General features: G+C 45.9%; 3 protein-coding genes, 1 non-coding gene and 1 pseudogene across 6 annotated transcripts in view; 2 read left to right on the top strand and 3 right to left on the bottom strand.

The window, feature by feature from the left end:
• Positions 1 to 15,186, bottom strand: part of Macf1 (microtubule actin crosslinking factor 1) — a 323,248-nt gene extending 308,062 nt beyond the window's left edge. Inside the window, 2 exon segments of the mRNA XM_032898600.1 lie at positions 11,614 to 11,885; positions 15,081 to 15,186. Coding sequence (XP_032754491.1) covers positions 11,614 to 11,833 — 220 coding nt within the window. The 5' untranslated portion in view covers positions 11,834 to 11,885; positions 15,081 to 15,186.
• Positions 7,288 to 7,391, top strand: LOC116890346. The gene has a single exon (XR_004386568.1). It is a non-coding gene; the product is annotated as a U6 spliceosomal RNA (small nuclear RNA).
• Positions 15,187 to 17,098: 1,912 nt separating the features above from the next.
• LOC116903245 lies at positions 17,099 to 17,588 on the top strand (annotated as a pseudogene).
• A 22,389-nt stretch (positions 17,589 to 39,977) lies between these two features.
• Ndufs5 (NADH:ubiquinone oxidoreductase subunit S5) lies at positions 39,978 to 45,547 on the bottom strand. 3 transcript variants are annotated; one of them, XM_032898558.1, is made up of 3 exons: positions 45,428 to 45,547; positions 43,147 to 43,364; positions 39,978 to 40,191 (listed from the first exon to the last, which is right to left on the bottom strand). In XM_032898558.1, the coding sequence occupies exons 2-3, from the start codon at positions 43,360 to 43,362 to the stop codon at positions 40,087 to 40,089; spliced, it is 321 nt and encodes a 106-aa protein (XP_032754449.1). In that variant the 5' UTR covers positions 43,363 to 43,364; positions 45,428 to 45,547; the 3' UTR covers positions 39,978 to 40,086. The 3 variants fall into 3 exon arrangements, with proteins under 3 accessions (XP_032754449.1, XP_032754458.1, XP_032754467.1); XM_032898567.1 differs by having other exon boundaries at positions 45,390 to 45,508; XM_032898576.1 differs by having other exon boundaries at positions 45,341 to 45,428.
• An 8,882-nt stretch (positions 45,548 to 54,429) lies between these two features.
• On the bottom strand, positions 54,430 to 69,239 carry Akirin1 (akirin 1). Its single transcript, XM_032898546.1, has 5 exons — positions 68,891 to 69,239; positions 62,521 to 62,661; positions 58,008 to 58,142; positions 56,853 to 56,924; positions 54,430 to 56,093 (listed from the first exon to the last, which is right to left on the bottom strand). Exons 1-5 carry the CDS (start codon positions 69,105 to 69,107, stop codon positions 56,083 to 56,085), a joined length of 576 nt encoding a protein of 191 aa, XP_032754437.1. The 5' UTR covers positions 69,108 to 69,239; the 3' UTR covers positions 54,430 to 56,082.
• Between the last annotated feature and the right edge of the window lie 1,546 nt (positions 69,240 to 70,785).

Below are 70,785 nucleotides of genomic sequence, written 5' to 3'. Positions count from 1 at the left end.
TTTTCCAGGTGCCTGGATTACAGGTTCACATCACCATCCTGTGTTTCATTTCTCCCTCTTCTCTCTCTCTCTCTCTCTCTCTCTCTCTCTCTCTCTCTCTCTCTCTCTCTTTCTTTTGTAGTAAGAGCAGGGGACAGTCTCACTACATAGCTCTGCCTAGCCTAGAACTCTCTCTGTAGCCCAGGCTGGCCCTGAATTCACAGAGAACAACCTGCCTCTGCCTCTGCCTCCTGAGTTCTGGGATTAAAGTCATGTGCCAACACACCCAGCTCAGCTTCCAACTTTCTGAGTTCTCAAAATCCATTTTGGGGATGCGCCCCTCCATTACCCTGGCAGAGTTCTGATTAAAGCCAGGGTCCATGGTCTGAAGTGTTTAAGGTACAACAGAGGCCACTGCCAAAACACAGCTCCTGGTTACAGAAGAACCCTCACTCTGTACATCCTTGGAGAAGAATGTGAATCTTGTCTGGAGGATCAAGATCCCCAAGCAGGGGACACAGTGTCCCGGAGACTCAGTACCTCCGGAGGCCTCTGGGCAGGGGCACTAGCTCTCTTCTTCAGATGTGGACCCTGGAGTAGATAAACATTCACTACTAGAGAAGGACGGCGGTGCAGTGTGACAGTTGAAAAGTGGGGCAGGTTGGGGTTGGGGATTTGGCTCAGTGGTAGAGCGCATGCCTAGGAAGTGCAAGGCCCTGGGTTGGGTCCCCAGCTCTGAAAAAAAAGAACCAAAAAAAAAAAAAAAAAGAAAAAAAAAAAAAAAGAAAAAAAGTGGGGCAGGAGATTGCCAAGCAGCTCAGTTCATAGACTACTACCCTCGAACGCCTAAGTCCTGCGTTCAATTTCCAGCACTACGACATAAACTCGGGAGGCAGAGGAAGAGGGATCTCTCAGTTCAAGGCCAGCCTGTCTACATAGTAAGTCTGGGACAGCCAGAGCTCCATAATGAGACCCTGTCTCCAAAAAAAAGCCCCAAAATTATAATACACACACACACACACACACACACACACACACACACACACAATCTCAGAACTCAAGATGAAGACAGGAGTTAGAAATCAAGGTCAGCTAGATAGCCATCAAGACTGGCCTGTGCCACATGAGACTGGCTCAAAACAAACCAGAGAGACAGGCGCAGGGCTGGTGGGAGTCTGTGATCCTAGCACTGAACGGGGGCTGTGGCAGACGAATCTCGTGTACCAGGCAAACCTGAGCTACACCGCAAGACCTGGTCTCCAAAACGGTGACAGAGGGGCCAAGAGGTGGCTCGAAGTCACGAAGTCACGAGTGCTTGCTATTGAGAAGGACCTGGCTTCTGTCCCCAGCTCTCACGTGGTGGCTCACAGCCCCGTGTAACTCCACTTGCAGTGAATCAATGCCCTCTTCTGGCCACTCCAGGCACCAGACATCCAGGCAAAGCACTCATACACATAAAAATGAATTTTAAAGACTTTTTAAATTTATTTATTTTTTTATGTATGTGAGTACACTGTCACTGTCTTCAGACACACCAGAAGAGGGCATCAGATCCCATTACAGATGGTTGTGAGCCACCATGTGGTTGCTGGGACTCAGGTCCTCTGGAAGAGCAGTCAGTGCTCTTAACTGCTGAGCCATCTCTCCAGCCCTTAAAGATTTTTTTTTTCTTTTTTTCTTTTTTCTTTTTTTCGGAGCTGGGGACCGAACCCAGGGCCTTACGCTTGCTACGCAAGCACTCTACCACTGAGCTAAATCCTCAACCCAAGATTTTTTTTTTTAAAGGCACAAATTTCTAACACATAAGAAAGAGGCCCTGTGTTTGATCTCCAGCACTACAAAAATATAAGAATTTAAAAATCTATAAAGCCGGGCATGGTTGCACATGCTTTGAATCCTAACATTCAGCAAAAGTAGGCAGATATCTTGGGAGTTCACAGTCAGATTGGTCTACATTGAGAGTTCCAGGGCAGCCAGGGCTACACAGAGAGACCACGTCTCTAATAGTTGTGATAAAAATGATAGAGGCGGACTGGAGAGATGGCTCAGCGGTTAAGAGCACTGACTGCTCTTCCAGAGGTCCTGAGTTTGATTCCCAGCAACCACATGGTGGCTTACAACCATCTGTCATGGAATCCAATACCATCTTCTGGTGTGTCTGAAGACAGCTACGGTGTACTCACATACATAAAGTAAATAAATAAATCTTAAAAAAAAATGATAGAGGCCAGGCAGTGGTGGTATATGCCTTTAATCCCAGCACTTGGAAGGCAGAGGCAGGCAGATCTCTGAGATCAAGGCCAGTCTAGTCTACAGAATAAGTTCCAGGACAGCCAGGCCTACACAGAGAAACCCTGTTTCAATTTTTATATCTATATTATAAATATAATATGTCTCCAGAGAGAGAGATCTTGAATTGCCAGACATAGTAGCACATGCCTATAATTTAGCAGTCAGGAGACATAGGAAGGAGGATTGTTCAGGCCAAAAAAAAAATTTTTTTTTAAATCCATTATGGAGTGGTGGGGGTTTCCCCCTTTATTTCCAATGCTTGGGAAGCAGAGAAGCAAATCAGTTCAAGGTCAGCCTGGTACAGAACAGCCAAGGCTACACAGAGAAACCCTGTCTTAACAAACCAAAAAAAAAAAAAAAAAAAGTCATTATTTTATGCAACAGATATAAGCTAATAGAAGTGAGCAACATTGGGGGTGGGCAGGGGAAATACACCAGCCACTGCACAAAGTTTCCTTTAGGTATTGGGAGCTGAGCCTAGGGCCCTATGCAGGCTAGGCAAGTGGTCTACCCCGAGCTGTCCCCAGCTACCTTTTATATATTTACTCTAAGACAAAGTCTTAGTAAAGTTCCTCAAGTTGAACCATCAATCCTCCTGCCTCAGCCTGCTGAGTAGCCTATAGTACCAAGCCCACCTCTTTTACATAACTATGGAGCAGGAATGGAATGAATAAGGTGATTGATTGATTGATTGATTGATGGACAGATGATAGATGGATGGATGGATAGATGGATGGATAGTGGATGGATGATGGATTGACTGAGTTAGTTGGTAGTTAGTTAGTTAGTTAGTTAGTTAGTTAGTTAGTTGTTAGTTATGAGACAGCATCTCACTATGTAGCACTGGCTGGCCTAGAACTCATTCAGATAAGATTGTTTGTTTGTTCGTTTATGAGGCAGTGTCTCACCATGTAGCTCTGGTTGCCCTAGAACTCACTCTGTAGACCAGGCTGCCTGGAATTCACAGAGCTCTCTCTGCATCTGCCTCAGGAGCTCTGCAAATTAAAAGCGTTTGCCACGATCCCAGTTATGACAGGAAGTTCTTGTTTCTGGGTGATGGGTATTCAGAGCACCATCCCTTCTACACTAGCATTGCTTCCAACTTTCTGGAAAGAGGGAGGGGCTTTGGCCTCAGTTGGCCCTGAAGCGCAGTACTGAATAACTCCAAGGGGATATCATGCCTGTGGGGCTTCAGGAGGCACCACGCACACTGATAACGATGACCTCTGGCTTCCACTAGCTTCCTGGACACCTCTAGAGAAGTTGCTTAGTTTTATTGCTGCAAATAGCCGTGATTTCCCAGGGTTCTGCGAGGATGACAGGACGTGTATAAAGTCCTGGTACACATCTCGGCGCTCAGCAGCAGAACTACCAGCCGTGGAGGAGCTTTCAAGCCGGGTCCAGAATTCAGCCCCGACCCACACCCTGTGTTCTTTAATTCCTAACTCCCACCCAGCTGCTCTCAATTCATTTTCTTCCCTTCCTACTGAGGGCAAAGAAAGGAGAGAAAGAATAAAAGCACATAATGGGTGTGCCCTCTCTCTTCTCGGTGTTCTAGCAAGCGTCTAATTCTTTTCCAAGTCCCAGATCAAAGGCTTCCGTGGCTCCAGGTCCCAGATAGGCAGATGCAAGAGGAGCCTCTCCCCTAAGAACCTCCACACGATTTTCCTCAGCTTCAGGTCAGCACTGCTTTCCTGGGCAGGAGCTGGACGCTGACGCTTTGAACAACATAGCTAAAGGAATGTTTATGGAGTCAGCAAATGCATGACCAATGTAAGCACATTCATAGACCAATGAGAAACTGTGTTGGAATCCAAGATACTCAGGGGAACAGCCACTGTAGATGAAGGGTTACCTATAGAGCAGACACAGGGCCAGGCAGCTTACTCCCCTGACCTTAGTTAGCCCACGTTGTAAGGCTAAGAAGCAGCTCTCTTGTTCCCTAATTTTAACAATGAAAATGTGGGGCCCAATCAGGTAAGTAACTTTTCAGGGTCCACACCTGAGATATGTAAAGCCATTCCCTTGCATGAATGAATGGAAGAGAAAATAAACATGGAAATGAGCAAGTGGAGGTCTGAGGACAGCATTCTCAAGACCAGTCATAGAGGCTCCGAGCAGAATCCTCCCCTGAGTTTCCACTGAGTGAAAACTTCTGGGGTAAGAGCAGGGCACAGCCCATTAATCATTCTGCAGATTACAGGGCTTTCACATCTCTTTAGCAGCAACCTTAGTCCAAAGAGAGATCCCGGCTCGGAAGGCCCTTTCTTTTCCTACAGAAGAGTCCAGGCAGAGCCAGCAATCTGCTACAGGCAGTCTATAAAGCCAGACCACAGTAGGTCTCAGCTATAGCAACCATGAAAAAGATGCCAGACAGCCTCAGTATAACACTTGGAGGTGGGGGATAATTCATTCTCACGCCCAGGTAAGGTCACAGGCCTTTCTGCGGTGGAGTACTGATAGAGTAGAGACTAAGTGCAGTCCAAGATTCCAATACACTCAGTTCTACACTTCTTCTAGTGGCGTTTCAGCTCTAAGAAATGACAGCCTTCCATAGTCCCCAAAGCATCCGGTCCTTCCTCTGCATGCCTAACCTTCAGAACAGACAGCCACGCGTCAGACTGCCATTGCTCTGAAACTCACTCAGAAAGCATGATGGATAACCAAGGGTACAGACAGGATTGTCATTGGGATGCAGCAACCACCTCCCTGACCAGCTGGGGGTCCCAAAGGGACGCTGAGCCTCAGAGAAAGGACAGCTTGGCTATCCTTTTTGCGGCTTGCACAGAATTCTGCCCACGTGGTCATTCTCTATCCCTCCAGTGAATGTGACCCAGATTTACTTTCAAAGCGCTGCAGCTGAGCTGGTGGTGCGTAGCTACCGTTCACTCTGCCCCACTTTCCCAGGCCTCCCCTGCTATTGAAACCAGGCTCCAGGACAGAGCCAGGCACCCATAACGCAGAGTCAGAAGGAGGGAGAGAAGCTGGGAAGAGAATGAGCCTTCTTGGGTACAAAGCTACAAAATGCTCAGGATGAGAAAGATTGCTTGCCCAGGAATGTGGGTTCCCAGGAGAATTACTCCTTAGGGTCCCACTTCCTACCCCTCCGGGCCTCGATTCCATCTGTGGCTTGGACAGAACAAATCACTTCCATCTGCTTTCTGACAAGGCCTTGGAACGAACAAGGAAAGCAATAGAAGTGGCAAGCCCAGGCCCATTCCTTGCCGGCCTAGGAAACCACTGGCCTCCTGCAGCCTTCCCTGCCTCTTTTGGTGGTTTTCCAGGTAGTAGGAAGCGGCACTAAGTGCAGTAACAGGTATGAAAAGCTCGTCTGCTGGTCCCTGGCCACCCTTTTACAGATGAAACTGAAGCACTACAGGGGCTAGAAGTCCTGACTGTGCATAAAACTGTCACTGTAGCTCCTGGGACATAGCTGGGGCTCTGTCTTTTTATCAAATGGATGGATGGATGGATGGATGGATGGATGGATGGATGGATGGATGGATGGACGGACAGATGGATCTGCTGTCCTGGAGGAAAGTTGCATGAAGGAAAAGGGGGAACAGGTGCCCTTCTGTGAAGTGCATGAGAGAATCCTCAGAACTGTCCACCCAGGGTCAGAAAAGCAAGAAGGGACTCCTGATTATTACAAGGTCCACATCTGCTGTGGCCGAGGAACCTGGGAACAAAGAGCTTAGACCTAAGATGCAGAAGGGTTAGAAGAGATACATTGTCTGATAGGAGGGGTCAGAGGGCAGCTTCCTGGAGGAGGCTCTAATGGAGTAGATGTCGGGAATGGGGTAAATGAATGAATCTATGCCAGACTGGTTAACCAGGCTGTGTGCATTCTCAGCCTGAGCTCCTGTGTGCCCAGCTCTCACCATGTAATCCACTTCCTTCCTGCCATCCTCTCAGCTAGACGGAACTCCGTGAAGAAAGGACCGTATCTTTGGCTATCTTTTAATATCAATGACAAAAACAAAAAAGGAGGGCAGTCTGGGAAGTGACTGCAGAAAGATCGAGAATCAGACGCCAAGGGGAGAAGGCATCTTCAAAACAGGACCCTGGGAAGTCTCCTGCAGGGCCATAGGCTTACTTCCTAAGTCAGCTCACTTTGCTGATTAATCAGAGAAGGTAGCTTGCTCTCTTTCTCTTGCCCTGCTGTGGAAGGAGTCTTTCCCTGACAACTCGGGCTTCCTTACTCTTTCTCTAAACCTCCTCCCCATGTGGCTCCCTGCCTCCATGACCCCTAATTCAAACAGCATGAGGCTTTCCCTCTCTTCCTTGTCCTCCTCCTCCAGGAAGCTGCTGAGATTTACAGTTTGCTTGCCCTGGGAATTTTCTTGTAGATTTTAATAGAAATGGCATCAACCTTCCAGAAACCAAACAAACAGAAAAAAAGTGGACTTGGTGACACACACCTGAAATCCATCTCTTGGTAGGAAGGCAGAAAGATCAGAATTCAAGTCATTATCTGCTACACAGATTATTCAAGGCCAGCCTGGTCTGTACAAGACCCTGAACAAAACAAAACAAAACCCAAGAAGGGCCTACACACCCGATGTTAGAGGGAAGGATGAATACCTCATAGATGGGTTGAATATCTTTGTACTAGCCCTGCCCTAGTCAAAAACAAGACACCTCACACATATCTACAAAAAAACCTAGTCACAACCTCTATACAAATCTATATGCAACATATGAGAATGGTGCCCCCTAGAGTTGTGTGGTTGTAATTTTGACCATTTTCATCACCTGTTCTCCATAGATCTCAAAGAATGCAGCATTTTGGGGCTGGAGAGATGGCTCAGAGATTAAGAACACTGACTGCTCTTCAGAGGTCCTGAGTTCAATTCCCAGGATCTACATGTGGCTCACAACCATCTATAATGGGATCTGATGCCCTCTTCTGATGTGTGTAAAGACAAGGTACACACACACACACACACACACACACACACAAAATATAAATAAATAAATATTTTAAAAAAGACCTACTCAAGGCACCAGAAGGATGTTTGCTCCAACTACACATATACTACAATTGGAACGATACAGAGAAGACTAGCATGGCCCCGTGCAAGGATGACACACAAATTCCTGAAGCGTTCCATATTTTTGCATGGTATGTACTCAGTGATAAGTGGATATTAGCCAAAAAGTACAGAATGTCCATGACACACCCCATAGACCCAAAGAAGTTAAACAAGGCCAGCTCAAGTGAGGATGCTTAAATTCCACTTAGACAGGGGTGGGGGGTTGGGGGACAAATAAAATAGTAATGGGAAGCAGAGAAAGGGAGGGACCTGGGTGAGAGAGGAGGGGTAGGGAGGAGGGGGACAGGATCAGGTATAGGCAGAGACAGGAGAGAGGCCCAGGGGGCCAGGAGAAGGATGGAAACACGCAGCTGCCGGGGTGGAGGGGGGGGGGGAGGGGAATCTCTAAGAAGTTCCAGAGACCTAGGATGGCAGAGGCTCCCAGGACTCAATGTGGGTGACCTTGGCTGAAGTGCCCTACATTGGAGATGTGGAACCTGAAGAGACCACCTCCAGTAGCCAGACAGGACCCCCAGTGGAGAGATGGGACACCGACCCACCTACAAAATTTTCAAGCCAAAATTTCTCCTGTCTAAAAGAAATGCAGTGACAAAGACGGAGCAGAGACTGAGGGAATGGCTGAGCAGCCATGGGCCCAACTTGGGATCCATCTCACGGGTGGGCACCAATCCTCGACACTGTTACTGATGCTATGTTGTGCTTGCAGACAGGAGCCTAGCATGGCTGTCCTCTGAGTGGCTCTACCCAGCTGGTGACTGAGACAGATGCAGATACTCACTGCCAAGCATGGGACGGAGGTCAGGGACCCCTAATGGAAGAGCAAGGGGAAGGATTGAAGGAACAAACTAAGGGAATGAAGGAACCCCACAGGAGACCAACAGTGTCAACCAACCTGAATCCCTGGGAGCTCCCAGAGACTCAGTCACCAACCAAAGAACAAACACGTGCTTGTCCGAGGTCCCCAGCACACATGTAGCAGAGGACTGCCTTGTTTGGCCCAGTCTTGCACAGACTTTATGTCCTAGGGTTGGGGGATACCCACCCTCTCAGAAGTGAAGGGGAGGTGGGACTGGATGGGGGCAGCATTAGGGATGTAAACAAATTAAATAAATTAATAACAATAATAACAACATAATAGTATCAATAATAATAATAATAATAATAATAATAATAATAATAATAATAATAATAATGAAATGACACCAGAAAGGGCTAGGGACTGGGAAGTCTCTACATTTGATGAGACTGATTCCAACACCTCCCACTTTGCTTCATAACCCAAAACCTGAGGGAGAAGAAAATTACACAGGACACAGCAGCTGCTTCCAGTGTGAGCCTGACTTCCTTCCTCCCAGAAGGCAAGTTCTGCCTTAGGGAGCATCAGAGCATTCAGGATCTCTCAGCACCCCTGCACCTACATGTGGGAGTCTCCCTGGAGGCAAGGCTGCCTGTTTCTTTACTCTGGTGGAGCCCCCACGACATTCTAAAATCATATAGAGACTTCAGCCAGACGCTAAAGTAGCAGTCTCGCCTGTCTCTGCTGCCTCTCTCCTCCCCTGCTAAAGAAACACACCCAACTGCAGCAGGGCTATTTTTAAACCCAGCAGTTTCCCCATCTCCAGCCTCATTGGTCCAGCCCCCTCCTCAAGACAGTCATTGGTGGTGTTAGCATGCAAAGACCAGCATAGTGCCAGAAACAAAGCAGCAACAGCCCAGCCCAGCACCTGCCCAGCCCTTTGCTCTGCTGACCAGGCAGGGTCCTGAGGGCCTTTGCCTGATGATTAAGCTCCCTTGAATCCCCTTGACTTAGAGCCTAGACGAGAATCGCAAACACCAGGGCCTTCTCTGAGAAGACTTAGGAGAAACTGTCGCAAAGCCATCTAGAACGGCATGTGAGTGGTGGAGGATGAATTAGAATATAAGGAAGGGGAAATGAGGCATCCCATCTGCCTTCAGAAGAACCAGGGGTCTGTGACTCAGAGCCCCCTGAGTTGTGCTCCTTTGAGGCCAGTGAGGCTAGCGAGGCTAACAGCGAGTAAACCCCTTCCTGCATTCCAGGGCCTGCTCCAAACTTTGTTACTAGATAATGTTTCAGGGGCAAAACAGTTGAGAAGGACTTCCTCCGAGGGATCTCTTTTGCCCACCAGCAGTTCAAACTGCAGCCTACCTGCCGAGGCTCTCGGCTATCTGCTCTTCTAGAACTCCCTCCGGCATCTTTCTTGACCCTAACTCTCCATAACCATCTCAATTCTAATTTCCCGTTACAGCCCACTGCCTGTTCCTCTTCACAATCGCCCACATAGTAGCCTCTAAATACTTCTTGCACTCATTTGGCCGCCACTCCCTACTTGATGACCTCTAGCATGCCCAAGGCCCTGTGTAAGTCACTGAAGGTCAGCACATAAAATAAGCCACAGCACTGAATTGCTGGCAGTGGAGAGGGAGTGATAGGCTCCCTGTGGGTTAACTGCTCTGCTGTGCAAGGGAACAGGAGGAGAGAGAGGCATGAATGTAACAGTGGAGGAGGAGGAGGCTTTGGGTACCACTGGAGGCCTTAGGGCTAGAAGGGCTGATCCTTGAGGAGGAGGAGGAGGAACTGCCAACATCTCGCAGAGAAGAAAATTAAAACCTAGAGGTTAGATCCCACAAGCGGCATACCTTGAAGGACAAGCAAGCTACTGCACAGTTCTGCAGGGGGAGAGGTGCCGGCCGGCCAGCGACGTGGAAAAGATAGAATAGGGCCTGGTTGGGGGTGGGTCTTTATGTTGAAGCTTTTATTTCCCAGGCAGTGAGGAGCCAAAGATGGCTTCTAAGCGGTTGGGTAACAGGAGGCAGGTTTGCCCTTTAGAATAAAATGCTCTCACAGTCACATGGAAGGAGGAAAAAGTGAGGGAACTGGAACCATTAGGTTGATCAGACAGTGTGGTAACATACAACAAACTGAAGGTGTGTTATCTGCCTGGCAGAGCAGACAGCTCGGACAGGCCTTGGTAATGGACTTCACCGCACACACTGGGGCACTTCTCTATCTCTCTACCTACATGGTGACACCAGCATCTGCTGGGACACTGAGCGTACTCGGGCAGACAGCTGCAGATGCCCTCAGTAAAGGCAGCTCCTTCATTAAGTCAAGATGCTGAGGGCTGGAGAGACGCTCGGCAGTTAAGAGCCTCGGCCACTCTTACAGAGGACCCGGATCCAGTTGCAAGCACCCGCACTGAGAGCTCATCACCACCTGTGACTCCTTGGCCCTTCTGAGACCAAAGCCTACACTCCTAAGCACAGCTGCTTGGGAAGGACAGACAGGCACCTCCTGACAAGGGGAGGCAGCACCTACCCTCACGCCGAGTTCCTGGAGAAACTACATAAGACCTTCGAAAGGCAATATGGCTAAAATCGGCTTCTTCAAAGACTTCCTTATGAGGAAATAACAGACATCAAAAGTTTTTATTCCTAATCAGTGATATTAGAGCACTGTCAACTACAGCAGAACGTTTGGGAAAGAACAAGAGTTAGAAAAACCTCAAAACACAGCCTTTAAAAAGAAGGACAAGGGGTTGGGGATTTAGCTCAGTGGTAGAGCGCTTGCCTAGCAAGTGCAAGGCCCTGGGTTCAGTCCTCAGCTGGGGGGGGGGGGACGGACGGGACCCACAAAGTCTCAGCCAGGTGTGGTGACACAGGCTTCCTATCCCAGCACTCAGGAGGCAGAGGCAGGTGGAGCTCTGTGATTTTGAGGCTAGCCTGGTCTACAGAGCAAGTTCCAGCCAGGGCTACATAGTAAGACCCTGTCTGGAAAAATACAAAAGTAAAATTTAAAATAACCCATGACGTCTGAGACGTCAATATGAAGCTCTTTTACAGGGTAAATGAAGAGACAGAGCTACACTGGAACACAGGCCACCAGCGAAATTATTATGTTCGTAAACTACAGCTAAGCAGGAAAACACCGGAGAGAGGTGCGGCTGTGAGACTAGACCTCGCTCAGCACAGGATAGCATGTTTTCTTTTTCTTTATCTTTTCCTTTACTTTCTCTTCCTTCCTTCCTTCCTTCCTTCCTTCCTTCCTTCCTTCCTTCCTTCCTTCCTCCCCCCCCTCTTTCTCTCTTTTTTGGGTTTCTCTTGAATGTTCTTTCACTGTCTTTGCAACAATAATAATCATCAAAACAACAAATTAGATTCCAGCTGACTTGGCTGAGAGGACCTCTCAGCCCCTCACCGTACCGGCCCAAACTCTTCCCCTCAAGCCCATAGCAGCCAGCTAGCAAACGCTGGAGACTGTTCTTACCAGCAACTCTGACCACGGCGCGTTCTGCAGGGTCCAGCACAGAATCCTGGCTTTTCCGCTTCTTCTGCTCATGCAGTGGCAGGTTCCAGGGCAAGGTGTCCCCAGGGGGACAGGGAGACAGGCTCCCTGACCGCTCACTCCTGTACGATCTCTCGCTACGACATGACCTCTCACTCCGACAGGATCGCTCACTGAGCGTTTCTTCATCAGAGGAAGACATGGTCCAAGCAGGAGTAGCTACAGGAAGGACTAGATGTCCTGGGAGAAGGGATCTGAAAGAGAAAGGGAAGAATGTGAACAGAATGAAGGGTCACACAAGGATCCCTGACACTTGGGTCCTGACTCCTAGGCCTGCTATTGACTTGACGTGTTTACCTACCTGAACCTCCAAAATGAAACAGCACACGCCAAGACTAATGTATGGGGCTTAGGGGAAAATTATATTAGGTAATGCACACACACATGCACACATGTACATACACACATGCACACATGTACATACACACACACACACACACACACACATCAGAGAGAGAGGGAGAGGAGAGAAGAGAGAGGGGAGAGAGAGAGAGAGAGTGTGTGTGTGTGTGTTAAGGTTAAGAGTATACTGTTGGGGCTGGAGAGATGGCTCAGTGATTAAGAGCATGGACTGTTCTTCCAGAGGTCCTGAGTTCAATTCCAGGCAACCACATGGTGGCTCACAACCATTTATAATGGGGATCTTATGCCCTCTTCTGGCGTGTCTGAAGACAGAAACAGTATACTCACATGTATGAAATAAATAAATCTTTAAAGAAAGGGAAATAAATAGATCTTTAGATAGAGAGAATACTGTTCTTGTCGGAGACCTGACTTCGGTTCCCAGCACCCACTTCAGGACGATCACAACTGCCTGAGCTGTGACTGTAGCTCCAGGGAGTCAAGGCTCCCCTCTAGCCTCTGCAGGCTCCAGTGTTCATGTGCACACATCCATACACAAACAACACATACATACAGAATTAACAATAAAATAAGTTTTTAGCTAAGCATGGTAGTGCACACCTGTAATCCCAGCACTCAGGAAGCAGAGGCACGCAGATCTCTGTGAGTTCAAGCCCAGCCTGGTCTACCTGGCATGTTCCAGGTTAGCCATGGCTACATAGCGAAAGTCTGACTAAAAAAACAAAAATGCACCACAAACCTTAGCTTCTATTACTGATAGCCAGGCAGAAAAATAGGAGCTTAATTTCTACTCCATTATCCACTAGCTATACGTCCTCGGAGAAGCCATTTAATCTTGCTGTCCTCAACATTCTCGCCTATAAAATGGAGATGACGCTAGCTAGCATCCAATCACACAAGGTTGTTTGCAAGAACTAAATAAGATCCTGCCGTTTGATGCCAGGTACCCAGTAAGCACTCAATAAAGAATCTATTACCTCCCCCTTCTTCTTACCTCCCAGGAATGCTATAAGGATAAAATGGGACAACAGATGGGAAGTATTTTCAAAAGCTAACACAGGATCTCATTGGCAGGAATGAAAAGAAGCATGAGGTAGAAAAGGTGGAAATCCCCGATTTCTCCTTCAGTGCACAGATTAGACACAGCACTGAACCTGAAGCAAGATAGACCTGGTGCAGTCACTTACAGTTAGTGAGATCAGGGTCAAGTTACTCCCACCTCTCGGGGACTCAGTTTCACCATCTGCACGGTGGGGGAGGGACAAGACTTCTCCTTAGAGGATATTTTAAGGACACCGTGAAATGTGCATGTAAACTTAGCTGGTGCCATGTATGTCACACAGCAGGCGTTAGATAAAATATTCATTGGCTCATTCCAAGGGCTGTGCGGGAATAGATCACACAGCATGGGGGCAGGGGTGATGGTAAGGACCGGCAGTTTTTCTGGTCAGTTTAGCTAGTGGAGGGAGAAGAGTGGAAATGCAATCCAAGCCAGCTGGGCTCCACCAGCCAGACTGGGCAGCCTTCCCTCAGTCAGGCCCAGCTCACTGCTCAGAACCATCTGCTACACATGGCCCACCACCCCAAGGGCTCTCGGAGCCAAGCTGGTGCATGCCTTCATCTGTCAGCCTTCCTATAAGGCCCCAGATTTAGTTCAGGTATACAGCAATGTTGGGGCTTTAGAGTCCAGGGAAGGCAAAAGCTGTCTGTCAACTTTTCCTAACGGGGGATATCTGCACACTGAGCTGTGCAGAGCAGGAACGTAGCCTAAATGGCTGGGTCTTTGGCACGTCTCCTCCTGGATTCTGGGAATCTCAGCTTAGAAGCAGCTAGAGGCAGAGACTGCCTCCTGGGTCACTGACATCTTCCCCAGAAGCACAGAACTCAGACAAAAGAAGCATCCTACGGTGTAGGGGGGTGGGGGGGAGGCTCTGTGAAACCCGGGGCAGACAGAACAGCTCTGCCAGGACACTCCTGTGCCAGGAGTGTGTGGGTCTTTTCATGGAACAGTAAGACCCTATCTTACCACCGAAAGAGTCGAAAAGATCCAAGGACTGGCACAGCTTTGCCCTTTATCGCAGCACTTGCCTCTAGTCTCACCATGACCATCTAGCACCTACCTCCCACCTTTTTTTGTCCGTCCAGGTGCTGATGTGACAGCCCCAACCTCCGGGAAACTCAGGCTATGCACCCATCCTACCCTCAACGCTGGGCAGGAGACTGCCCCTCCTCTCAGACCACCTGCTTCATTCTAGAGCCGCCCATTCCCCTCCTAGACGCCCATTTTTACTACAAAGGCCCCCCGCAAAAGCAAGGCCTCTTTCCTGAGAAGCCCGGCCCGCCTCGGCTCTACACCGCTCGCTGACAGTCCCCGACCCCTCAGGCACACTCACACCTGTGTGACCTCCGGGCTTCCGCCCTATTCCTCAATCACTCTGGTCACTCCATCCAGCCCGGGTTGGAAGGAACGCGCGCCCACACCCCCCAGGCATCGCGGCGGTTCCCGGGCTACCTGGGTCCGCTACAAGCATCTGACCCGGCATTGGCAGGCTGCAGCCCTCCCCACCTCGCCTGCACCCCCACCGTGGGGGAGGGGCGCTCCCGGGAGCCGGTGGCGGCGCGGGTGGGTCCGCGTGCCCGCCGCGCGTGACTGACAAAGAGCGGGGACGCGTGACCGAGGATCGGCAGGGCGTCGGTGCCACCGGCGATCTCCGGAAGCCGGAGGCGACTTTCCCTGTCCAGACCGGCCCGCCCCTGCAGGTCCCTCTCGCGTGCCCCATTTTTCCCCCGAGGAAGCACGCCTCCCTTTGGCCGGGGCAGCGGCTGCCCGAGGGAACCCGGGCTCCTCGCGCCCTGCGTTCCCCGCACTCCGCGCGCTGCAGGTGCGAGGCCCCCACGGCCGCGGTGCCGGTTGCCTGTCAACCCGCCCGTCAGCCGCCCCGGAGCTGGGGCGCGGCCGCCCCGCTCCAAGGCTCTCCTGGCAGCCAGCGGAGGAACCGGGACCCCGAGCCCGCCCCGCGCCTTACCCTGTGAGCGTGAGGAGGAAGCCGGCAGGCGGCTGCGGTGCGGCGGAGGGGAGCGGCTCCCACAATGGCCGAGCTCGCGGCGCCGAGCCCCCCGCCCCCCGCGCCCTAGCGGTGGCGGCTGAAGCGGAGCCCGCGCAGCCGCCCAACCCGCTCCCCACCCCTGGCGCGGCGCTGCCCCTGCCTGCTCGCCGCGATCTCCGCCCTGCACCCCGCCCGTCGCTCCCTGCGGGTCCGCGGCCCCGTGCCCCTCCTCACTGACCCGGTGTCCTCTCGCGGTCCCTCCTCTCCTAGCGGCCCCGGAGCTCCCAGGGTTAATTCTCACTCTTCATTCCCCGCCCTCTGCGCGACCGACCTCTCCGCCCCCGGCCCGGGGCGGCTCGCTGACCCTGGCCCGCCCCTGGGAGCTCTTCTCGGTCAGTCCCAGGGTGACTCTCCGGAGGCTCGGGCTCACTGCCCAGCGTGGCCTGGGTTCTGGAATAACCCCAGCCTGCCCTCTTGCCCACTTCCTCTAAAACCATCCCTCCTGGGGTACCTCTTGTAGAAGGCCCTAGGAAAACTGAGTCCAGGAGAGACCAGGAGGCTCCATTTCCCCAAGGGGTAAAGAGAAGAGGGGAACCAGGCCCTGGGAGAAGAGAATCCAGTCTCTTGATTAATTAGAGACACATAAGTAGCTCCTTGCTTGGAAGAAGCTTCTTCCACTGATAAGGCATTTATTAAAATCCTTCTGCATGTGCGAGCTACTGATGTAGGCATGTCTTCTATCCTCTGCGGTGCAGATGAATGTGCCTAGAATGTTTCTGCATAGAAACTGCCACCACACGGGTATGTCTTCGGGTTACTGCAAGTGCTTTACCTGGTTGATGTCAGGGGTAGATCTCTTCTGATTCATTCATTCAACGAATATGTTTTGAACATCTATCTACACACTAATTACCGAAGATACACAGCTAAGCGGAATGCGTCTGATCCCCGCCCACCGGCCTCACTGCCTTTACAATCCAGTAGGCAAAACAAGAATCATTAATCCATCCCAAGAGACAGCATTATGATCTTACACTTAATGAGAGCAAAACTAAAACTAGATGATTTACTCAAAGGTCCTCCAGGGAGTTAGAGGCAAAGGGTCACAAGTTCAAAGCCAGCAGAGACCTTGCCAGAAAACTCAACCACGGAGAACACAGACGTGAGAAAAGTCAAGGATCAAGGAGTTCAAGGTCTACATACATGAGATCGTGGCTCAAGGAGAAACTAACGCCCCCCTCCCCAAAGCCACGACATATTGTAAATATTAACTATATTTTTTATAAATCCCAAATAAATTTTAATTTTCATTACATCGTGTGTGTGCATATATGTGCCATGGCTCACAGTGTGGCGGTCCAACTTGTGGGAGTTGGTTCTCTTCTATGTTATTATCTAAGTGTAATCTGATGTTTATTTGGGGAATTATTGACCATAGTAGCAACTAAATTTCTCCAAATATTTTATTTTTAAAGAATTTCATAGCCACATATCATCTTGGTGTATCTTGATCAAATCCACCTTATTCCCTCTCTTCCACTTCCTCTCCTCTTCACCCCCCCACCCCCACCCCCAATTTTCCCTCTGCACTTCATGTGCTCTCCGGGAGACCCTTAGGCTTAGCTGAAAATACCTTTATCTGCTGAACCATTTCATTAACCCCACACATAAATTTTAAAAATAAAAAATTACTCAGTGTGGTGGCTTATGACTACCATACTTATAAGGCGGAGGCTGGAGAATTACCATGAGTTCAAGAATAACCTAGGCTACAAGGTGAGTTCCAGGCCAGCCTGAACTATGTTGTAAGGACTTGTCTATAAACAAATATAAGAAATAAAGCTCCTGGGGTTGGGGATTTAGCTCAGCGGTAGAGCGCTTCTCTAGCGAGTGCAAGGCCCTGGGTTCGGTCCCCAGCTCCGAAAAAAAAAAAAAAGAAAAAAGAAAAAAAAAAAGAAATAAAGCTCCTGACCACCCTCTTTCTGTCATCTGTCACCATGGTGCACATGCATGTCCTGGCAGATGACGCTCTCAAGAGCGTCGACAATGCTGAGAAGAGAGGCAAATGCCAGGTCCTCATCAGGCCGTGTTCCAAAGTCATCGTTCGGGTCCTAACAAAAGCATTCATTGGTGAATTTGAGATCATTGACGATCACAGGCAGGTTGAACAAGTGTGCAGTGATCAGTCCTAGATTTGATGTGCAACTCAAAGACATAGAAAAATGGCAGAGCATTCTGCTCCCATCACAGCAGTTTGATTTCATTGTACTGACAACCTCAGTTGGCGTCATGGACCATGAAGAAGCAAGATGAAAATATACAGAAGGGAAAATCCTGGGATTGAAAATCCGGGGAATGAAGACTGTGGCTGTGGGACTAAAAAGAGAGAAAGTTCCTAATTCAGTAAATGGCCCTGTATCCGTGCATCTACAAGCAGCACAGGGTGGACTCTGTGGGTTTGTTTCAAAGAGAACACATCAGGGGTAAAGAGTAGTTGAACCCAGTTCTTAGCATCCACTTGGTAGCTTCCAACCATCGGAAACTCCGGTTCCAGAGGATCTGATAACCTCTTCTAACCTCACTGAGCACCAGGCATGCACTGAGCACACATTCATACCAACAGGAAAGACACATAAATATAAAATAAAATGAATAAATCTAAAAAGAAAAAAGTGCATAAGTTGAGAGAGGAAAGGGGGCGGGAGAGGAGGAAGTGGAAGGGAAAGAATGGGGTGGACTTGACCAAGATACACCATGATGATATGCATGTATGAAATTCTTTAGAAAAGAAAATGTTTAGTGAAATTTAGTTCTTACTATGGTCAGTAATACCCCACATAAACACCAGATTATACTTAGATAGTACAATAATAATAAAATAGAGGTTCTATGAGGCATAGAAACATCAAGCTTAAAAGTCATTTTTCGATTTAGAAATGAGTGCTATAATGCTTGCCCAGCGAGGCAAGACTGTGAGGGTTTGTGGAGCAAACTGAAGACATAGGGAGAGCATGGGGGAATCCTAGAGGCAAGGGGCTGTGGGCAGGGTCTCCACAGACAGGGCCTACTGCAAGGCTCAGGACGAGAACTGTTAAAACCCTCAAGGCTCAGCCTGTCTGCCTAGAGGACATCTAAAGGTTTTCCTCCTTCTATCCTTCAACAGCCTTCCCAGTTCTGACCACTAGTCTAATTCTGAATTATGCTGCAAGCTGCCAGAAGGTGGAACTTCCGGAATCTTCTGGATTCAGGACATTTGACGTTAAATCCCCAGAGCTATGTCTCCAGCTCCAACTGTAGTACCCTGGGATTGAGCTCCTGGTGAGATTTACCGGCATTTTTGCAGCTGGCTGTGAGCCGATGCCCGTGGGCTACTTGGCTCCAACTCATTTCAGCAATCTTGTGTTGAGGAATACCATGTGCATGGGAACACGGAAGTGAATCCAATCAGGTCCTTGTCCTCTGTCACAGGAAAATAGAGGTGGGCAAACGCTTCCAAATGATTGCCTTCCAGAGATGCCCTCCATTGTTCCCCTCCACCAGATCCCATTTCTAAGCAGGTCATAGCCTACATGCTGGGTTTGGGGGAGCCCAGGACAGCTTCTTACCAGCATCACTATTGGGAGTCCTGACTTAGTCTGAAACTTGGGCCACACTGTTTCATTTACACTTGAGCATGGCATTCACTCAACAAAAGTAGTCCCACACTCACCAGGGCCAGCCACTGAGCTTCCTGCCTGTGGCTTGTAAGAGGATCCGAAGCGGGAGCCATATGGTGGTGGAATAGACCTTTAACCCCAGCACTGAGTTCGAGACCAGCCTGGTCTCCTCTCCTAAAGGCTAGGGTGGAAGGCATGGGCCTCTGTGCCCAGATTTCTTTTGTTACAGTTACTTGTTTTTGCTGTTGTGGAGTTTGTTTTTGGCTTTTGCAAAACAGGGTCTCTCTGTGTAGTCTTAGCTGTCCTGGAACTCCATATGTAGATGAGGTTGAATTTGAACTCACAGAGATCCTCTTGTCTCAGCCCTCTGAGTGCTGGGATTAATGACATGCCCCAGGACACAAATTTTCTTATTATTCTTATTGATGATGGGGGGTGTGGTTGTTGGTACCTGCAAACCCAGAGCCTTGCCTATACGAAGCAAGTCCTCTGTCACAGCTACCTCCCTATCCTGATTCTTGCCATACCTATAACCATGGCATAGATTTGGGTCACCTCTGTATCTCTAGATGTCACCTTTTTTTCTGGCAATAGACATCTGCTTGACATCCCTAATCCCTCTTGAATGACTGAGCTAAAAGACATAATAGAGAGAAAAGTTGGAATAATGGACCGTATTGCCGCAATGGGGTTCCTGAAGAGACTCTGGCCTGAAAGAGGAGAAAAGCAGGGTATTAAGATGGCAGACATTAGGTGTGGCTGAGGCAGGGTCTGCTACCCTGTTCCAGGCTCCTGTAGTCCCTGTCCTTTTGTCATCTGGGTTGCTGTGCTACCTGAGTGCTGCTTGAGAGCCAGTCATGGTCGTATATGTTGTCAACTTAGTACTCTGGGAACAGGAGAGTCAAGAGTTCAAGGCTAGCTTGGGCTATACAGCATGTTTGAGGGCAGCCTAGAAAACCTTTCTCAAAAAGCACTCCCACAAGGTCAAGAACAAAAAAGCCTGTGAAGGAAGGACTTGCACCTACTTTGTCTCTGTTTTACTCCCGTTTCCAAGAAACGGATTATTCAATGATTATTCCTTAATTAGCTGAATGAATGAATGATTGAATGAATGAATGAACAAGTTAATTATCACCTCTGAGACTGTGGTCATCACTAGGCCAGAGGCATGACAGTGGAAGTTGTGAAATCAGGCACAATAACAAAAGAGGGACCAAATGTGTGGCACTAGCCTATAGTTAGGCTTGATCCTATGAAGTAGACAAAACCACACAGGAACCCAGTAATGGCAAGTCTGTAAATCTGACAGAATCTAGAGTCACTCAGCCTAACACACAAATCTCTGAGCATATCTGAGGGGATAAAGGTTGAATAGAGTGTATCAGATGTTGAGGTTGGGGGAGTTCACTGAGGCAGGAGGATTCACCCTAAATGAGGGAGGCACAGTACTGTAGCCCTAGATTGAATAAAAAGGAGAGGAGCATCCAGAAACAATGTGACTAGCTCTCTGATTCTAAAACTGAGAGCTAAAATAAACCCTTTGTTCCGGAGGTTGCTTTTGTCAGCTACTTTGTTGCAGAGAGGAGAGAAGTAACTAACTATCCCAGAGCCAGAGTTCTCTTTTAAGCCTGCCACACCCCATGAGGCAATTTAGGTGTCAAACGCCAGCCCATTCAAGATCCCTCCTTCCATCCATTTGTCCCTCCCTCCTTCCTTCCTGGCATCTGAGACAGGGTCTGGTTACACTGCGCAGGCTGACCCCCAAATTCACACTTCTGCCTCAAGCTCTGGAATGCTAGGATTACCCATGTGCCTTATCGGGCCTGACTTCTATGCGTTTCTATGTAGATGTTATTGCAACTTGAGGTCTTCTATCTAAAAAATGGTGTGTGGTTGGCTGTTTCAAACAGTAAATTCAGTATGGAGCTACAGTCTCAACACTTGGACTGGGAAAGTCTCCCGTTTAAGTATTTACTAACTTGTAAATAAACTTCTCCTTCCTAATTTACATCATTATCATCATCATCATAACTATTATTATTATTATTATTATTATTATTATTATTATTATTATTATTATTATTGGTTTTTGAGACAGGGTTTCTCTGTGTAGCCCTGGCTGTCTTGGAACTCAATCTATAGACCAGGCTGGCCTCGAACTCGCAGATGTTTGCCTGCTTTTGCCCCCCAAATCCTGAGATTAAAGGTGTGCACCACCACTGCACAGCTCACTTTTTATTTACTTTTAAAAACAGTTACTAATTATATATATATATATATATATATATATATATATATACACACACACACACACGTGTGTGTGTGTGCATGTGTTTTGTCTATGTGTGTGTGTGTGTGTTTTGTCTGTGTGTGTGTGTATGTGTGTGTTTTGTCTGTGTGTGTGTATGTGTGTGTTTTGTCTGTGTGTGTATGTGTGTGTTTTTTCTGTGTGTGTGTGTGGGTGCGTGTGTGTGTTTGTTTGTGTGTGTGTGTGTGTGTGTGTGTGTGTGTGTGTGTGTACCATGTGCATGCAGCATCCTCAGAGCCAGAAGAGGGCATCCGATCCTCTGGGATGGAGTTATAGACAGTTGTGAGCTGCCATGTGGGCACTGGGAATAGAACATAGGTCCTCTGGAAGAGCAGCCAGTGCTCTTAACTGATGAGCCATCTCCCCAGCCTCCTTTGTATTTTCACCAGCCATGTGTTTCCTTGAGCAATAGGGCATTATAATTCAGCAGCAGCAAAGAATGGTTGACTGGCTTCTGGTTGTAAACTCTTGAGATAAGGAGGGTTCGAATGGCATTAAAAGAGCTGTCCCGCTGCTCACAGGCTCATCGACAAACTGGATGTTAGAGACCCACAACATGCAAACCGTTATTGCCCTGGTCCAGACTTCCAACACTGATTTCCTTGACTGAGTTCCCTCCTCAGTGAGGCTGCAGCCTAGGGCTGGCTGGTTTTATGTGCTTACTCCAGTCTACAGTTGTTGGGAGCGATGCCCTTGAAGCCCTCCATTATTGATGTTATTATTATGGTTAGAATTAAGTATGACTGGGTTCATGGAAAATCCCCAGCCAGCTGCAGAAGACTAATGCAAACCTGGTGGTCAGGATGAATAATGACTAATAGATACGACAAACCTGTGACCTTTCTGACATCCTGTCAACACCAGCCGATTCCCTGACCACACGAATATTGTGTCCTTGGCCTGCGTAAATGTTTCACACTTCCCCCCTTCCTCTGTTACCCATGTTATGATATAAATTCAGCCTTGGGGAAAAATAAAATTGTCACCTTGATCAGCCTCTTGTCTTGGCATCCTTCTTCACGTCTCTTGTCCCCCATTCTCTTCCAGGTACCCTCGTTGACTGTCCTGCAGGACGTTGACATACAGTCACACAAAGTGGCCTGAGATACGTCAGCAGGATACTATCTAGATTGTTCCAGCAGGCTGCAGGCCAATCCCCATCTCCTCTGCTGCAGGCCTCAGAACACCTTCATGTGACACCCATTTCCACCCACCCATTCGTATCTGAGGTTGGTGAGGTAACGCGAGCCTTGCATGATATTCCTAAAATTTTGAGTCTTGGGCTAGGAAAAGTCAGGGTGAAAATGCTGTTTTATTTCTCCACAAACCTTGGTTGTTGTTTTTAACTTAAAAATTCAACATTATTGAGGTAAATTAGGGTGGACAAGATGGTGGACATTTGCAATCCCAGCATGTAGGAGACCAACTGAAGAATCACAAGTTCAGGGGTTGGGGATTTAGCTCAGTGGTAGAGCGCTTGCCTAGGAAGCGCAAGGCCCTGGGTTCAGTCCCCAGCTCCGAAAAAAAGAACCAAAAAAAAAAAAAGAATCACAAGTTCAAGGCACTCTGGGTTATATAATGAGGCCCGGCCTCCAATATGCAAGGATACCCATCCATCTTGGGGCTGGAGAGATGACTCAGTAGTTAAGAGTACTTGTTGCTCTTCCAGAGGACCTGGGTTCAGTTCCCAGCAACCACACAGTGGCTCACAACTCTCTTTAACTCCAGTTCGAAGAGATCCAGTGCCCTCTTCTGGCCTCTGCAGGCTCCAGACACACAAGTTGTGTGCAGACACAGCACTTACACATGAAAATTACTAGGGTTTTTTTTTTTTTAATTAAAGACAAAAGACCTTAAACATGTACCCAAGTGAAAGATCTGGTTAGATGAATTTTGAGAACAGTAGTCACAACACTATCACTTCTCTAGTCAAAACGTTAATCACTCACCAAGATTGCCCTGTCGTGGTTAGCTTAGTTTTAGCTTTGTATTTCGAAGTCATTTTAAATTTATACGAAGTTATGGTGAGGACTGGGATCCGAAGGACCCTTCCTCCAGTGCTCACATCTGGCATACCTGTAATCCAAGACTAAAGGCGGCCACTTCATGCAGTGCAGAGTACAGACGTGTTTCTATGGGATACTTTACCACATTTGGATTTTCATCACTGTAACAATAAGCACAGTTGAGCACATGAGGGGGAGGGGCTCACCAGGTGCCCTCCTTCCCTAAGGATTTATAGACAGGTAAAGCTCGACTGGAGACTGAGCATGGTGACCTATGACTTTAATCCCAGGACTCTGGAGGATGAAACGGCCAGCCTTGACATTGACCGGGTTGGTCCTGAACTTACAGAGATCCCCTTTCTGCATCCCAAGTGTAGGGATTAAAGTATGTGCCTCCATAGGTCTATCTTGAGACAAGGTCTCACTACTTGTCCCCACCTCTGAGAGCTCTGAGATTACAAGTGTACCCTACTACCTCCCGCCTTTTGAGTTTTTTTTTCAGCCCTTCAGATCCACGTTGCAGCTATCTAATTTGCTCCTTTTCTTGGCTAAGTATCGCAAAGTCTATTTGTTTTCCAGAACTGTCCCCATAAGCCATCCCAGACTTTATGACTTAAATTAATAAATATTTATTCTCACACAGTGCTGGAGGCCAGAAGTTTGAAAATTGAGGTGTCAGGGCAGCCAATGGCTGCTCTTTCCCCTGAAAGTCTGTAGGGTAGACTGTTCCCTGGAGCCTTCCAGCTCCTGGTGAAACTAGCTGCCAGGCATCCACCCATCCATCCATCCATCCATCCATCCATCCATCCATCCATCCATCCATCCATCCATCCATCCATCCATCCATCCATCCATCCATCTATCTATCTATCTATCTATCTATCTATCTATCTATCTATCTATCTATCTATCTATGTGACAGGTTTTTATATAGCCCAGGATGAACTCACTAGATAGCTGAAGCAAGGTTATCCCAGCCTCCCTCCTGTAACTCTGGCTCGAGGGGATCTGACCCTTCCCCATCTTTTGTGCACACATTTTTCCCCCAAAAAGACATTTAACATAATTACCTCTGAAAAGACCTTTTGTCCAAATAAGACCTCATGCCCCAGTCTAGGAAGTCAGAATGTGCACATGTCTTTTGGAGACGGGCTCAAGCTTACCTCCTGAGCCTGATATGAACATACCACCGCAGTCTGTTTATCCGCTCACCTCTCTGGGGGACACTTGTTTCTGGTCTGAGTTATTATAAACAATGCCTCTGTGGGGGTTGGGGATTTAGCTCAGCGGTAGAGCACTTGCCTAGCAAGCACAAGGCCCTGGGTTCGGTCCGGAAAAAAAAAAGAGAAAAGAAAAAAGAAAAAAAAAAAAAAAACCAATGCCTCTGTGAATAGCTACACGGCTGTTTGTGTGGTTATCTTCTCTCCTTTATCTGGAACAAACACCAAGGAGGGCAACTCCCAAGTCATAGGATAGTGGTATTTCATTTTAAGGAGAATATCTTCGTTTACACCCCCAGCAGTTGTGAGGGAGATGTTTGGTGTTTTCACATCCTTATCGACCATGGTCCTCACGAAGGAGCATGGAAATCTCGAGCTCTTAAATGTGCATTTTTTAAGGCGAATAGTGATATTTTCTATTATTTCACCTGCTTATTTGCCCTCCTTTTTTTTTAATTTAGAAAAATGCCTCTTCACAGTTTTTGCTCATTTTCTTTCCATTTTTTAAAAGATATATTTATTTATTTATATGAGTACACTGTCGCTGACTTCAGCCACACCAGAAGAGGCATCAGATCCCATTACAGATGGTTGTGAGCCACCATGTAGTTGCTGGGAATTGAACTCAGGACCTCTGGAAGAGCAGTCAGTGCTCTTAACCACTGAGCCGTCTCTCCAGCCCTTTTGCCCATTTCCTAATTGAATTGCTAAATATGTAGCTTGTCTACTAGTTTGTTGCATGTGTTTTTGCATTCTTTTAAGTGGGGTCTTTTCTAGAACAAATGTCTCTCATTCTAACTCAGTCCAATTTATCTTTCTTTTCTTTCTTACATCTTTCCTTGTGTTCTAAGAAAGACTCCCCTAGGGGTTGGGGATTTAGCCCAGTGGTAGAGTGCTTGCCGAGCAAGGAAGCAAGGCCCTGGGTTCGGTCCCCAGCTCCGAAAAAAAAAAAAAAAAAAAAAAAAAAAAAAAAAAGAAAGACTCCCCTATATAGACACAACTGTCTCCAACCCTGTGATCCTCTGCCTTTTGATTTAGACTATGCATCACATCCTAAGAGTCCTGCCTCTTTCTTAGATCATGTTTTTTGGTGTCATGTGTGAGAACTCTTTGGAGATGCAGGTCCTCCTGAAGTCATCCCATCTGTAATGGGATCCTGCGCCCTCTTCTGATGTGTCTGAAGGCAGCAACAGTGAACTCACATATGTAAAATAAATAAATAATTCTTTTAAAAAAAATCTCTCTTTCCAGATACCTCTAGGTTTCTAGGTTTGAGTCAAGTGGACAAAAACCAACTAGCACACCTCCATAGGTGCTTCAGGAGGCCATCTTAGGAGAGAAATTGGGTCATTTTTGCCTTTTCTTTTCTCCTCCTCTGTGTGTGTGTGTGTGTGTGTGTGTGTGTGTGTGTGTGTTATTTTTGTTTTGTTTTGTTTTGTTTTGTTTGTTTGCTGAAAGACAGGGTTTTACTACGTAGCCTCAGCTGGCATAGACCAGATTGGCCTTGAACGTGCCTCGGCCTCCAGGTGCTGGGGTTAGGGGTTGGATCTTTGGCTTTTTAGAGTTTCTGCAGCCCACTGGCAGGAATGCGCAGCAAAGGCCCTGGGGCTCTTACTGAACTCAAAGGATCTCATCTTGTAGCCTACAACCCTGCCCCCAAGCAAGACAGTCAAACTGACCTTAAACATCCTGGGAACTTGGCGTTGACTTCCCCTCCTTTTTTTTTTTCAGAGCTGGGGACCGAACCCAGGGCCTTGCGCTTGCTAGGCAAGCGCTCTACCGCTGAGCTAAATCCCCAACCCCGACTTCCCCTCCTTATGGAAGCAAGTAGCAAGTCCTTTTAGGCTCGTTTCCAGAACAGAGAATTCTCACCCATGTTCAAGATTTGCTCTGGCAACTTCTTTTCTTGCTCAACCAGTTTATCTAGAGTTTCCAAAATTCCTCAGCAGTCCTCTCATTGGCACGTCCACATTGTGTGATGGATAAAGATTCCTCGGGGGCTTAAGGGCCAGTAAACTCACAGTCAGATCCAGTATTTTCTTTCAACTCTGGAAACTTTTGGCTTTGGCTCTGGGAATCTTAGTGTTGGAAGGGAAGTGCTCTGTGTCTCTCTGGTCAATCCAGCTCATTGGGAGTTTTTGTTTTAGTTCTTGGTTATGTGTGTGCACGCGACAGATTGGGAGAGCAGCTGCATGACATGGAGTGGTGTCAGAGGACAGCTTTTGGAAGTTGGCTCTTGCCTTCCACTTCATTCTTCATTGAGATTGGATCTCTTCTCTCTCTCTCTCTCTCTCTCTCTCTCTCTCTCTCTCTCTCTCTCTTCCTTTTTGCATTTTTTTTTTTTTTTTGAGACAGGGTTTCTCTATGTAGCCCTGCCTGTTCTAGAACTTGCTCTGTAGACCAGGCTGGCCTCAGATGTTTGCCTGCCTCTGGTGTGCTGGGATTAAAGTGTTGCCACCACTGACCAGCTTTAATCTGGCTTTTTAACTGTGGATTCAATGGATTGAACTTGGGTTGTCAGTCTTGTGCAAGCTTTACCTACTGAACTATTATTCCTGGAGCCCATTAGAGGTTCTCTATATCCGATACAGACCTTCTCAAATATGTTTGTCTCCTTCCTTCTTTCCTCAGCTCCCTCACTCTCTTCCTTTTCCTTTTCCTTCCTTCCTTCCTTCCTTCCTTCCTTCCTTCCTTCCTTTGTCTCTCTTTCTTTTTAATTTGAGGCAGGGTATATGTATCCCTAGGTAGTTAGTGTAGAACTCTCTGAAATTCTCTGTAAACTAAGTCAGGCAGAGCTCTGCATACCCTGTTTTCTAGAGTGTTAAGATTAAAGGATGCCACCCGCCCCCGCCCCCGGACCAGCTCCTCTTTCAATTGTAGGGCTCGAGTAATGGCTTTTCAGTTCAGAGTATTTGTTCCAGGATATTTGATCTCACTATGAACTCTGGAATTGTGTTATTTACTGAAAAAAAAAAAAACTATTTCTAGTTGCGGCGTGGCTCAGCCCTTAGCACACACACCTCTGGCTGGAGTACGCACACCCTCAGTACACATCTTTAATCCCAAACAATAAAGTTAGTTTGCAGTAGGAAGCACCCATGTTTGAAAGTGATATCTAAGCAGCAGAAAAAGTGATGAATCAGAGAAATATTTGACAGACTAGGATGCGTCCAACTCTCACAAGGAAAGAGTGGAAAGGGAGGCTCCTTGAGAGACAGTGCAGAGAGAGGAAGCAGTTCCACTGGGACGGTTTTACAGAGACAGATTGAAGAAAGAGCAAACGAGACACAAATGAAGACAGAACGAGCCAGAAGATTAGAAGAGATGGTCGGAGTTAGCTTAAGGCCAAAAGCAGAGCAATTCAGGAGAGAGGGAGAGAGAGAGAGAGAGAGAGAGAGAGAGAGAGAGAAGCCAGACTGAATCAGTCAGCTTGGAGAGGATTCTAAGCCAGCCCAACTGAGTTAAACCAGCCAGCCAGCAATCAGAAAAAACTAGAAAGGGATTCTAGGCCCAGATTAGATTGCAAGGAGGCTAGAAGCTTCCAGGACTAGGCCTAGGTTAGCAGACAAAGGCAGTATGCATCGAAGATGACAATTACACCAGGAGAATTAAAATACTTTTACAGGTATTGGTTGGTATTACAGAGGACCAGGATCCTGTTCCCAATATCCACATGGCAGCTTACAACCATTGGTAACTTCAATCCAAAGGGATCCAACTCCGTCTTGTTTCTAGGGCATTGCATGCATGTGGTACACAGACAGACATTCACGTGAAACGTTCATACACATAAAATAAAACATAAACAAACTAATAAATAAATGGAGGACTGGAGGGATGGCTCAACAGTGAAGAGTACCGCCTGCTCTTCAAGAGGACCCCACTTCAATTCCCAGCAACCCCACGGCAGCTCACAGCGTCTGTATTTCCAATCCTAGGGGATCCAATGCCCTCTTCTGGCCTCTGTGGGCCCCAGGAATGCAGGCGATGCACAGACATTCATGCTGTACATATAACATAAATAAAGAAGCAAAAAATGTAAACGAAGCCAGGCATGATGGCACACACCTTTAATCTCAGCACTCCAGAGACAGAGGCCGGTGGATCCTGAGTACGAGGGCAGCCTGGTCTACAGAGTAAGTTCCAGGATTGCCAGGGCAACACAGGGAAAACCTATCTAGAACACAAAATGAAACAAACAAAGAAAAAAATTAAGAGGAAAAAGAAAAGCAGACTATAGCGGAGTAAAGATGTTGGCAGTTAGGTCGTGTGTTACCACAGTTCACACTGGAACTGTGCACTGGCCACTCACTTGACGTCGGTGTAAGATACTTATTTACCCAAATGTCACTGTGAACCCTGGAGAGACTCTGACATTATGACAGTTAGGATGTCATGAAGTGACAGGAAATTGTCGGCCCCTTTATAATCTTATGTTATATGTTATGTGATGCATGTGGATCAACATTGATTGAAACATCCTTAGGTGTCCAGGACTGAACTGATCGATGGAGACTCTTTCTCTCTTGTTTTTGGGTCTGTTTGTTTGTTTTTAACAGGGCTTCTCTGTGTATCCCTGGCTGTCCTGGAATTTGCTATGTACACCAGGATGGTCTCAAACTTACAGAGATCTGTCTTCCTTTGCCTCCTGAGTGCTGGGAAGTACTTCTTCCCTGAGACATTTTTTTCATTTATCCCAACTAAGCTGGGGTTGGTAACAGAGACTTCGGTACTGGTGATAGGGACAGCTATGATTTTGCTTGGAGGAATGTGGACTCCGGGATTTCTGGCTTAGGAAAGCAGTAGAGTACTTTAAGCTGGGCTTAATGGTCCATACTAGTAGGGGGATAGAAGACAGTGGTGCTCAGGGTGATTGAACTGTGGGGATCCAACTCAAAGTGTTTCAGAGAAGAATATTAGTATGTGGCCTAGAGACCCTTCTTACGATGTTTTGACATATAATCTAGCTGCTTTCTGTCCTTGAGCAGAAACGAAATATGCCTTAGGCTAAATCGAAGCGTTATGGATTAATAACTTAAGCAGAGGAAATCTCTAGACGGTCTAGCGTTGACTGTGTTGTTGGGTTATTATTAGCGACTACACTAATGTGGATCTAAAAACGAAACGGAGCAAGCTAAGCAAGGAAAATTATATATAAATACAAAATATAGATTAAAAAGTTTAAAGAAAAATGTGATACTAAATGGAATAAAGAGAGTGGTGACCTCAGGTCAAGAACCTACTCAGCCAGGCTTCCAACTTGTGAAAAGGAATTTAAAAAAAAAAAAAGGAAAAGGAATTACAGAAAGGCTTGCAGCCTAGTGGAGTACACGCCATTAATCCCAGCTCCCAGGAGGTAGAGGCAGGCTGCTCTCTGAGTTTGAGCTAGTTTGGTCTACAACGCTAGTTCCAGGACAGCCAAGCTTAGGTAGTGAAGGAAACCATGGAAAACAGGAAGCTGATGACGACGTAATTGATTGTTTCAGCCCTAGCGAGCAGCAGAACCTGTCAGCTTCAGCCACACGGTTCTGTATTAGAGTCAAGGATACAAGAAATGGGTCATGGAATCTCCCTCCTCCGCTAAGGAAAGCTGCTGAGGCCAGGCGTGCGTGCGTCAGACGTGTCCCTGCACAGAGGCCTGGAAAGGCTATTCTGTGAAGCTGAGCCGTGAAGCTGGGATTGCCTGGGAAACCCCAAGATGCTGGAGATGCCAGAGTTGAGGGATATCTGCTGAGGAAAGCCGCTAACGGGGAGTGGAACCGGCCCGAGAGAAAGAAGTGTGTTGTGGTCGACAAGCCTGAGACTGCTTCGACGTTAGACACGGAGATGCGGAGTTTGGAGTTTGCCCAGTTGGCTTTTGGTCTTGCTTTGGTCCTCGCTCTGCTCCCTTCCCTCCCTTTTGGAATAGCAGTGCATATTCTATGCCATTATATGTTGGAAGGACGTGACCTGCTTTTTGTTTGTTTGTTTTGTTTTGGGGTTTTTAAGACAGGGTTTCTCTGCGTAGCCCTGGCTGTCCTGGAACTCGCTTTGTAGAGTCCATTAGCCTCAAGCCTCAGAGAGCTGCTCACTCCTCCTGAGTGCTGGGACTAAAGGTGTGCGCTGCCACCCGGCTTAGAGATGATTTTTTTTTTTTTTTTGGCCTTTTTAGTTAGTGTCTCAGGTAGCCGAGGCTGGCCTTGAACTTGCTATGAGGCCAAGGATGTCCTTAAACAGTTTGTCCTTGTGTCTCATCTTCCCAAGCGATGGAATTACAAACCTGTGCCATCATATCCGGCCTAGTTTTTCCTAATGTTTTATTGTGTTTAATTAATCACTCATGTGTCCAGGTATGGGATCTGTACAGGAGTCCCTGAGGAGGCCAGAGGTGTGAGGTGCTCCTGGGTTGGACTCCAGTTGGTCATGAGCCGCCTGACATGGGTGCTAGGAACTGAGCCAGAGTCATCCTCAGGGTGGTTTGTGCTCTCAATTGTGGAGCCGTCTCTCCAGCCCCACCCACTGAATTATCAGTTGTGTGTGTGTGCTTGTGTGTATATGTGCATATGTTCATGTATGGGCCTATGTGTGTATGTTCGTGCGTGCGTGTGTGTGCCTGTGTGCGTGTGTGTGCCTGTGTGTGTGTGTGTGCCTGTGTGCGTGTGTGTGTGTGTGTGTGTGTGTGTGCTCATGTGTATATGTGCATATGTTCATGTATGGGCCTATGTGTGTATGTACGTGCGTGCGTGTGCGCGTGCGCGTGTGCCTGTGTGTGTGTGTGCCTGTGTGTGTGTGCGCGCGTGCACACATGTGTGAGACAAGGTAAGCTTGTGGAGGCCAGAAGATGATTTTTTAGAGCTGGTTCTTCCTTTACCCTGTACACATGTTCTAAGGACTGAGCTCAGGGTGCCACGTTTCCACAGCAAACACCTTCGCTTGCTGAGCCATCTGACTGGCTCCTTCTTATTGATTTTTAAAAAGTATGTCAATAGGTGTTTTGCCTGCATGTATGCGTATGCACTACTTGTGTGGCTGGTGCCAGAGGAGACTAGAAGAGGGCGCTGGGTCCCCTGGGGCCGAAGAGGGTTGTGAGCCACCATGTGGGTGCTGGGAATCCAACTAAGAACCTTTAGAAGAACAACCAGTGCTCCTAACTGCGGGGCCATCTCTCCAGCCCCACTAGTTTCCTTTAACATTTGTTTAATTTTTTTATTACATTAGGATATCATGTATGTGTGTGCATTTGCACACATGGAGGACAGCATGTAGGAGTTTGTCTCTCATTTTACTATACGGATCTCAGGTATCTTAGGGTTTTATTGCTGTGAAGAGACGCCGTGACCATGACAACTCTTGTTAAAAAAAACAAAACACAAACGTTTCACTGGGGCTGGCTTATAGCTTCATTTGGCGGCACGCAGGTCGACACGGTACTGCGGAAGGAGCTGAGAGTTCTACATCTTGATCTGAAGGCAACAGAAGGAAACTGTAAACCACACTGGGCATAGCTTGAGCATTTAAGACCTCAAATCCTACCTTCCCAGTGATACGCTTCCCACAAGGCCACTCCCACTCCAACAAGGCCACACCTCCTAACAGTGCCACTCCCTATGGCCAAGCATTCAAACATGAGTACATGGGGGCCACTCCTATTCAAACCACCACACCAGGGAACAAACTCAGGTTGTCAGGCTTGGGGGCAGCCCCTTCACCCGCAGAGTCTTCCTTCTCCCTTTCCTTTTCCTGAGAGTTAGATTTGTGGGGTTCTTGATGTGCGGAGTGACTTTGGCTTGAGACCAGGATGTTCTGAGTACGGTCAGACTCGGCCTCATTTATATTTGAGTTTACTCCTCCCTCCACACTGCTCTCCTGGAGGAGCAGGGATGGTATCTCCTAATGCCGGGAAAGTGCGAAAACTCAGGATCTCCCTTTGGTCTCCACTGGCAGCTGGAGCTGGAGTGGCAGGGGAGTCCTAGGCAACAGGCAGTTTCCACATCATGCGTTTGCTGACAGCACGCTAGCTGGGTGTGGGGGTAGTACCTCCTTCTGACCCCCTCTTGTGGAACGGCATGGATGGCCTCTTTGCTGGTGGACGTCCTGAGAGGATCTCTGATCACCTGGAGGGGAGGGGCTACACCACAGTTAGAGTAGCCTATCCTAGGCTTCCTCCTTGGCCCATTAATGGAGTGAGAACCGGACTGGAGTCAAGACGATGCTGTCCAAATGTTACCTGTCTTCTAGCACCTTTCCTGGTCCGTTAACTAGAGGAAGCAGGCTTTCCTCAGGACATTTAGTTGTCACATTGGTGGAAGGTTTGGCTTGCTTGTTGTCTCCTGTGCCCATTCTGTCATATATGGGGTAAAGAACACTCAGGAAGCAACACCTAGTTTCTTTGATCCTAGTGTACTAGCAGGTCTGTTTTCTTGTTCATTCTGCCTGTTCTATTTACACAGTGTCCAGCATTTAGCTGTACTTACCAAGAGGACTTGGGAAAAACTTGTCTACTCTGTCTTTCCAGAGGCAGAAACTGCCCTGAATACTTAAAAAAAATTTACCCAGGCATAGTGGCACAGGCCCGGAATCCCAGAAGTGGAGGGAGAATTTGGAGTTGAAGGCCAGTCCAGGGTACACAGTGAGACTTTGTCACAAAACAAAACGTAAACTCAGCATTAAACAACCACACAGATTTTTGATAAAAATGTAGGCTTCTAATCTCTCATGAAACATTGGGAGACATCACCCTAGTCCCTCCCTACTGTCTGGAAACAGTCGGTCTAAGCCAGCTACCCCTCCCTGTGGGTGGGGATACCACCTATGCCAGTTTACAAAGTGACCTCACACATCTTCTCAAGGTCCTGCAGAGAGAGCTTGATGCCTCTGTATCAAAACCTGCGTCATCCACAGAGGAAGAGATGGCCACAGTAAAGACTGAATGCCAGTCAGAAAGGGCATTCCTGGCAGGATCCTTAAAGGATTCTGCCACCTCATTGTAAAAACATTCCCTATCTCCCAGTGTGGCAACTACTAACCACAAAATGTTTTGAGCAGGGGTTGGGGATTTAGCTCAGTGGTAGAGCGCTTGCCTAGCAAGTGCAAGGCTCTGGGTTCGGTCCCCAGCTCCGAAAAAAAGAAAAGAAAAAAAAAATGTTTTGAGCAGTTCCAATTTAAAAGACAAAATTCCCTTCTCTCTCCTAAAGAAAGAGCTAGCCTATTTCTGTTAAAGGAGTTAAGTCTCCAGACCCAGATACAAGGTATGGCTGCCATGCCCTTTAAGGCAATGGTTTCCAACCTTCCTAATGCTGGAAGCATTAATACAGCTCCTCATGTTGTGATGACCCCCAGACATAAAATCATTTCTGTCGCCACTTCATAACTGTAGTTTTTCTAAGCTGTGAGTCATAACAAAGTATCTGATATGCAGGATCTCTGGTCATGACCCCTATGAAAGGGTCATGACCCACAGGTTGAGAAACAGTACTTTAAGACTTTCTCCCTCTTATGGGTCATCAAGAAGGATTTGTGTTTCTCTGGTAGGGTGGAGTGAGCGGTCTACCTGAAATGATTATTTGTGCCTGTATTTCACCCTTACTGCACTCTGAATCCCATGACAAGGACCGCTGCTCCATCTGACATCTTAATTCTTCCAGAAAGTGCAGCTGAGGATTAAACTTTATAGGTGTTTTATTTTTCTTTAAAAATGTATTTATTATATATAAGTACACTGTAGCTGTCTTCAGACACACCAGAAGAGGGCATCAGATCTCATTACAGATGGCTGTGAGCCACCATGTGGTTGCTGGGATTTGAACTCAGGACCTCTGGAAGAGCAGTCAGTGCTCTAACCACTGAGCCTTGTCTCCGGTCTTAGATGTTATTTAATAACCCTATATTTCTATGGTCAGGCCAGCCTCCCAATAATTGGAGCAGAATCCTATGAAATTTTAAATCAGCTTTGGCACTTTACTCCAATCTATTTTCCTGTGTGTTAGACTATCTATTTCCCCAGCTGTGCTCTCCAAATACTTGCTGTTGGAGTGTCACCGGGGTTATTTCTGTCTGTCCTTAGGGTCCACTTCTCCTGTCCACATGCTCAAGGTCTATCTTCTCTCATGTGATCTCCTTCTTCCCATTCCTCCTCTCTCTTCCTCCTCTTCTTCCTCCTCCTCCTCTTCCTCCTCTTCTCCTTCACTAGGCCCCTATCTGCAACCCAGCCCAGTAGTTGAAATCTCACCTACCTGTTCTCCCCAGTAGCCACTTTTATGTAACCAATGGCTTTAAATTTGGAAGCAAAGTTTACACAACAAAGACTGGTATACATGGGAATTCGCTTGTAGGGGGACAACCAGATCTTGGGGTACAGAATTTAGTATTTGAATAATAGCAGTACCAGATCACTTAAGGCAGAGCATTTGGCACACAACCCCCAACAAACTATCTACCTGGGTAAAAAATTTCTGAGCTGGGGGGTGAGGAAGATGGCTCAGTAGATAAACATTCTTGCCAGGAGAACACGAGAACCCAAGTTTGCATTTCCAGAACCCACTATAGCCTCTTGGGTATTCTTGTCAAAGGACCAACTGACCATAGCTGTGTGGGCACATGGCCTCTTCTCTGTTGATCTCAGTTTATCCTTCTCCATGCTATCTTGCTTGCTACTTCTCTGTAGGGAGCTCTGATATCGGGAACTCTGAGTCCCCCAGTCCGCTGTTCACTCTGTGTGTGTGTGTGTGTGTGTGTGTGTGTGTGTGTGTGTGTGTGTGTGTGTGTGTATTCTGCAGTCTTTATTAACTTGGATATTGTGTGAGAACATACTGAGTCTGATACTCAATAATAAAGTATGAGTCTTTGGTAGAACACTGTCATTTTAATACAATTTTCCTCACTTCTTTCCTCATCTTACTTTTAAGACTGGGTTTCTCTGTAGCCCTGGCTGTTTTGGAACTCACTCTGTAGACCATAGACCGTGCTGGCCTCTAGACATCTACCTGCCTCTGCCTCCCAAGTAATGGTGTGCACTACTCCTTTTTTTTCTTTCTTTTTTGGTTCCACAAACAACTTTTTACTCATTTTGATGTTAATTGCTTTCACCATTGTTTTGTAGCTTTTTTTTTTTAAGATTTATTTATTCGTTTCATGTGAGTACACTGTCCCCATCTTCAGACACACCAGAAGAGGGCATCGGATTTCTTTACAGATGATTGTGAGCCACCCTGTGGTTGCTGGGAATTGAACTCAGGACCTCTGGAAGAGCAGTCAGTGCTCTCAAATGATGAGCCATCTCTCCAGCCCATTTTGTAGTTTTCAAGCTGCCATTTTGCAATTTGTTTTGTTTGTTTTTTTTGAAAGAGTTTTAATATGTAGCTCAGGTTGGGTTGAATTCCAGATCCTTTTCCCTCAGTTAACACAGGTTGTTTATTTGTTTTGTTCTTAAATTTACTTATTTTGAGATATGGTCTCACTATGTAGCCCTAGATGGCCTGAAAGTCTCTATGTAGACCAGCCTGGCCTGGAACTCAGATTCACAGAGATCCTACTTCTGTCTCTGAAGGGATAAAGGCATGCAACATGGCCCGCCCCCTGTAGAACAGCATTTTCTATGTATTCTAGCAGACTGACTTGGAAATCTCCATCCTTCTGCCTTAGCTTCCTGAGCACCAGAATCATGTATGTGCTCCACGATTTCTAGTGTACTATTTAGAACTTTATTTATTTACGAGTATGTGTGTGTGTCTGTGTATGAGCATGGGTGCAAATGCCAACAGAGGCCAGAAGAGGGCATCAGATCTCCTGGAGCTGGATTTACAATTAATTTCCAGTTGCTCAGTGGTGTTGGTGCTGGGAACCAAACTTGTGTCCCCTGGAAGAACAGCAAGCTTTTTAACCACTGAGCCTTATCTCCAGCCCCTACACATACATTAGGGGTCACAGTAAATATCAGGTGTCTTCCTAAAGAACTCTCCACTTTTTTTTTTCCTTTGAGACAGGGTCTCTCTCTGCAGTCCTGGCTGTTCTGGAACTGAACTCACTTTGTAAATCTTAAACTCACAGAGATCCTCTTGCCTTCACCTCCCAAGTGCTGAGATTAAAAGCATACACTACCAGAACCATCTACCACAGCTTTTTATGTGAGTTCTGGGAATCTCAGTTCACAGCTCATGAGGCAAGACTTTTCCATCGAAACATAGCCTCAGGAAAATGCCTAAAATATCTAAGACCTTAAACCTTTGTAGCATTAAATCCAGAGGAAGCATCATCCCCAGCATCAAGAAAACAAACACAGGCATTTTACTTGTGAGAGGTGCACAAAAGAAATCAAAATCACACAAGACAGAACAGTGGTTGCCAGGGGCTCTGGAGAAAGGGAATGGCCCTCTAATGAGGAAAGTTTCCATTTTAGAAATAAGAGTCCTAGAAATTGATGCTGTTGCTCTGGTGATGGCTGCGCGGCAATATGAATGCCCTTAATACCACCCAACTGCCATTCAAGGGAAGAACTGGGAAGGGAGACGACTGGGGATTGGACCAGTGCCTCACACATACTAAGCAAGTTCTGTTCGTGTACTATATCCCTAGGCCAAATTAGCAAATTAAATATGTATGGGTGTTTGGCCTGTAGGTATGCCTGCATACCTCTGTGTGTCTGAAGCTATGGGAAGCTTAAGAGAGGACATCAGGCCTGGAACTGAATTACAAACAGTTGTGAACTATGTTGGTGCTGGAATTCAAACCTGGGTCCTCTGGAAGAACAACTAACCGGTGCTCTCAACTGCTGACCCATCTCTTCCAGATATATTTTTTAAATATCTGAGCTTAGAGAGAGAGAGAGAGAGAGAGAGTACCATATAAGAAGGTATGGACTCTTGAAGAATTGGAGTTATAGGAAGTTATAAACTGCTTGAGGTGGGAGCAAAGAAACAAACCCAGGTCCCCTGCAAGAGCAGCAATTATCTTTAAAGCTGACTCATCTCTCCAGCCTCACAACTGAAATGTTTAAAAGGGCAGAAAGATAGCTAGTGGGTGTGGTGGTTTACTCTTAAAATCCCAGCATTCAGTATGATCAGGAAGGAGGAATGTTGTTGTAATAATATAAAAAATAAAATGCTGTCTTTTATCCCCGACTAGGTCCGGTACCGGAGTGCCCCAAGATTTCTGCTAGATATCTTAAGTCTCAGTCAGCAAAGCCTCTCACCCGCTCTGCTCCATCCCATATCACACTGCCCAAGGCCTCTCTCTGAGTCTGGCTGCAATCTCTCTACCCACCCAGTTCCCAAGGCAGGTTTCCATGCCAGAAACACGCTCTTCTTACACTTAAATCTGCACATGAAAGAACACACAACACAATAACCTTGGATCCAATTGATAAGATATAATTGCCCACTTAAATATACAAAGCCCAGTACACATCCATCCCTTAGAACGTTCGTAACAACGTGTAAAGGAACAGCATGGAATCTTAACGTCACCTCCCTGTTCTCTCTGCCACAGCTACCCTCTGTCTCCTCCTCTTCCTTCAAACTTTTCTCCCGCCCATCCTTCCTTCTCATCCAACGGCAGGCCTCATTCTATCTTGCACCTGCCAACAACAGAGTCAACCTGGCCTAGTGATACCACCTCAAGATAAAACAAGAAAAGCAGGGTTAGGTTGCCTACCTAACAGCCAATGCTGGGTCTGGGTTTGGGCAGATGGCTCATTGGTTAGGAGCAGCTGCTGCTTTTGCATAGAATTTAAGTTCAATTCTCAGCACCTGCATGGTGGCTCACAACCATCCATAACTCTAGTTTTAGGGGATCTAATGTCCTCTTCTGACTCCTGAGGAACATCACACAGCCACACACACACACACACACACACACACACACACACACACACACACACACAGAGGCAATACATAAAATAAATGAATACGTCTAATTAAAAAAAAAAAAAAAAAAAAAAAAAAAAGCGGGGTTGGGGATTTAGCTCAGTGGTTAGGCGCTTGCCTAGGGAAGGCAAGGCCTAGGTTGATCCCAGCTCAAAAAAAAAAAAAAAAAAAAAAAAAAAAGGGGGGGGTGGGGGATTTGGTTCAGGGGAAAAGAGCTTACCAAGGAAGCGCAAAAGGCCCTGGGTCCCCCCCCCAGCCCCGGAAAAAAAAAAAAAAAAAAAAAAAGCACTGGGCTGGAGATGTGGCTCAGTGGTTAAGAGCACTGGCTGCTCCTCCAGAGGTCCTGAGTTCAATTCCCAGCAACCACATGGTGGCTCACAACCATCTGTGATGGGATCTGATGCCCTCTTCTGGTGTGTCTGAAGACAGCTACAGTGTACTTATATATAATAAATAAACATCTTTAAGAAAAAGAAGCACCGAGTTTGATCCCTAGCACACCGGAAAACTAGGGGTAGTGTGTATACTGTTGACATTTTTGTTACACCACACTCAGCTGGTACACATTCCTACATGTAAGGCAAAACAAAAACCACACGACCCATAAAACATCCACCCCCCCAGTCTGAATTTCTCTCATCTTTTAAATGACTTATTTCACATGTATGCATGTTTTGCTTGTATGTATGTGTGTGTTCTTCATGTGTGCTCAGTGCTGACTCTAGAACATTGGATCCCCTGGTATTAGAGATGGCAGTGAGCCATCATGTGGTGCTGGAAATGAACCAGTGTGTGCTGGGCAAGGTTTTAACTACTACTCAGAGGGCACAGGTAGGTGGATCTGTGAGTTTTAGGCTAACATGGTCTACACAGCAAGGTTCAGTATAACCGGGGTTAAACAGAGAAACTGTTTCAAATAAGAATAAAATAAAATTCCTGTACAGGAATTTGGGGCTTTTTTTTTTTTTTGGAGACAGTCTCTAAGAGAACATTCTGCTTGCTCTCTTAAATAAGTTAACATGATTGAAGTATCTCATATACAGCAGGCCTTTAGAAAATATTATTTTTAATATTAACTTTTAATGTATAAGGTCAGGCATTTCTAAGTGCACAGAATAACTGTGGGCACTGAAATGGCCCAGAGGAGAGTTAAAAGTGCCTATCATCAAGCCTCAAGACCTGTGTTTGATCCCTTGGACCCACATAGTGGAAAGAGAGAACCAATCAATACAGGCTGCCCTCTGCACTCCATACTAGACCTGCATGCCCACACATGTGCCCAAAATAAATTAAATCAACTAAAAGAACTTATTAAAAATAATTGTAAGTAGGGCACTGCGGCTTCTGCTTATAATCCCAGTACTCAGGAGACTCAGGAGCAGGACACCTGTCTTCAGGGTAACCCTGCCTGCCTCAGAGGACCAACAACGCTGGGGTAAGCTTATGGGAGACACAGTGCACTTGTGACAGGCTTAGGAGATCTTATGCTACTTCTCAAGAAGGGAATTTGTAGAAGGAACACAGGAATAATTGTGACCTTCCTCAAAGGATGTTCCCACACCTCAAAGAGTGCTCTGAAGATGAGTAACATTTTCTGCATTGAAATAACCTTGAACAGACTGCCCTATGAAACAGCGATCACTGAACTACAAACTCCTAAGGCTGTTATCAAAGGATGTAGGATAATAAAAATGAGCCTTGTTATGCAAATTGCACTCTAATGCTGGCTGCCTAGAGTCACCATCCCCCTAGCCAGTTTGGGCTTCAGTTCTGCAGGCATTCATCAGGAGAGGCAACTAGGACAACCTTTCAGCCCTGAAAAACATGCCCAAAAGAAAACAGACTAAGTTTCTAGGTTGAGTAATTCTTTATTTGTACATACTTGATGAAGGTGCTTCCCTTAAACATTCTCTCCAGTGGAAAACAGAGCATGGAGAGCAGCTTCTAGCTGCTCTGCTCAGGGCCTGGGCTCCTCCTTGCCCAAATGGTGAGGCGGAGGGGTGTACTTCCCCTCTTTCATCAGTTTCTCCCGCTGTTTCTTGATTTCATGCATCCGCCTTATCTGTCGAGGATAAGAATGGCATTAAGGCAAAGGGAAACAGGACCCAGAAAGTGAGAGCTCGAGTCTATGGCTCTCTTTTGTTTCTTCTGTTTTTAAAAATTCCCAGCTGGGAACAGTAGTACATGCCTTTAACCCAGCACTCAGGAGGCAGACAGAGGCAGGAGAATCTCTGCGAGTGAGTTCAGCCTGGTCTACAGAGCCAATTCCAAAGAGAACTCAAAAGTCAAAAGTCAAATAAAATCCTTGTGCTGGGGCCTTAACCCAAAGCTTTGTACAGTGAGGTAAATGCTGCCTGGACCTAAAGTGTATCGTTTTTCCAAAAGATTTTATATGTGTGTGTGTGTGTGTTCACTTGCGCAAGAGCGAGCAACCACAGAAGTTGAAAAGAGGGCATCAGATCTGAGAACTGAGGGATGGCTGTAGCCACTTGGCACACCTACTGGGAATTGAATTCAGATCCTCTGAGAGAGCAGAAAGTGCTCTTAACTGCTGAGCCAACCTCTAGTCCACTAAATTAACCTTTAAAGAACTAATTGAAAAACAAAAGAATCAACTGGAAATCTCTTTGAAACTTTTTTTTTTTTCTTTTTTTCGGAGCTGGGGACTGAACCCAGGGCCTTGCACTTGCTAGGCAAGCGCTCTACCACTAAGCTAAATCCCCAACCCCTGAAACTTTTTTTAAAAGATTTATTTATTTATTATATATAAGTGCACTGTAGCTGCCTTCAGACACACCAGAAGAGGGCATCAGATCCCATTACAGATGGTTGTGAGCCACCATGTGGTTGCTGGGATTTGAACTCAGGACCTCTGGAAGAATAGTCAGTGCTCTTAACCGCTGAGCTATCTCTCCAGTCCTTCTATCATCTCCTTATTAATTAATTATTTTATTTTATTTATTTACTTATTTATTTATTTTTTTTGAGACAGGGTTTCTCTGTGTAGTGTAGGTGTCCTGGAACTCACTCTGTAGACCAGGCTGGCCTCAAATTTAGAGGTCTACCCTTGCCTCCAGAATGCTGGAATTAAAGGCATATACCACTACATCTGACTCAGAATTCTAACATATATAAAAATACACACTTGAAAGCTAATAATTAGGGTATTCTCAGTATAAATAAGAAAATGGGTAATTGTAATACTACTAAGAGATACATTTATGGGCTTGTGAGCTAGCTCACTGGGTAAAGGACCTTGCCCATGTAATCCTGAAGTCCAAAGTTCAATTCCTCAGACCCACATTTTAGAAGGAGAGAATCAACTCCACAAAGTTGTCCTGTAACCTTGACCATGAACCACTGCTCACCCAGTGAAGGCAGGTGTACAGAGAATATCTTGTGTATTGTATGGATGGATCATCTGTCAATTTAAAAGCCTATGGCTTATGGCTTAGCCAGGAAATAGAAGGTGGGCCATCCAGAAGGCAGAAAGAATTGTGGGATAGAGCCAGGCAGGAGATTCGCTGGGAAGATGTGAGGAGATCAGAGCATGGTGCCTGAGCACAGGCAACCAGCCACGTGGCAGAGTACAGGCTAGAATAATGGGATCTGTTAAGTCATATCAAGTCAGAGAAGGCCTAGCTATACAGCCAAGGTATTTGTAAATATATTTTGAGTTTGAGTCTTATTACTTCCAAGTTTGGTTTCTCCACTGAAAAAAACAAAACAAAACATCAAAAATCAACAACAAAAACCTTTTTTCTTAAGAGACAGATCTGACTCTGTATCCCTGTCAGCCTGTAGCTTACTATGCACTGATGGGATTAAAGACAGCACCATACCATTCACCTGCTAAAATTTCTTGATCCAGGTAACTTGGCTATAAATTTAAAAGAAATCTAGATTTTTCTCCCTGAACTCAAGAGATAAAATAAATTTAGCTAGGTATAGTGGTATACACCTTGAATCCCAGCACTCTGGACCTTGAGGCAGGCATTTCTGAGTTCAAGGCCAGTCTGTTCTATAGAGTGAGCTCCAGGACAGCCAAAGCTGCATAGGGAGACCATCTGAAGCAAGTAAGCAAACAAAAAACCCAATCAATCAAACAACAACTGTATTTGCAGGTGTAGCTGCAACATAGAAACAGGCAAAATGATGGCCTACAGCCAATGTCTCCTTCTCTAAGATTAGGGCCCACATGTTATGTAATTCATTCAGCTAAGACTTTCCCTCTCTGAACCTCTGGTCAAATTTGCCTAAAGCAATGTCATCAATGAGTGCCTCCACCTTCTTCACAAACACATCAGTTGGTCACTGGATGTTTACTGTGCTAGATCTACAGGGAGTGACAGCTTCCCCAATGAGGGCTCAATGACTGTGAAACGGTCCCACCCCAAAGTTTTCTTTTTAATTTTGTAAAAAGTATGTTACATATATGGGTGTTCTGAATGCATATATGTCTGTGTCTGTGCACTGCAAGTGTGCCAGGTGTGTGTGGAAGCCAGAAGATGGGGTCAGATCCACAGGGAATGGAGTGACAGGGAGTGGTGAGCTGCCCTGTGGTCACTGAGACAGGACGAGCAGCCAGTGCTGCTGACTGATGAGTCATGAGCCATCTCTCCAGCTCCATGCAAAACTTTTCACGAACGGCCAACCACAGCCAGTGTGAATCCTTGCTTTAGAGATAACTGGAAAGACAAGGGCCTAAATACACACACGATTCTGGTTATAGCAGAAGACAGGCTAAGAAGAGGGAAGAACAGGCCCTCCTCAGATCCAAAGGGTCTTAACTGCCTCAGTGCCAGGAGTCTTCCCAGTCACAAGTGAGCAGCCACTGCCCAAGGATCAGCTGGACAAACTGCATTTGGCCCAGGGGACTAGGGATTTAGTGACAGTGACAGAACTTACCTAGCATGTGCAAAGCCCTGGATTCAGTCCCCACCAGGGCCAGAACAGGGAGTAAGAGGGAGGGGAGGGAAGTAATTTAGCCTAGCCCCCACACCCATTATTTTCTCACCGTTTTGAACCGAAGAAAGCATTCTTCGAAGTCTTCATACTCTATCTTGCACTCTTTTTTAGCCCGGGTAGCACCGATCCCATGTGCGCATTCTATCCACTCCTTTTCAAACGCGTGGCATCGAGCGGCATTCTTGTAAGGCTGCTCAGCACTTAGGAATATAAAGTGTCGATCTAGGCTAATGCCCAGCCTTTTCTGCACATCAAGGAAAGGCATGGCTGTAAACGAACACAAAGGAAATGAGAGTGTGATAAAAATGAGATAGCTCATCTGTGAAGGCCAAGGTCCCAGATTTCTTCTTACCAAACTTTTTGGTTTTTTGAGGTAGCATCTCATCTAGCCCAGGCTACTTTAAGTCACACTGTAGTGAAATATGGCCTTAACTTCCTCATTCTCCTGTCCCATCTTCCAAGTGCTGGGATCACTAAACATTTTTATTAGATAGGTTCTCCTGGAGTTATTTGGGGGCTTTCACAAAACTTATGGAATAAGAAACTAAAATTCATTTGTTAAAAGATTTATTTATTATACATAAGTACACTGTGGCTGTCTTCAGACACACCAGAAGAGGGCACCAGATCCCATTACAGATGGCTGTGAGCCACCATGTGGTTGCTGGGATTTGAACTCAGGACCTCTGGAAGAGTAGTCAGTGCTCTTAACCACTGAGCCATCTATCCAGTCCTTAATTTTTCCATATATAAGAATATTTTTGTCAAGGGTGAAAAAATTGTTTTGACTCAAACAAACAAAAAAGCAAAACGAACACCCCCCCCAAAAAAAAACAACCACCAAAAAAAAGGGGGGAGGATAAGAAGTAATATAAGCACACATTTATTTATTTACATTGCTCCAAACATTCTCTCCATCCCAACCTAGATGACACGTCTCTTCGGACACTCTCTTCTGTCTCTCCTTTCCTAGTAGTCGTCTGTCCTAGGCTGGAGAGATGGCTTAGAGGTTAAAAGTGCATGCTGCGGGGGTTGGGGATTTAGCTCAGGGGTAGAGCACTTGCCTAGGAAGCGCAAGGCCCTGGGTTCGGTCCCCAGCTCCAGGAAAAAAAAAAAAAAAAGTGCATGCTGCTCTGGCAGAGAACTCACACTGGACTCTCAGCAACCACTTTGGGTTACAGTTAGTTAACTGTAGCTCCAGCTTCCAGGGCATATGGTGACTGTGGCTTCGTGGAGCAGCTACACGCACATGCCCACAGTCATTCATCCACACATAACTGAAACTTAACAAATTTTAAAAAGTATTTTGTCCATTACTGTAAGACTATTTATTTCTATGTTTTTCCAACTGGTTTTCTGCTTTGAGAGCAAAATCGAGCAGATGCCAGTTAACTGCTAAAAATAAATGAACAAGTCAAATTAAAATTTAAAAAAAATCAGGAAATTTCAAGCAACTTACATGTACAACTATAAAGAAATGGATGGATTCTGGTGCTCAGTAGAATATGACAGACATTAAACAAAAAGGACATATGGAAAATACAAAATAAAGTTGACATAGAACGAAATAATTCCAAATGACAAAAGTGCTTAAGACTGGAAAGCAAGACAGCACACACACCAATATCATCCTGTACGCAGAAATTTGGGAGCGAACTTAATTTATAAAGTTCCCTCCCGTTCTTTTAGTCATTTACTGTGTATGTTACAGGCAAGTAGGGGAAACAGCTCATCATAAGCACTGGAGACCCACGCCGGGAACCTGAGGAAGAATTCAGGGCAGGAAGCCCTCGGGAGAATAAAAGTCCCAGCACCCACACAATTGCGCGCGCGAGCACGCACACACTCACGCACATACACGCACGCACACGCACACACGCTCACACGGGCAATGACAACAGAAGTTCCGATCTGGAGCGGCTGCTGAGCCAGGTGCACAACAGGAAGAAAGCAGAGGTCCCAGGAGGTTGGGGATCAAAGTCAGTATGGAGCGCACGCCTTTAATCTCAACCCTTGGGAGACAGAGGCAGGTGCTTCTACGTTGAGTTCAAGACCAGCATGGTCTATAGAATGAATTTCAGCCAGGGCTACACAGAGAAACCATGTCTCAAAACAAAAAAGGAGCGGGATGTCAGGGTAGGAAGGAGGCCAAGGCAGGAGTCCGGCAGAGGACGGAATCACTCTGGAGGGCTGGAGGGGACCGAGTTGTGGGATGAAGGGAAGGCAGGAGGACACGCCCGGACCTGGGTCACCCACGAGAGGAAATTTGTCTAGGAGCAATCCCTAGCGAACCTTCTAGGCTGACCGGACACAGCAAGCGCCTACCGCACCTCAGCAGTGCCCTTCTCAGGTCCCTGGGCGCAGCTCACGACCGCCGGCTTCAGGAGGACGCAGACGCCTGCCGTAAAGGACGCCCGCGGTGCGACATCTACAGAGCGCGACGCCGTAAATCGACCACCGGCCTTGTCCCTGCGGCAACCAGGGAAACCAAGCAGAGCGGTTTGCGACTGCGCAGCCAGCGGCCCGATAAACTGACTTTTCCTCGTGCTACTGTGCCAGCACTGTCATGACAGTTGATTGTTGTGCTACTTGAGCAAGGTCACACTTGAGAAAGAGTATTGCTTCCCTCGCCCTAAGAAAACGTAGTGGTTAAAGCTCGTGGGCCGTGACCCCAAAACTTGGGTGACTCTCCCAATCTCCCTGTGAGTGTTTTCTTTTCTGATAATAAACATAATGGCTGGCTGAAGAGACAGCTCAGAGGTTAAGAGCATGTGTTGCTCTGGGAGAGGCCCCCGGTTTAACTCTAGATTCGGGGGACCCAACATACTCTTCTAACTTCGGCAACACCAGGAGCACATATATGGGTGCACATACAAGAAGACCAAACGCTCGCACATAAAGTAAATCTTAAAAGAAAGATAATAGCGCCTGGCAGAGTGGTTCACGCCTTTAAATCCCTGAATTTAAGAGACAGGAGCAAGTAGATCTCTATGAGTTCTAGGCCAGCGAGGGCTACATAGTGAGATCTTGTTTCAAACAAACAAGCAAACAGCTGTAAAATTGCTATAGGGACTTCCTTATACTGTGACAGGATGAAAAAAGTTCTCTGAAGAAAAAACGTCCTTTGATGTATTAGCTGACATTTGCATCAAAGCAATCAGAAAGCTGAAACAGGAGGATGGATCCCGTTGCGTTCAAGGCTGGCCTGGGCTATAAGGCAGATGCTGTGTCTATGAATTAACAATTTCTGGAGAAAATTCCCAAAGTCCATGTGATGGGTTGAATAGGAATGGCCCCCATAGACTCACATGTATGAATGCTTGCCTCATAGAGAGTGGCTCTATTAGGAAGTGTGGCCTTGTTGCAGGAAGTGTGTCATTGTTGGGGAGAGATTTGATGTCTCATATGCTCAAGCTAAGCCTAGTGTGGATTAGTCTCCTCTTACTGTCTGCTGATCAAGATGTAGAACCCTCAGCTCCTCTCCAACACCATGTCTGTCTGCATGCCTCCATGTTTCCCGCCATGGTGATAGAGGACTAAACCTCTGAAACTTTAAGCCAGCCCCAATTAAAGGGTTACCTTGCCGTGGTCATGGAGTCTTTTCACAGCAATAGAAACCCTAGTAAGAGAGTCCGCAATTCATCAATCTCATTCAATCACTCCAACTTGCTCCACCCACCCCCTTCCATCCACTGGACATTCCACATGAAATCGGTTTCAGTTCGATTAGAGTTGTCTGAGCACTCGATCTGCGTCCAGCCAAATAGTGGCTTATTATAGAACCATGCTCACAGAGTTCTAATCAGAAGGAACTGATGGCCGCCCTTTCCAACCCACTGATGGCGGCCCTTTCCAACCCACCCCTCTCCTCATGCCACCATGAAGGCCTGCTTTGTGGTCTCATATGCTCAAGGGCCATCAGGCAACTAGCCTGCAATCCTGGGGCTAGAACCCAGGGCGCCATAGGCTAACACATGCTTTATCACTGAGCTACACCTCCAGCCACCCGTGTGTTCTTGTTTCTCGGCGGTATCATCTTTCCAGTCTCTTAGGTAGGCAAAGTCAGATTCCTTCCACAAGTTTCCAATTATTTCTCACTTCCAGTGAGAACAGGATCACTGTAAGAGACTATCAAGGCATGTGATCAATGACAAATGATCCTTGGCCCCAGATTCAGGGTTGGTAACAGCAGTAGGAAGTGGAACTGGAGCCCTGTGCTCTGTCTGAAGGCAGAAACCTATAACTCCATCGCTCCATCTTATTGCTATGAGAGAATTAAGGTATCAAATCTTCAAATCTTGCTCTTTTGGGTTTTTTATTTGCTTTTTTTTTTTTCTCGAGGCAGAATTTCTCTGTATAACTGCCCTGGGACAGCTTTGTAGAGCACACTAGCTTTGAGCTCACAGAGATCTATCTGCCTCTGCCTCCCCAGGGCTGGGATTAAAGGTGTGTGCCACTACTCTTGGCTCAAATCTTGCAAACTTTCAAGAGAAGCTAGAAATCTGCTATAACCCCAAGTACTGTCTAGGCAACTTAACTGACTTCCTACTTTGTCCCAATCTTGTTTATCTTTGATGACAGGATTCCTGTAGGCAAGAAGTCCCTTCTCAAGTGGGTTAGCCATCGTTGGTTGCCAAACAACGTCTAGTTTTACTAACTTACCAGATGCAGGAGAGATTGGAGCTGAGACAGTAGTGGGCAGGGAGACCGCACCTTGGCCAGACTGGCTAGTTATGCATATTTCTTGCCTTCTATTTAAACTCTATCTTCATGTCGGGACCCAGAGGAGGAACTTGGAGCAATCACTGGATCTTTTTGTCCTTCTTTTCAGTGTAACTGCATTGAATAAATCTTGTTCTGCTTTTGCTATAAATTTGGCTCTTTTAGTTATTTTTATTGATAATGAGTAGCTGAACCCTGGCTTGTTGGGGCACAATCTGTCACTTTGACACATGCTATGGTCCCTGTTGGGTTGCTGACACTAAGATACAGTCAGATCGTGTGACAACTGATCTGTTATAGAAAGATGACCCCGGGGCATATAGCATGCTAAGAGAATCCTCTTCGGCATGGATGGCGCTCTGAAGCTCACACAGCATTCACATTCAAAGGAGAGAACTATTCACTCTGGCTGCGCTGAGTCAATGTTTCAAAAGGCTAAAATTCTTAGGTTTGATGTCCTGTTTACAAATCCCAAATCCTGAGATATACTGTCTCCCATTCCCTCCCAAATTTGTGTCTTTAGTTATCCAGAAACAAAAATTACATTGTGTGTGTGTGTGTGTGTGTGTGTGTGTGTGTGTGTGTGTGTGTGTGTGTGTGTTGGTTCCATCCTTCTATCACCCGAATCCAGGGGATGGAACTCTAGGGACTCAAGCAGGATTAACTCAGGTCCTCCGGCTAGGGTGGCAGGTGCCCTTCCCTCGGTGAGCTTTCTCTTGATCTTAAATTTGTCTCTCTTCTGCCTGATGCTACCACTATCTCCCCTCCTCAAATCCATTCGCACTCTGTTTGTCTCACCAGCTTCTGATGGCAATTTCAACCCTTCAGACATTTCTAAGCCCTTCTCAGACCCCGCCAGCCTTATATCCACTGTAGATCTGAATGTGAACAAGGTACCCACCACTGGACATCTCAGACAACAGGGTCCTCACAGGTAATAACAGCTTTTCCTCCCGAGCAAATGCTGGAAACCCACAACTCCAGAGACCAAGCAGGAACTGCATCTGAGTTGTTGCTATGGTGCCCAGGCCTTGGGAATTCTTTATGTTGGGTACCAAGACAGAGATATGTGTTTGTGGGTCCCCCAGCACTGTGTCCCTTACCTTCCACACCCTCCTCAACACTTCTTCAGAACTGTATGATGAAGTAAAGGACTTTATACTTGTCTTCACCTCCCAGACATAGACACTCCAAGACCCTTGTAATGAAAGGCCTGCGGCCCCAGCGCAACCCCTCTGAAAAAAGTTCAGTGGCTGCCAGAGCACCAAGTGTCTGGACCTTAATGGTGGTGCAGGGTTATCTCAAGTACCCTCTGTCTACACTCACTGGGCTCTGTCCTGGGCCCATTCACATAATGGAAACTTTAAGGGTCTTCACTATTGTTATGAAGATCTGAACAAAGTGATAGCCTACGAAGCCCAGCACAAGGGAAGCTTTGATGCTGGAAACTCTCAGGCTGGTTATTGAGCTGTAGGGCAGAAAGCAGGCCCTGTGGATTCTATTTGGGGTTGGAGCTGACTAAACCAAACCAGGAATCCCTTAAGCAAAGTGAGTGGGAAACAAGGCTGTCAGGCCCAAGATGCAGGAGGCAACTGGAGGCCGGTAGATAGTCTATCCTTAGAGCTCCCCTTGGGAGGCATCCCTCTCTGTGGATGCAAGGCCATCCTAATCGACGTAGTGAATTCTAGGACAGTCAGAGCTATATAGCAAGACTGTGGCACAAAAACACAAAACAAACAAAAAACCTGTAACTTTTTTTCAAACCTTATTTTTAATTTCTTAATTTAATTTCTTAAACGCTTTAACCTCCCTTGTAGCCCACCATCAGACAGAGGTAGCGGACCTGTTTAGATAGGTCCTCTGGAGCAACTCCTGTTTGGAAATCGGCAGTTCGGTTCACAGGTTAACGGGCAGCAGCAGCTCGATCCACTCGCAAACACTTCATGGATACACCAGCAGTCCGGTTCTGTCGAGTCAGGTTAGTAACAGGGGTGACATGGCCTCAGCGTTGGCTCAAGTCAGCAGGAGGGACCAGGGAGGAATGCCAGGAGAAGTTCTCAACTGTGCCTTTCTCAGTGATGCAAAGATCAGCAAAGACTCGAGAGCCACAAGCATTGCACAGCTCGCTCTATAAACAAGCCAAGTTCACCCTCTTGTCACTGTCCATGAGTCCTATGTATACCCTCCTAATATCACATGTCCTCCACGGGTCTTGTCTTAGCATATGCATCTGTCTTAGCTGACATCACTCTGCCAATCAGCCGGAGTCCAAGAAAGCAGCAAGAAATCTGCAGCACACTACCACAAGTATTTTTTTTTTATTTTTTAATTTATTTTGTATATGAGTACACTCTAGCTGTACACACCAGAAGAGGGAATCAGATCTCATTACAGATGGCTGTGAGCCACCATGTGGTTACTGGGAATTGAACTCAGGACCTCTGGAAGAGCAGTTGAGCCATCTCTCCAGCCCCCAGACGTTTTTTGTTGAGTTTCTCTCTATGGAGTCCCAACAAATGCAGCTCAACTATGAAATGTAAGGTGGACAATACATGTATGTTTTTTTTTCTTTTCTTTTTTTTCGGAGCTGGGGACCAAACCAAGGGCCTTGCACTTGCTAGGCAAGCGCTCTACCACTGAGCTAAATCCCCAACACCACATGTATGTCGTTAACAAAAAATCCTTCATCATGTGTCCTTTCACGTTTGCCTTAGCAGAACATCCTCTTTCCTGTGTCTGCTTTAGCTAAATGTTCCTTCAGAGTCTGCCTTAGTCTTTCACCTGTGTCCACTTCAGCTAAACATTCTGTCACATTTGCCCCAGCAAAACACCCATCCACCTGACTTTCCAAAGAACCCTTAAGTTTCCACTTCAACTCCCCTGGGCTGGGAATGTGCCGTGGTTGGTAGAATGTTGGATACCTAGAGTCACAAAAATCCAGGGGTTGGGGTGATGCAAACCTGTAATCTCAGCTCGTGGGAGGTGGAGCTGGGAGGTCAAGTCAAGATCACCTTCAGCCTCAGCAGGAGACAGACAGCCTGGACTACAGGAGACCCTGCTTCCGCTCAAGACTTCCTCTTACGTTAATGTATGGAGCCGCCTCTTGACAGAGCCAACCAGGCATCAACATTCTCGCCATAAATCCACACGCTGGAGTCTGGTTTCACAGACCAAACAGCTTCACTATCAAGTCAGCATCCCTAAGAGCAGGTAATTAAACTACTGCAGGGATGCTGCCCCGGCCGGGAGCCTTCCCTAGCATACGCTCTGCTTTCCTAGAGGCACACAACCCAAAAGGAAGCAGGGAACTGTTGCTCTTCTGTCCGCTGGACTGCCTGGAGAAGGCTTAAAGTATGTGACCCGGGGGTCAAAGGGAGTCCTAGGTCAGTGCGGAGTAGACACGGCCTTCACTTATCAGTTAGATGAGATAATAAGTGATAAGAGAGCTCAGTGCAGTCTCGGAAGAGTCACCAAGACAAGTGCCTCACAGGATGTGTATGACGCACTGCAGGTGCAGTACACCTCAGAAGTCCTCACGGTCTAATCGCCCAAGTACCATCGATATTACTTGATCTACGGCGCTTGAAATCTTCTGTGTGTATCCACACATGTTCAGTGTACACATCTAGAGGTTTCTTTTTTTTTTTTCCCCCGGAGCTGGGGACCGAACCCAGGACCTTGCGCATGCTAGGCAGGCGCTCTACCACTGAGCTAAATCCCCAACCCCCTAGAGGTTTCTTCTATCATTCTCCGCTCAAAGGCACTGCCCTAACCCCTGAACCATCTCTCCAGTCCCTCCCGTGCCAGTGTTTTTGAGAGCTTTAGATAACTTTGACAGGCCTTGAATTGCAGTTGCAGTCTTGAATCTTTCTAGTTCTCAAATGTTGGGTTCACAGGTGTGAGCAAACTTGCCCAATGTATCCATACCATTTCTTGCATAAAAAAAAAAAATCCTTGAGACTAGGTTGTCTGTTATTTTTTAATTATGTGGGTCTTAAGTGTAGGTATATGCATGCTGTATGGGTGCCTGAGGTCAGAGGCATCAGATCCCCTGGAACTGGAATTACATGTGTCCCAGGGTAGCTGTGAATGAAATCCAATACAAAATAATGAGCTTAAAAAAAAAGTAGGGGTTGGGGATTTGGCTCAGTGGTAGAGCGCTTGCCTAGGGCGCAAGGCCCTGTTCGGTCCCCAGCTCTGAAAAAAAAAAAAAAAAAAAAAAAAAAAGTAATGAGGGGCAGGGTGTGGTAGGGAACACTTTTAATCTCAGAGGCAGAGGTGTGTGACTTCAAGGTCAGCCTGGTTGACATAACAAGCTTCAGGCCAGTCAAAGGTACGCGAGACACCTTAAAAACTAAAACAAACAACAAACAAAAAACCTTGGAAGCAGGACATGGTAGGCCACACCTTTAAATCCCAGCAATTGGGAGGCAGAGGCAGGCAGACTTCTGTGAGTTTCAAGGCCAGCCTGGTCTACAAAGCAAGTTCCAAGAGTTACACAGGGAAACTCTGTCTCAAAAAACAAAATAAAATAAAATACCCTAAAAAAAGTCCTTGTGGGCTAGAGAGATGGCTCAGAGGTTGAGAGCCTGATTGCTCTTCCAGAGGTCCTGAATTCCCAGCAACCACATGGTGGCTCACAACCATCTATAATGAGATCTGGTGCTCTCTTCTGGTGTGTCTGAAGACAGCTACAGTGTGCTTATATATAATAAATAAATCTTAAAAAAAAAAAAAAGAAATTCCACAGAGCTTTACATAGGACCCATCAAGTCAAAGGTCAATATGAACCGTTACGTCTAAAGTGGCTTGAGTCAGAGCTGACCACCAGGCATCCCTTCCTACACTTAGGTATGGGCTCACTATGGTTTTTGTGGCTGATACCAAAGAATGCTACTAATAAGCCAAAACATTATAATATAATGTTCATCCATCCACCTTACTCGGGACCAATCAGCTTAAAGGTTATCTGATAATACCTTGCCAACTGCTCCCCTCTCTGCCCTTTAACATGTGAACCTGGTTTTCCTATAAAAAGTCTACATTGGGTAGCTCGGCTACCCAGGCCCATCCCACTAACAGCTGGAACACGTGGAAGGACCAGTTCTCCTGCTCCAAAGCCTCAGAATCTCCAGGACCCAGGGCAACAACAGGGTAGCTGGGAGGAGTCTCCATGATCATGTCAGAAACCAGAGATCTCCAACCAGATCAGTGACTCATTGCAATGAATATTCACAAGTGAATAGATGCAGACAAAGGCATATACTACGGGACACACTGACATGCTATAGCTTCCAAGTATACGGTTTTCTTTGTTGTGTTTTTTTTGGGGGGTGGGGGAGGTAGCAAGGGTGAATATGAGGGGACAGGGAAATGACCAGTGTAAGACTGGAGTGCATGATGTGAAACAAATAATCAAGTAAAAAAACAAAAAAACAAAACAAAACAAAAAACAGACAGGTGTGCCTCAAGCTCCATTCTTTGTTACCCAAGTGGTTTCTGGGAACAAAACCTGGGTGTCTCTGCAAGGGAGCTTCACTACTTGTCAGACCAGCTCTCAACATAGTACAAGCTTCCAACTTAATGATGCAGCTAAGGACCACCTCTTACGTCCCCATTCTAAGAGAGGTGCATGCACGTTTGCTTTTATTCAGTGCCAGAGACGAAACCCAGGGTTTTGTGCACACCAGACAAGCACTCTACCAAGGGTGCTGCACCCCAGGTCTACTCTAACCCCATTCTTGTATTACCTGGTACTCTCTTTGTCCTCTGATTTCAAAGTAGGAAGAGTTATTTTTACTCCCACCCTTTAAGCTTACGATGTTAAAAAAAAGGGAGAAATACAGTAGTGGAGCAGTGCCCTCGCCTAGCCCGTGTATAATCCCCAGTACTTTCAAAAAGACAGAAAATATTAAAACACAGGTGAGTCTACATAGCCAATGTAACTAGTTCCCCATACAGGTTTTTCTAAAATCACACATTCCAATGCACCCTTGTAGTTTTTGTAGGTTTTATTATTAAGTCAGGATTTCCATAGGACAACAGAATTTTCCTACCTGGGAAGTACCCTCAAGTTCTAGCCCTAGAAGTCAGGATGAAGCTAATACACACACACACACACGCACGCACGCACGCACGCACGCACGCACGCACGCACGCACGCACGCACATACACATGTGCTCACTTATACATACAGGGTCTCATGTAGTCACACAATTCAGGTTGGCCTTGAATGCTATAGCTAAGAATGACCTTGAACTTCAAAGTCCCACAGGCTTCCAGATCTCAAATGTGTAGCCTCGTTTCCCTAATGCCAACCACAGTGGTATCATACTCGGTGCCCCAAAGGGTAACCTAAAAACAGCCTGCGGGCGCTTCTAGCAGTTGAGAGGGTGGCATGACTGTTAATCATGAGAAGCCACTGGATGGAATGTTTTGTAAGGAAGCACAGCACCCAGGCGTCTAATAGGCCTCGGGGTAAGCAGCCTTCAGGTCTTGGCATCCTCACAGGCCTTAACCCCCCACCTCCACCCCACCACAGCCATTATGATGGCTCCTTTTCAGGGAACAAGGAACTACTAGAGAAAGAAGAGAGGAAACAAACTGTCCTTTAGGTGAGTCAGTCATTCTTTAATTATTAAAAGCGCACTGGTGGGCTCTCGGAGTCTGTGAATCTCCAACAGGGTGTTGAACCGTGGAAAGGATTATAGCAGCCTTACAGAGTTACCTGAACTAAACGCCACCACAGTATCAAGAAGAAAGGTAAACAAATAGCTTAAGTATTTTATTTGTTTGCAACTAAGCTTGTTAACACTATATAATGAAAATGTACAAAGAATAATGTTGCAGTTTTTGGTTAGATTTAAGTCAAAGACATTCATTAATAAGGAATCTTCAAATGTGAATACCCCAGAAATGTCCGCAAGCCAGCTGATCACAACAACTGTCTCTGAATATCACCTTACTTTGGAAGGTATTGGCAAACATTTGAATTAAAACTCAAGATTTTTCCAAAATAAAGCCGTAATTAATAAAACTATTCTATATTCAAACTAAAACAGTTTTCATAAAACTTTCCTTTCCAAAACAATAGTAAAGGAAACAAGGCATTTTGTAAAATGTGGTCCTGAACAAGTCACAGTAAAAATAAATGTATACTTAACTCCCACCTCCTCAAAACAGAGGCTGCTTTCTGCTCACAGCCTTGGGATCAAGGCAAAGAGCAGCCAATAAGCAACTTCAGGCAGGGTATTGCCAAAACCAAGCTCTAACAGTTGATCACGGACACCTTAGGAGAATTTGGGGGAACCTGGACAAAGGCTCCAGATTCTATGTTGAAACTGATGCAAAGGTGAGTGGCTCCTCCCACGTAGCAGTGCTGCGAGCCTGGCCCAGCCCCGCACTCCTGTTACACGCTCCGAGCACACCCTGATCTTCTGCTCCAGGGGAGATCTTCTCCCTGTAGAAGTTCAGCGTCCAGGGAGCTCCGTGACTGTATGAATGAGGTGAGCTCAGACTCCACAGGGTATTTTAAGGCTTGGAGTCAAAGTATTTTTCCAGCACAGCTAGGCAGAGTCCATATACTGATGGCCTGTCTCCAGTTTGTTCTAATTTCTCACCATGGATTTGCAGATTCAGGACTGCAGACCTTCCCTATATCATCATAATCACGTCTAATGTCCATCCTAACTTACGATTCAAATTCTGTGCCTGGAAACAGTCCCTGTATTTAACGATAATACCTACACATAAACAACCCACTGTTACAACTTATATGGTCACCAAACATTAATGATCTTCTGTAGACCAAGAAAATGTTTTTAACCATAATTGTCGTGCATCAAATTCACAGCCAGAATCCCCAAGATCAAAAAAAGTTTTGCACAATACAAATAATAACTTAAAACACAGACACACACACGCACACACTCACACTTCTCACAGAGCTGTGCTTGGGGAGACTCCACATGTTGAGTGCCACCGAAGGCATTCTTTGCTAAACTGCTGTTCCAGGTACTTTTGTCTGGAAAACCTATCACAGTAGGGCACAGCTGTTTAGTGGATGAGCAGAAAAGAAAGATATGCTTGTGGCAACCAGAAAGTTTTAAGGTCTTTCAAGTTGTATAAAATGGACCTGCAGAAACATTTAAGTGTTCTCAGGATGCAAAGTTGGAGCTGAAATGTGATATCAAACCAGTTGCAAAAAGTGTACAGCAGCCATCTCTTGAGGTCACATCTGGTACCCAGATAGGCAAGAAGGCTTCAGGATACATCTGCAAATTAGGATTAGAAGACAAATAGAAGGGAATGAAGACACAGGCTCAGTTTTAAAAAAAATATACGCTAGTAGTGACCGATCAAATAGCAGGAGCTACCAAGTCAAAAGTACTAAACTTCAAGAATTTAAGAAACGTGTTTCCAGTACTTCAAATATTTAGAATTAAGAAATTTTGGTCACTCATAGGATAAATCAACATCCATCAATAACTGGACTGCATTTCTGGGGGAAAACATTAACGAAGAAACCGATGTTAAGAGACAGATGACTGTAGCCAATATTGGCTAACTACAGAAACTTGAGCAAATTATCTAACATTTCTAAGTATTGTCCTTACCAATAAATTGGGGTTAATATTACAAGTTGTACCTTATAGGATACTGTGAGGATTATGTAAAATTAAGATTTGGTTTGACACTGTACTGGATACCAGGGTATTCTTAACTATTTTACTTTACGGGGCCTATAAACAATGATTTTTTAGATTGATTTATGTGCATGACTGTTTTGCCTGCATATGTTTGTGTCCTGCATGTGTGGCAGTGCCCTTAGAGGTCAGGAGAGCTCTTGGATCTGAAATTATAAAATAAGTGGTTGTGAGCCACCATATGGGTGCTGGGAACCCACATAAAGAGCCTGCGCCCTCTGCAAGAGCAACCATCATGGGCCTTTTGCTCTCAGTACACGAAATACTACCAAGCAAAATCAAGTTCTTAGAACTAGACATTTAAAAAAAAAAAAGTGGTATACTTACAGCTTGTTGGCCTTGTCCCATATCGTCGCATGATCTGATCATGCGTGAACTTCACAAATGATTCATACTGTTCTGTGAAGACATAAGAAAGAGTGTATACTTATCTCAGAAACCCGTCCCTAACCCCTCAGGCAATTTAGGAAGCAGGATGGCCCGTCTTCCCTGTTGGCATTCTCTATTCTTTACTCAAACATTCCCTTTCCTCTCCTGTAACAGGGATATAGGAACTTGGGTTTCTGAAGTCCTTTTCTTTTTTTTTTTTTTCCGGAGCTGGGGACCGAACCCAGGGACTTGCGCTTCCTAGGCAAGCACTCTACCACTGAGCTAAATCCCCAACCCCCTGAAGTCCTGTCATAAAATGAAAGCATGAGCAAGTGGAATTACAGTGGGATCAGTAAGAGGACTTTTGTAAGCAAATGGGAACAGCAGAATCCCAACTAAGAAAGCTAAGATGAAAAAAAAGCTGAGCCTGGTGGTTCATGCTTGGAATCCCATTTTTTGAGGGGACTGGACACAGGAGGATTGCTGTGAGTTTAAGGCTAGCCTGGTCCACACAGTAAGCTCCAGGCTTATCATTATTTTTTAAATTGTGTGTATCTATATATGGGCCACATGTTTGTTGGTACGTACATTTGAATGCACATGCCCGAGTCCAGAGAGTGCTGGATCAGCTGTAGCTGTAGGTAGTCCTGAGCCATCCAACATCGGTGCTGGGAAAAGACCTCAGGTCCTCTGGGGGAGCAGAAAGCCTAAGTGCTGAGGCACTCTCTAGGCTCTACTATTCTCTATCACACTGGGATCCCCTGTTCTCTGGCCTCAGCTGACCTATACTTGCTAGAGTGCTCAACTTATACAGCAACAAAGTGACTCTCCTGCAGAAGTCAGAACACTGCACTGTACCCATCCTGACACCTGTTAGGAAGAACCACAGACCAACCACCTGTTCGCCAGCTGTTGGCCTACTCAATGCCTATCTTACAAGAGCTTGGCTTATCTACTTTCAGAAATGCAAATGAGTTCTTTCATATGATGTAAAAACAACACCACAGCAGCACCAAAGAGTAGCCTCAGTGCTCACAATCCCATAACATCCCCTGCACGAAGCCTTCTTTCCTGAGCTGTGCCAGCGGCACAGCACCCCATGTCTCAGCCTACCTGCCAGTTTGGTACTGAGGATCTGCTCATACTCCTCCCGGACTTTATCTTCATAGTCTTTTAAGAGACGCTCACATATTATTCCCACTTGTCGAAGGGTAAAGGTGGGCTGGTCCTTCTTCATCCAGAAAGCACCTGGCAAAAATATAAATACAAGCTGGGTACTACTATATAAATATAAAACAAATACAAGCACATGCCAATAACCCCAGCAATCCTAAAGGCAAGAGGAACAGAGTTTAAGGCACACACAGGAAACTTAACAAGACCCTGACTCTAAATGCAAATAAAAGATGGGTAGAGTATCTGCTTAGTACTAGGCTCCACCCAGGCCCCAGACTGCTTATCTCTAACAACATACTCCAGTTCTGTGGCTCAGAATGAACAACCTTCATATAAATACTCTTGGCTTTAGATGGCTACTAGCCTGGCTACTTAGCAAGTCCTGTGGATCTTGCCTATCTCCACGTCTCTAAGTGATAAGATTACAGAGGTGAGCTGACGTCTGGCTTTTGTTTTGTTTTGTTTTGAGACTGTTTCTCAGTATAGAGCAGAGCAGAGGAACTCACTCTGTAGGCCAGGCTGTCCTCAAAGTCACAGAGATCTGCCTGCCTTTGCCTTCCCGAAGCTGGGATTAAAGGCATGTGCTACCACACCCTGCCCCTCTATTTTAAATTTGTGATTTTGTTTTGGAATTCATTCACTGCTATCCTGGAGCACTTGTGACCCCTGTGGACATGAGATTTTAAGTGTCTGTCTGACTGAAAACAAACATCAAAAATACACTTTCTGATCATTTAATTCTGTAGCAGGTAAGGGCCCAGTGTCTTTTACTTTTAGGATCCACAAATGATTTTATAGACATAGGACTATGTGGCTCAGGACCTTTAGATTTGCTCAACAATATAAAACAAGTCACTAATACTAACCCTTACCACTTCCTTTTAGAAATGGTCTCAAGACGTCTAGGCTGGCCTTGAACTTATTAGTAACCTCAAATAACCTTTAATTTCTGATCCTCTGCCTCTACCTCCTCAAATACTGGGATTACTGTGCTGGTTTATCCTGTGCTGAAGATTCCACCCAGGGCTTCATGCACGCTAAGCAAGCAGTCTACCAACTGGAGCCACATTTTTAGCCAGCCATTACACTTTTATTAACTCATGCTCCTCTTGTGATTCATCAGACTCCTATAAACACAGCACGGCCAAAATGGAGCCTTAAAGTCAGGTCATTCTCTGCTACTTAATGAATCTCTTCCCTAAATGTCTTTCTCAGTTTTCCTAGTCACTTTACCAGCAGAGGGCGTGAACATCAAAACTGTAATTTTCAGCTTCTTGGGATCTATTATCTCAGATGTGAATTAGTTTTTATCAATCAGGTTCAGAGTATTCAGCAAAATGAGAGGGATAAAGGTTATACAGAAAGCTTATACTCTGGAATTGAGCAACAGCATAATTATAGCCCGATTCTGGAGCGGAGCTATCGACTGGAGGAACAGAACCACAGAACTTCCTGCTGCTGGTGAAGCAGCAGCCTTATAAATCAGCAGAAAGATCAAGCCATAGCCCAGCTTATCCCCACAAATTAGTCTAGAATCTTTCTTCATTCTAGTCAGTGTTTAAGATACTCATCACCCTGATACAACAAACCCTGTGTTTTTTTTTTCTTAAACTAAATTAAGTTTTTTTTTTTTCCTTTACAAATAAAACATGACCAAAACACTGGGCACCCATCATCTGTAATCATTTCTCTAGTCACATTCTCCACTACTTTAAAATTCTTGGGTCAGTGAGATGGCTCAATGGGAAAGGCATTTGCCAACAAGCCCGAGGACCTGAGTGTGAGTGAACCCAGGCTGTGTACAGGAGAACCAACTCCTACAAATTGTCCTCTGACTACCACATGCACGCCATGGCATAAGTACATCTGCCTAATATAAATAAATGTAATAAAAATTCTTTTCTTTTTTCTTTTTTTCTTTATCTCGGAGCTGGGGACCGAACCCAGGGCCTTGCTCTTGCCAGGCAAGCGCTCTACCACTGAGCTAAATACCCAACCCCGTAATAAAAATTCTTATCTGTTTATATTTACATATATTAAAAATATTTATTTCCCTGTTGGTTCATAGGAGCCCAGATCCTATGGAGTATAGGGTAAGAATTTACCAAAACAAATATTAGACAACTAGTAAGATTCTGTCCCCAAATTAAAAAACAAAATAAAACTTCACCCTTGCTCTCTAAGATTCCTGTCTCATTTAAAATAACATTTCCATAGACAGGTGTGGTTCACACCTTTAATCCTGGCACTCTAGGAAGGTGGATCTCTGTGACTTCGAGAGGCTAGCCTGGTCTACAAAGAGAGTTCTAGGACAGTCAGTGCTACATAGAGAAAGCCTGTTTTGAAAAAACAAAAATAAACAATAATATTTAAGAGGCTGGAGTGGATGGCTCAGCAATTAAAATCACTCATTGGGTACAATTCTAGAGAACCCTGGTTTAATTCCCAACATCCACGTGGTTGCTTATAACCATCTAATTCCAGTTCCAGAGGATCTGATGCCCTCTTCTAGCCTCTGCTGGCACTAGGCACTCACATAGTATCAGGACATATATGCACACAAAACACCCACAAAGAAAGTGAATACAGATTAAAATACTATTGGGAGGGAGGGGAACTGGCTATGCAGCTAGTAGTAGAACACTTTTGCACAAAGCTCTGGATTGATCCTCAGCACTGCAGAGTAATTCGGAAACATGGGATTAGCCATTTGAAAGTGAAAATGTCAGTGGCATTCAGTATGGTCATCATGCTGTGCTACTTCCCCTAGTTCTAAAACATTCCTGCCATCCTCAAAGTAAAAAAACCTTTACCCACTAAACAGCTCCTTACTCTTCCTGCCCACCAAGCTTCTCAAAACCACTAATTTATTAGGAGACAATCTCCTCTCTCTTTCACTCCTCTTTGAACTACCACCCTTTAAAAAAAAAAAAAAAAAAGTCAGGGTCTCTTCTCTGCATAGCCCTGGCTGTCTGGAACTCACTATGTAAATCAGGTTGGTCTTTAACTCACCAAGATCTGCCTGATCTGCCTGGCACTACTTCCTGAGTGCTAAGATAGCCAGGTCCCAGGCAATAACTTTTAAGCGAGATAATTTTTAAATTTTAAACTGTTAAGAAATTTAATATTTTGAGGAAACAGATTTTTCTACAGGTTGGTGACACTGGCCTGCTGACCATTTATAGGGACATAGCAAGGAAGCCTAGTTCACTAAGTGACAACATCAAAGCCTGAGAAGTTTGAGCACAGCCCCACGAACCACAGGTCAAGGTTAGGAAGCAGGACTGTCCAAGAGAACTTTCTAAAACAAAGTGTCTAAAATGTTCTACAGTTGCATGCTAATGCAGTAGCCACATGTGACTGCACTTATGCATCTGAAATAACGTTAATGCACATGAGCCACGGATGGTAAACCTTTGTGGGCGTGATGGCTCAAGAGCATGCAAGAAGACTGCCACACATCGAAGGACAGCCCAGGCTGCAGACCAGCCAAGGATATACTGAGGCTTTGTCTAGACAACAAAACAGGACCAGGCATGGTGACACACAACTCTGATTCTGGCACCCAGGAGACAAAGGCAAGAGGATCTTTGGGAGTTGCAGGCTAGCCAGGGCTGTATGTGAGACTCTAGCTTATTAACAACTTGTCTAGGTCAAAAAACAAAACCTCAAAGTGAAAATGTTGTCCTAAAACTTAGTTAGTAGGTTTAAATAAATAACTTAGCTCCATAGTTGGGTTGAATCTAGAACACTCTCCACAGCCAATGTTTTAAGTGCCTGATTCCGAGCTTGTGGTATCAGTTTGAAGGCTGTTGTGTCTTTTAAAAGATGAGGCCTGAGGCTGGAGAGACGGCTCAGTGGTTAAGAGCACCGACTGCTCTTCCAGAGGTCCTGAGTTCAATTCCCAGCAACCACATGGTGGCTCACAACCATCTGTAATGGGATCTGATGCCCTCTTCTGGTGTGTCTGAAGACAGCTACAGTGTAGCTGTATATATAATAAATAATTTAAAAAAAATGATGAGGCCTGGCAGGTGCAAATAGGCACTGGGACAGGCATTTGAAGTTTCTGTCTGTATCTGGTCCCATGTCACCCCCCATTTCCTGGTCTATACCATATGAGGAGGAAGTCATAGGTACACTGAAGGATCTGAGCCACTTCACCATGCCTGGCCGCCACAAAGGACAATACCGCCTGAAACCATGAGCCAAAACAAAACCATTCATTCTGCCTGAAGTTGCTCCTGTCAGGTACACTGTCACGGGGAGGAAAGGCAATGCAGCACGAATGGCTAAAGGACACAATGCAGCTAAAGTTTTCAGACAGGATCTTGCTAGGCATCACTAACTGGTCTCAAATGCGTAATTCTGGCCTTAGCCTCCAAAATATGCTAGGATTGTGGGTGTGAACCACCAAACCCAGCCACAGCCCCTGAAGAAGTGTGCTTACCTGGAGAGCTTGGTGCAGTGAGTGCCGAGGAGGGAGATTGGCTTTCTGAAGTACAGGCTTCACTCTGACTGAGAACAACTTCTAAATGCCTCCATCTCTGGTAACGATTATATTCTTGTTTTATGTTCTGAAAAATTTGCTCTAGTAAAAAAAAGAAAACGAACTTGAATATTCATTTTATGGTCATTTCTTCAAACTTTCTCTTTTTTTCCCAAAGATCTATTTATTTTATGTATGTGAGTACACTGTAGCTGTCTTCAGACACACCAGAAGAGGACATTGGATTCCATTACAGATGGTTGTGAGTCACCATGTGGTTGTGGGAATTGAACTCAGGACCTTTGGAAGAGCAGTCAGTGCTCTAAACCGCTGAGCTGTCTCTCCAGCCCTTCTTCAAACTTTCTACTCACAAACTTCCTTGAGAAGATTGGCAAGAAAAGTCTTATTACTTTATTCTATAAGATGCTGGGGTTCAAACTTGAAGCCTTAAATGTTAGGCAAGCAATCTACCAATGAGATACATCCTCAGCTCAAAGATGGTATTCTGACTAAATATTCCCTTTATCATATAGGTCTTTTCCTTACCCTTATGTTAACAGGTAAATGTTATAGTGTATGGATCAGTCCTATAGCTTAAGACATAGTTCATATCCTGACTGTGGAGCTGGTGAGGTGGCCCAGTGTACACGAGTATTTGTTGTGCAAGTGGCTCATACTTGTAGGAAACACTCATGAACATAAAGTAAAAATAAATAAATCTCAGAAAAGTTTAATTCCTAAAATAAGAATTTGCTAGTTATGCCTGTCATCCAGTTTCCTTTACTTTTTCCTGTTTGGTAAGCAAACAAGTCAGACCTGCATTTTGCTGGATTCACCAGTACGATTTAAAGTAAAATAAACTGTGTTATTCTTAATTTGTTTTGTTTTTAGTGACAGAGTCTCATGTAGCCTACCCTGGCCTTGATCTTGTACAGCTGAGATGACCATGGACTCCTCCCGACGGATCCCCTTTATTTCCCAAGCACTCAGGTTAAAGGTGTGCGTTACCATGTCTGGCTCTTTTTGTTTGTTTTGTTTTGAGAAATGGTTACAGACTGTGGCCCATATTAGCCCTCATCTCACAGCAATCTCCATGCCGTAGCTCTAAGTTTTACATCTACAAAGCACAGTATTATGCTTTATATTATGCTTACCACTAATGGACCTTTAACAATTAAGGTTTTGTTCCAGGAGACTTAAAGATCTTTGGGGAAGATGGTAGATAGAAAAAGCATTATGTGCAACATCCTGGAAGGAGCTGAGGGCTACTATTTGGGATCGATTATCAAGGCTCATTAAAAGTATTTCTGAGCCAGGTATGGTAGTGCAAACCTTTAATTCCAGAAGAGACAGAGGCAAGTGGATCTTGGTTGAGTTCAAGGGCAGCCTGGTCTACAAAGTGAGTTAAGGGCAGTCAGTGCTGTTACACAGAGAAAGAAACTGTCTCAAAAAAACAACCAAACCAAAACCAAAACTAAACCAAACCAAACCCCAAAAAAGGGCCAGAGAGATGCCTTTGAGGTTAAGAAACACTGTTTTCCCAGAGGACCTGCGTTCAGTTCTCAGGAGGCACATTTTAAGCAGATCACAACCACCTGTAACTAGTTCCAGAGGACCCCAGTGGCTCTGTAGGCACCTGCACTCACATGCAAGCAAGCAATCTCTCTCTCTCTCTCTCTCTCTCTCTCTCTCTCTCTCTCACACACACACACACACACACACACACACACACACACACACACACACTTTAGAATAAAAATAAATTCTTAAAGAAAAAGTTTCTGAGCTGAGTATGGTGGTAAACTCATGCCTGTAATCCCAGCTTGGAAGGTGGGAAGCAGAAGAATCAGGCACCCAAAGTCATCTTGGATTACAGAGTTTGAGAACAGTTTGAGACCAGTTTGAGACACTGTCTCTCCCCGCCCCCGAAATCTCCTCCCTGCCCCCCCCCAAAAAAAACAAAGAACAACAACAACAACCCAAAACCAAACCAAACCAAACCAAACCAAACCAAACTGACAAACAAGCTGGGCTTGGTAGCTGGTAATCTCAGTGATTGGGAAATAAAACAGGAGGCTCACTGGTAGGTCAAGGTCAGCCTGGGCTACTCAGTGAGTTCCAACTCAGCCTGGCTGAGTGAGACCCTGTCTCAAAACAAACAAACATTCTGGAGGCGGGAATGGTCTCAAAACCAAAACACTTCTGAGCTAGGCCTAGCCTAGTGATGCCAACGTGATCCCAGCCTCCCTTGAGGCCAAGGCAAGCCTAAAGTGGAGAGCAAATTGAAAGCCAGCCTAGCAGCTCAGCAAGAGGTGGTTCACACCTCTAATCCCAGCATTTGGGAGGCAAGGACAGGTGGATCTCTGTAGTTCAAAGCCAGCCTTGTCTACAAAGTGAGCTCCAAGACAGCCAGGGCTGTTACACAGAAAAACTCTGACTCAAACAAACAAACAAACAAAAAAGAAAAAAGTTAAGGCTGAGGAAACAGCTCAGTGATAAAGCACTGGCTTCTCATGCAATCTATGTTCAATATCTAGTACAGGAAAAACAAAGAAAGGTGATATTATAACACACCATGTTTGCTAGGAGTCAAATGATTGAGTCAGTCATCACCAACAGAAGTTGCTAACAAGCAGGAAACACCAATTAGCAACTAACTACTCCTGGAGACAAGCGTCTAAGGAGGATGTGGGTTTCAAGTTTTTATATACAGTGACATAACACTGTGGTCCTTTCCCAGATAATATAAAGCACCCCAATAACAAAAGCAGAGACTGCATCCACAGTGATGAATGCCTAGAATTCTAATACTGGGAGGTGGGGATGGGAGCAGGAAGATCACTGCAAAGTTCAAGGCCATCCTGGCCTATACAACAAGTTCCGACCAGCTACATAGGTCTATCTAAAAACCAGGAAATTATATTCTCCAATTCAAACTGTTCCAGTGTATACTTTGCTTTGTAACCATATTTGTCAGGGATGGAAGGTGGTGAAAATGTCTCTTTGTTTGCTATGAGCAATTTTAGGAAGTCATTTGAACAGGTAATGAGAATCAAATGACTGGATTTGGTCACAATGATAGTATGATTTGGTAGTTGTACATCTAGGTAAACCAACTCTGCCTAAATGCTAGAACACAGTAACATTTTCCTTTAACAAGATCATGAAATTCAGGCTCTAGATGCCTGCAGATAGGAAAGCTTCTTTTTTTTCTTAAGTCCTACTCCTCAAGCGCACACCTGCCAGATTCATTCAATACAAGGATGTAAGCAACTGCCAGGAAACAAGAAAGGACAAGTATGAGGGCAGAAGGCTCCGAGCCACTCCACCTGCCTCCTGAGCAGCTAATGAACAATGGATACACACACTTCTAGGCTGGTAGGATCCACTACCAAGTCCAAATGCTAACATAGAGTCTAAGATTCCTCTCTTGCAAGGAAGGAAAACAGTTGTGATTTTCTTCTGAAGACCATCTAAAAAAGGAAGTGTTTATTTTTAACAATGCAAATTTCTTTATAATACATATGATGCTCTTAATCCTTGATTCTCATTATTATTTAGCTTTTAGCTTCCAGGTTATTTATCAGGCTAAATTTCTCCCTAAAATTAATGTTTCTGGGGGCTGGAGAAATGGTTCAGTGGTTAAGAACATTGTCTGCTCTCCCAAAGGACCCAAGTTCAATTCCCAGCACCCACATGACAGCTCATAATTGTCTGTAGCTTCAGCTCCAAGGAATCTGACAGTCTCATAACACTGTACATTAAATAATTTTTAAAAAATTAATGTTTCTGAGCTACTGTAAGATGAAACTAAGAGCCCTTCAGGACTCAGCCTCACGAGCCGGGTGGAGGAGCACACTTCAGGAGGCAGAGGGAGGAGCACACTTCAGGAGGCAGAGGCCGGTGCAGTTTTGTGAGTTCTTGACCTCAAAAGATTTTGTTTCAATGCCCCCCCCCATCCTAAAGCAGGCATGGTAACAGGAGTCCATAATCCCACTCAGTGTACAGGAGGTAGAGGTAGGAAGAACAGGAGCTCAAACTCATGCATACATACATAGCAATAACAAGCGGGATGCTACTCAAATAAAGACAGACTGACTCTTAATCAAACAACACTTGCCCCAAAACCAGAGCTCAGGAGGTTCAGAGGTCAAGGTCATCCTTAGCTGTCTATTGAATGCTTTTAAATCCAGCTTGGGTTACATGTCTTTCCTAAGCCACCCACGAAAAAAGGGTGGAAGAAGAGAAGGAAACTTTTAAACATCCCATTGTTAATTCACTTTCCCCTTAGATGACATCATTGTTATTTGGTGTTCTGAGATAGCATCTGGATAAGCCCTGAATAGCTTGGAATTCATTACATAGACCAGGCTGGCCCTGAGCTTGTAGCACCCACTTCTGCTTCTCAAGTGCTGAGACTACAGTATGGGATGCCAAACCCGCTTAGTCTATTTGTAGAGCAACTATCAACATCTCTACTTTATCCAGATGACATGTTCTACTTAAGCTACAGCATTAAGTAATATATTAATACTTCAGGTTTCTTTCATGCCTGACAGAACCAAAATCCAACAGTTCTGGGCATTTAGTTTCCCCAGAGCAAACAGAGGTTCTGGTTTTCAAAGCCAGCATCTCCAACAACAAAGACAACCTCATTACAAGACTCTGCCATAGTCAGTCTTCTAACACATTTTAAAATGATCATTAAACAACTAAGCTCGGCTGGAAGTGAAGAAATAAAATTTTATCCAAACAGACATCTATGGCTCTGCCTTTTTGAAATGGGGTCTTCTTATGTGGCTCTGGCTGGTGTAGAATTTTAGCTCTCTTGATCTCCCTGTCTCAGCCCTGCCTGCCCCTGCTTTTAGGGCCCTCATAAAAACAAACAAGCAAAATTAAAAAAAACCTTCCAAGTGTTCAGTCATTCTGTGCGTAAGACTATATATAACATTAAGTCATCAGGGAATTTAAATGGAAAAGATTGCATTGTGGGTCAGACTAGGTAATGGATGTAAGACTCTATTTAGAAATGATTCTTGGAATCGGCCATGATGGGTTACAAGTCTGTAATTCCAGCCACTTGTGAGGCTGAGGCAGAAGGACTGCTGAGTTCAAGACAGGCCTGGGCCACACTGTGGGTTCCAGGTCAGTCTAGAGAGTGAGACACTGTCACAAATCAGCGAAGGAAAAGACTATTGAGATTAACAAACTCAAGGAAAAGATACAGAAAGCAGGTCTAGTGGAAAGAGTGGAGCCGCAGTTTAAAGGAAACGTGTGGTTAAGAAGTGAACACAGGTATAAAGATAAGGCTTGAGAGGTCTGCTGGTGGCAGCAGTATCCTTGGGTGGCTAGGCAGAGGAAGGAGGAAATGAAAACTAGAGGCACTAGAGAATGAAAGATGTAAGGGGGAAAATGATTTAAAGGGATTGCAGGTTTTCCTCATGCTTGAGGAACAAGGAGGAAAAAATCCCACAAAGAAGCAACTTGCCCAAATCCTTTTGAGGGATTATTTCTGGGATCCCTTTAAAATTGCTGAATGTGAGCGCTGAGGCACTTTCCCTCCTCCTACTGCAATATGATAGGCATCTTTACTGTCACATGAGTCCTTCCTTTTGCCTTGGCTAAAATGAAGTGCCTTACTCAGGTCGAGTCACTGTATTAGCTGTTTGAATTTTGAGTACAGAACCTCTGTGTACTTAAGGATTCTCAAATACTAGCTAACCAACTACCCACTTCAAGCCATACCCGAAACAAGACAATAGCCATACAATAAAACAAGGTCAGTCCCTCTAAGAAATAGTTTGGTTGAATCGTATTCCATGACTATTGGGATGGTTTCTGCTCCCTAAAGAATTCTAGAAATCAAGTCTCCCTAAAAGCTTCAGAACCGTTCGGCGGCTACATACACTCACGCCCCTTCCCCTCTAATCCGTCTCCCGCCCCACTCACGGCTGGGTTCGTGAGCAGAATCCAATTTTCCATGGCCCACTGAATCTCCGGGGAGGTTCCGCACTAGCGGAGACAGGAGGGGCTTCAGGGATACCAAGAGTCTTCGGTGGCCTGGGGTATCCCCACCTCATCTCTGTGTCCACCCCCCAGACTCTCCAGCTCCAGGAAACCCGAAAACCGACACTGTGGGGCCACTACCCTTCCCGGATGTCTCTCGTCCCCGGAAGCAACCGGGCCTAGCAGCACCCCAGTTCCTTTTTCTCCCAAGGCTGATATGGGGTGCTGAGGTAATTTCGGCCGGCGCCTACGACCCCCGCACCCTCCCCGCCCCCCACGCCCCGGCCTGGCTTCCTGCCAAGTCCGCAGCAGCAGCGCAGGTTACCAGGAGTTGGAAGGCGACGCTCGCTGCCGGGAGGGGCAGGCTGCTGGAGGCTCGCCGGCGGCGTCTGCATCTGAAACGGCGGCGGCTCGGCGTCCGGGGGCCTGAGGCCCGGAGTGGGGCCGGGCAGAGGGGCGCAGCGACGCCGCTTCGGGGAACCGGGGCTCAGCAGCGCCGCCTCGAACTCCATGGGCCGTTTCAGTGTCGCCCCGCACGCCATCCCGCGGAAGGGCCAGAGACCAGACGCAGACGCGGCAGCAAAGGAAGCCCTGAACCCAACTCTTCAGCTACAGCTCCCAAGCCAAGCCGGCTCCAATGGCGCCTCCGGCACCCGGCAGCCGCGCTGGCCCCGCCTCCTGTGACGTCACGGGCGTGCGCCACCGCCCGGTGGAGGGGAGCAAGCCGGAAAAGGGCCGCTCCAGGAGGCCCGCAAGCCTGGGCTCGGCCCTTTGCGCCCCCTGCGGAAGAAGTGGGCCGGTCTGGGCGGAGAGCGTGGTCGCCTAGCAACACCCCCGCCCCCGCCCCTCCCAGGGCCCCCCTTTACCCTCTCTGTCGGGGTGGCCTAGGAGGTCTTTCGCACCTGCGCGACAGGGGTCTGGGGGGGGATGGGAGAGACCTGGGGAGACCCGGGTTCCCGTGGCCGCGTGACCGATAAAAGAGGTGATTCTAAAGGGTTATCAAGGGATTTTCTCTGAGTCCCAGGAAATCTTCACAAACATAGCCGGGTTATCTAAGGATAGGCTTTATTTAATCCACGAACCCTGTGCAATCATGGGCAAAATTGGAGGAGGAGGTGTGTTACAAATGAATGTATTTTAGGGATAGATGACCCAGCCATTAATCGGCTCACTAAATGGATATGTGTTAGGCAAAATGGATTAAAAGAAAAAAGCCTACCAGAAAACTCACTGGCTTCAACTGTCTAGGCAAGTGGTACCAGGGTGTTAGGAACTTCACCCTGATAGCTGATTTGGCAGTTGGCTTTCTCATCCGACTTGGCAGCTCAGGCTGGTTCTTCCTTGGTCCATTGAGATGCTCTGCTATACTGTTGGCTGGAAAATGCTTTGGATATTCTGCAAATGAATAGAAAACAGGGATGTTCTGCTTTAGGAAACACTGGGGAGTAACTCAAGTGCTTTCAAACACATCAATAGAACGATCTGAACATCCCCTCCCCTCTCAAAGCCTTTCTGTAATTATTCGTATATTAGTGACTGTGATTCCTGTAGTCTGGCTTTAACATTATCACTGTAACAGATTTTCTCAGAACAGTCCAAATTTCAGACACTCATTTTTAATTGTCAAGATGGCTGTCAAAGTACTTCAACACTTGGGATTAGAGAATAAAAGCATACTATCTCCAGTCGTCTTTGTGTCGTCATGGTCCTCTTCCTCCTCTTCTCCTGTTCTTTACGTTGCTTTTCTCTGAATCCTCTTACATTTCTACAAACTCTTTAAAGATCATAACATAGGTCATATACTTTCACATTTATTTTTGTAAAATATAAGACAGCACAGTGTGCCAAATTGCTGGTTTTCTGTTTGTTTTTGCCATATTGGGATTCAAGCCTCATGTCTCCCTCCCTTAACACTACCCATGTTAAGTTTATTTTAGCACATTTAGTGTCTATATAGATGTAAAGGTGGTTTGAACTAAAATCTAGAAATAAAACATTAGAGCCAAAACCCGCAATTATCTTGGCGGCAAATGGCTGTAACTGAATTTAAAACTTAGTTCTGAGCCTTTTGGATGCTAAAGAAAAATGAAACCCTAGTCATGATGAATCGATGTTATCTGAAAGGAATCAGTTCAGCAGAAGACAGACCATTTTGTGTATCACTTTAATTCCCAAGGTAGACTCCCGTGACTTTATTAGGGAACAGTGATGTAATAAACC

This window comes from Rattus rattus, chromosome 1 (genome assembly GCF_011064425.1).
Source record: "Rattus rattus isolate New Zealand chromosome 1, Rrattus_CSIRO_v1, whole genome shotgun sequence".
Taxonomy (NCBI): Eukaryota; Metazoa; Chordata; class Mammalia; order Rodentia; family Muridae; genus Rattus; species Rattus rattus.
This window is presented reverse-complemented; position numbering and strand designations above follow the sequence as displayed.

What these genes read in the sequence shown, in the direction of transcription:
- Ndufs5 (XM_032898558.1), bottom strand. Translation starts at nt 43,362, where the DNA reads ATGCCTTTCCTTGATGTGCAGAAAAGGCTGGGCATTAGCCTAGATCGA. An exon ending in GCTTTCTTCGGTTCAAAACG is followed by an intron (nt 40,192 to 43,146) that starts GTGAGAAAATAA and finishes TATCCTCGACAG; the next exon opens with ATAAGGCGGATGCATGAAAT.
- Akirin1 (XM_032898546.1), bottom strand. Translation starts at nt 69,107, where the DNA reads ATGGCGTGCGGGGCGACACTGAAACGGCCCATGGAGTTCGAGGCGGCG. An exon ending in GCGTCGCCTTCCAACTCCTG is followed by an intron (nt 62,662 to 68,890) that starts GTAACCTGCGCT and finishes TTTTTTTACTAG; the next exon opens with AGCAAATTTTTCAGAACATA. An exon ending in CACTGCACCAAGCTCTCCAG is followed by an intron (nt 58,143 to 62,520) that starts GTAAGCACACTT and finishes TATTTTTGCCAG; the next exon opens with GTGCTTTCTGGATGAAGAAG.